This window comes from Pyrus communis, chromosome 3 (assembly GCF_963583255.1).
Source record: "Pyrus communis chromosome 3, drPyrComm1.1, whole genome shotgun sequence".
NCBI classification, from domain to species: Eukaryota; Viridiplantae; Streptophyta; class Magnoliopsida; order Rosales; family Rosaceae; genus Pyrus; species Pyrus communis.
Window position 1 is genome coordinate 7690534 of NC_084805.1, and position 70525 is coordinate 7761058.

Consider the following 70525-nt stretch of genomic DNA (forward strand, 5'->3'; position numbering starts at 1 on the left):
GAGAGAATTATTAATGGGGATCAAATCCAGATCAAAGTGCACATACATTGCTTTTCGCCATTGCAGTAAAACGCCATATTCATGCCCTTGATTTTCTAAAACAAATTTTAAAATAGTCATTAATCCTAGAGAGTTCTCTTAATATGCGGTATAGATAGAATAATTATTTTGAAATGCGTGTACTAATTAAGAACATTCCAAAGAACCTCCTAAAGCCAAAGCCCGATGAGAAAGACAAAACATGTTTCCAATGTCCAATGTTGCACTATTGTATGATGAATCAAGTGGTCCCTCCCGGTGTATTTGAAAAAGAGTGACAACCCCATTTCTTTTTAGATCATAGGTTGGTCCAAAGAACGAGAGTCAGCTAGATCATTTATTCGGGAAAAAGTCGCTTCTCCACACTTGCGTTTTCGATTCAAAAATGGGAAAAGGCCACGTTAGTAAGCCAAGAGAGCCAGGTTCCTAGACACTATGATAGGATGTGGATTGACCATGACAATGATGGAGTTCTCCATAATGTAATAGAAGAGTAACAGTCTAGTTCCCAGGGCTTTCTTCCTTCTTATTATTTGGGCATGTTCATTGTATTTTCTCTTAAGTGGGTTGTGCTTTCACTCACTATTCTAAAAACCGGCCTAGGCTATGGAGGACTGATGGGATTTAGGTCAAAACGTGGAGAAAAATCGGGTAGAGGCTAGGCGGGTTAGGTGGGCTAGGCAAATAGGTGGAGGCTAGCCAGTTCCATTGTTTTTAATTTTTTTTTTTTAAAAGTTAAAGAGTTTTCTCGGTAACCTAGTAAATAAAAACCCATATTATGAATTAGTGAATTTTCGAATTTGGTTTTTGGTTTTGGGGTTTTCTTATTTTTGCTACATTAGTTTGTGATGATGACAATGTTATGATGGCTTAAGTTTTAAGTTTTTAACCTTCCTAAATTCTCAATGCAAGTATAGTTTTTATTTTTTAGATGGTAAGTAGGCGCTTATTCATATGTTATATTATAAATTTAATTAAATCTGCTTAGTCCGTTTAGCCACTAGGCCCCAGCTAGCGAGCCGACTAGCACCTAAACTAAGACCTCTCAAGGCGTCTTCCAACGACACATGGTGATCTTTGAACAAGACGAAATTGATGACATAGAGTGTGCCACTCGACTTTCTCTCTTAGATTTACAAGATAAGGGCCAACATATTGAAATCGGTGAGGCTGATTAAGCCTAGTGATCTAATCAAAGCATGTTAACAATGATTCAAATTAGGTACTCTCTTTTTCAGTAATTCATGAAATTAACCATTGCAAAATTTGTTACTTTTAAACTAGAGAATGAATCTAGGTGCTACGATGAACAATATCATAAGCAACTTGCTAAAGCCATTGAAGAAAGCCTTGAGTATTCAAACAGCAGGTACCCTTAACGTCTGTTTGGGTGATATATGTGTATATATATACATATATCCATACAAGCTGCACAGACATAGATATTATATATATATATATATATATATATATATATATCATTAGATATCATTGTTACGTGGGAGTTTCTGGCCTCATATGTATCCTTTGTTTTACAATGTTGAACAATGAACATATATGGCAAGAATTGAGTTCTTGCATGCCCTCTCCTTCCTCTGAAGATACATAAGTCACAAGTGATGGGATAAACATGAACTTTTTTAATTGTCGTCATATATACAGGTTTCGTTCATCAGATTGACATCATTTTCTTGTTCTTGCTCCAGGAGTCCTGCTCAACAAAATCAAATAGATAATGATAAATAAACGGTAAGTGAAATTGCCTCATCTTATATGGTAATCCTATCCTATGATACATAATTTTCATCTTTTGAGTCCAAATATAGTAATTTTCAGAATCAGGCAATTCAAATTTACTTTAGTTTTGTTCATCAGCCACATCACTTTAATTTTTTTACGCCAAGCGTCCCTGTAGTTTTTGGACTGGTCCAACTGTGCCCCTTTTATGTTTTCAGATTGTAAGAACACTAAACTACTTCCACCATGAAAATTTAATTGAAATTGGGAGGTGTTCTTGAATTGCAACAGCTTACTAAACTACATATACAAAATAGACACAATTCAAACTACATGCACCAAAAGCGAATCTTGAACAAACTGCACAGACCAAAAGTAAAATTTAGCCTTTGTTTAACTTAAAATCGAAGTTATAAATGACAATTCAACACCCTAGCTCCTTTGCCAGTCCATTGCCTTGGGGGTAACATGCCAACCTCAAGGCAATAGATTGGCAGAGAGGAGCTAGGGTGTATTTGCTCAGATTGTGGTGGTTAATTTCCAATTATGTATCATTGTTTTCCAGGATCAACCTGATGATGTAGTTCCTCCTGTCGCGGCTGAGGGAGCATTGGGGCAGAGTTGTTCTAGGCAAAATCACATGGAACAAATATTGGGAATGTTGCTAAAGGTTCTATTGGTCATGATTCTGTTCATTTAACTGTGGAGGTTCAGAAACCCTAAAAAGAAGTGGTGGCATAATGTCATGATCAAAACTATTGGATTGAATAATTTTGGAGATGTACGATGCGAACATATCGGCATGAAATTATTGATGAGATAAAAACTCCACATTGTCTTTTCACATCTCTCCATTCTTTCTTTCACATATATTTTTGCAATATTCTTTAACTAAATAAAAAAAAAAGGTTGGGACTCCTATGACCAAAAGGAAAACAGTTTCAGAAGTGAATTCGGTTTCTAAAACTCCTAAGGATTTAAGACCTATAAATATTTGTGTGTGCTAGCTGTTGCGTTTATTATTCACTATTGCTGCTAGCTTTTTTTTTGTTTCTTTTTTATTGTCGGGTGACTAGCGATATGGAAGACGTCTATCACAAGAAGAGCCAAAGCTTTTACTGGCACGTTGATCCCCTTGACACATAACAATTAATCTAGATTACTCCCAAGACTTGAAGTTCTTGGTCCAGTATACTAGTTTGGATGAGCTAAATGGAATTGAACTGAGATTACCATTGATGATGTTTTCACTTATATGGTAGCTACCAACATAAATGAAAAACGATGATATCGAACCGTGTTCTGTTGATTAAGTGATAACATAGAACTGATTGGACAACCGAAATTACAATCCATGTCAAATTCCTTACCAAAGTGTGAATTGGACCTGTCGTTCCTACACTGCCCAAGGTAACCCTGTTATGTTACAAGTGAGAAAGTAAGCGTTATGAGATGAATGAAATAGTGTAATATGATGCATGCCTTACGGCGCAAGGTTTCTCTCAAACGTCTTGTGATTGATAGCAGCATTATGAAATGTAGTTAGTGCTTTCTCCATGAGGATATAGATACGGAGATTTACATGTAAGTTCCCAAAGAATTACATGGATTGGTTCAAATAGTTCTAAACCACGGAACACCCTCTTAACTTGTTTAAGACGTTTACTTACAATCCGACAGATGTGGTATACCCATCTAAGTGATTATTTGATCAGTCAGGGATATGAATTATGTCTTTGCGTGTTAAACTATGATTCTGAATTGCTAGAGTTACAGTTTATGTCGTTAACACGAATCTCACAAAGACTCTAGAAGAGCTTGAGAAAACTGCCTCGCACCTGAAGATGGAATTTGAGATGAAGGATCTTGGGAAAACTTGTTTATGCCTTGACCTAAAGTTGAAGCATTGTTCTGACGGTATTTTGGTCTACCAGTCGAACTACACCCCGAAGGTGTTACCTTTGAGTCTACCTTTGATCATCCATACGTTATATGCAAATGAGACCCTTGAAGAGGTTATGGAATCCGACATTCCATATATGAGTTCAACTTTGCGGTTTGTTGTACTTAGCTCATTATATTAGATATGACATCTCCTTCGCCGTTGATCTGGTAGAGATGCAACACCGTGCCTACATGCAACCACTGAATTGGTATTAAAGACATACCCTGAAGGTATTACGAGGCCAAATCCCAACGCATCTCGAGCAGATTCAACCCCCTGATCCTTAGAATGATGCTTGCCTTGTTTGTTATGCTGACGCAGGTTACTTATCAAACCCGCACAAGGCAAAATCCCTAAATGGTTATGTCTTTACCATTAGGGATATCGGAATATCTTGGAGGTCTACGATATGTCCTTAGTTGCGAAATCTTCGAAACATTCCAAGACTTACCTCACTTCACTACGCCACAAGTGAGACATAGTTAGAAGTTCTAGTTGAGCATATTTGAAATACTTGCTATTTTTTATCCATCATTGAGTCCCAACGACGATCCATGAAGACTATGCCGCATGTATCCACCCGACCAAGCCATGATACATCAACAAAGTCAACACCAAGACATATTGCGTCTGCTTGCATTAGGAGATTGAAGTCATGCAAGCCGATCCCAGACAACCTTGCTGACCTCTACACGACGTCACTACTGAAGTCAACCTTCTAGAAAACTTGTCCAAGGAATTGGCATGCCTAACTATCATATGCAATGCTTGTAGTTCTCATTTGTAAGTTATGTCAAACTCAGGGGGAGTATCCAAAAGTATACTCACTTGATCTTAATGTACTATTTTCCCTACGATTAGGAGCATTTTTCCCATAGGGTTTTTACTACCTAACTAGGTTTTAACGAGGCACCCATCCTGGGCCGATCATACTCTTGTGAGCTCTTCTACTTGCGTCTAAAAGACGTATAGTTTTGACTTAATGCAACTTTTCACTTTTCCCCTTAGCCTATGGTTTTTCTCCCACCTTGGGTTTTACCATAGCAAGGTTTTGTGAGTTTTACCTTTTTTTATGCATTCTTCCGTTGATTTAAAACTCGCATTTGCTCATTGTGCCAACGACTTCATCAACCATACTTGCTTCATCACTGAAGACCTAATGCACCGTTTACTTGAGTATTTACACACTCAAGGGGAAGTGTTACAGTGTTATTAGATTAGGAATGTGATTGTGTAAATCCTAGTATATCTTGAAATATCTCTTATATTCCTATTAGAAGTTGATTACCTATTAAGAGTTGTAATCCTAAAAGGGTAAGGAATTAACCTTCTCTACTACTATAAATAAAGGCACAATGGGGATGGACTAGAACACGCCCACAATTACACATCTCTTTCTTCTCTCTACTATTGCCGCACCTTTCTCTCTCTATGGCCTCTATAATTGTTCAGTAAATTATGGCTACAACAATATGAAAAAATTCTTAAAATTTTAGATTATATGAGAAATTTAAAAAATTTGTAAACATTTAAAAAATTTCCCAAAGTATTCTTCAATTTCTATTATTTAAGGAGTAAGTGCTATTTGGATACACAAAATTAGCGTATTTTGTTGATACACAAAATTAGCGTATTTTGTTGATATACTCCATAATACAGGTGAATCCTATATACAATGATATGACCTATTTCCATTAGATAGTAGACTATTAAGGGTTAGTTTGGTGGAGTTGTGCTTTTTTTTTTATTAAAAAAAAAAAAAAATCCTCTACCATGTTATGAGAATAAATAGCTATAAATAAAGTTGTTGAGTGTTTAGTGAACTATTTTTTGTAAAAGTGATTTTAACAAAAAAGACAGTGTCTGAGTGTTTGATAAATTTTTATATAAATTATTGTGAATAATGAATATGTTAGATGACTAAAAATTGTATGGTATTTATTGTGATAATAATTGTCAAAGACAATAATATAGGAGTAAAGATTGTAATTTTATAAAATATGTGGGCGTATACTCACTATTTAAAAATTTCATTAAATAGGCACTGATTACTATGCTTTGAAAAGAAAAAAAAGCATGGTAGACTCTGTTTTTCTACTATCATTGACAATAGTTAATATATATATATATATATATTTTTTTTTTTTAATTGTACCTTTAATGTTCTAGAGTTTTTAATAAGTTATTTTTTTTTAAAGCATTACAATTTCAAACCAACCTTAAATATATCAGATTTGCATGTCGAAATAGTGTTATTGTTTTTTTAAATAATTATCATGCAAATACTAATTAATGTGAGAGCTTTGGCGCATGGAATTTAGATTTGCTCTCGATATATGGTCTCTTAATAACTCTTCATTTATATATTTCCAACATGCTAGCTTCTTATCATGATCTAACCTATAAAAATATTTCTTTGGACCAAAAGTACCTATAAATATTTCCTTTGCGAGTAGTCTTCACTCAGCCTATTGTACTTCTCGATTTCAAAAGAGTTTTTCTTAATTTGGAATATCTTGCCACACCGTTTGTCTAATTCATCTAATGGTAATGCTCGACTACTACTCTCACGTTTTCCCATATTATTTCATTTCCTTTCTCCCTATTTTTCTTCTTGTGATTTCACCCATTTCATCCGCCTTAAAAATAATTATTTTTGTCAAAATTTTAATTTTATTTTCTTCATCAAAATACAGGATTCATTGTGGCAAGACGAAATTGATGACATAGAGTGTGCCACTCGACTTTCTCTGTTAGATTTACAAGATAAGGGCCCAAATATTGAAATCGGTGAGGAAGATTAAGCCTAATAATCTAATAAAAGCATGTTAACAATGATTATAATTAGTTAATATCTTTTTTAGTAATTCATGAAATTAACTATTGCACAATTTGTTACTTTTAAAGTAGAGAATGAATCTGGGTGCGACGATGAACAATATTGTAAGCAACTTGCTAAAGCCATTGAAGAAAGCCTTGAGTATTCAAACAGCAGGTACCCTTAACGTCTTTTAGGGTGTTATATGTGTAATATACATATATCTATATAAGCTGCACATATATATACATATATATATTATCATTATATATCATAGTTACGTAGGAGTTTCTGGCCCCATGTATCCTTTGCTTTACAACGTTGAACAATGAACATATATGGCAAGAATTTTGTTCTTGCATGCCCTCTCCTTCCAAAGAAGATACATAAGTCACAAGTGAAGGGATAAACATGAACTTTTTTAATTGTCGTCATATATACAGGTTTCGTTCATCAGACTGACATCATTTTCTTGTTCTTGCTCCAGGAGTCCTGCTCAACAAAATCAAATAGATAATGATAAAATCGTAAGTCAAATTTACTTTAGTTTTTATCTTCAGCTTCATCACTTTACTTTTCTTTGACGCCAAGTTTTTTGGTCCCTGTAGTTTTGTTGAGGTTTATTGTTGGTCTCTGTAATTTGGACTGGTCCAACTATGCTCCTTTTATGTTATTTCGGATTGCAAGAACACTATTATCTACTTCCGCCATGAAAATTTAATTGAAATTGGAAGGTGTCCTTGAATTACAACAACTTAATTACTAAACTACATATACAAAACAGACCCAATTCAAATTACAGGCACCAAAAGTGAATCTTGAACAAACTACAAAGAGCAAAACTAAAATTTAGCCTTTGTTTAACTTAAAATCGAAGTTAGAAACGACGATTCTACACCCTAGCTCCTCTGCGCGCCTATCCACTGCTTTGGTTAATTTCCGATTATATAATTGTTTTCCAGGATCAACCTGATGATGTAGTTCTTCCTGTTGCGGCTGAGGGAGCACTGGGGCAGAGTTCTTCTAGCCAATCACATGGAACAAATATTGGGAATGTGGCTGAAGGTTCTATTGGTTATGATTCTGTTGACTCAACTGTGGAGGTTGAGAAACCCTAAGAAAAAGTGGTGGCATAATGTCATGATCGAAACTATTAGATTGAATTTCGACAAAAAAAAAAAAACACTATTGTATTGAATAATTTTGGAGATGTTTGCGAACATATCGGCATGAAATTATTGATCAAATAAAAAATCCACATTGTTTTTTTTTTGTTTTCACATTTCTCCCTTCTTTCTTTCACATATTTTTTTGCAATATTCTTTAACTAAATAGAAAAAATAAAAGTTGGGACTCCTATGACCAAAAGGAAAACAGTTTCAGAAATCAATTCGGTTTCCAAAATTCTTAAGAATTTAAGACCTATAAATATTTGTGTATGCTAGCGCAGTTGCGTCTATTGATATTCACTATTACTGCTAGCTTTTTTTTTATCTTCTTTATAATCTTCGGGTGACTTGCGATATGGAAGACGTCTTTCACGAGTTGAACCAGAGCTTTGACTGGAAAGTTGATTCCCTTGGCACACAAGTACTAGACCCCCTCGGCCCTCATGAGAAATATTCCCCTTGTGTTCCACTGGAAATCTACTTTGAAGTCTCCAAAAACCACAGCTACTTCGACAGCGATCTCTCGGAAGACGGAACCCTAACCCTGGTGCACCAATCTGAAGTACAAGTGAGAAGTTACAAAAGCAAAATAGTTAATGCGTCCTGGTTACAAACCAGAAACGCATACGTCAGACCCTATCTTTATCGGGTGTTATCCTTTCTTAAAATCCACGAGGACGTGCACAGTGATATAGTACAGACGATTATAGACAGGGGTATCCGAATTAGAAACTTGGATTCCAAGAAAGGTCCTAAAGTCCTGCGCCTGAGGGTTGGCATAAAAATATACCATAACCAGATTCGTTGTGAGGATTGCTCGAAACAAAGAGAACTCGAAAGGGATGCGTTGATCAAGGAGATGCTAAAGAGGGTTAGAGTGGTGGCTGATGCCGAGGATGTTAATGAGGACGAGAGAGGTCGAGGAAGAAAAAGACAACCCGTTGTGCGTGAAAGTGAGGTTTGCCCTATTTGTCTGGAAAAGTTTGTTGTGGGATCAGAGGATGTAACGTCCATGCCTTGCACACATATGTTTCATGAAAACTGCATATGGAGATGGTTCAAACAGAGTCACCTTAATTGCCCTCTTTGCCGCTTCGAGATGTTTATTGAACTTGGATCACAAGGCGAAGGAGACATTGGGATTTAAGCTAGTCTAGTTAGCTGTTTTAATTGACACTTCGTTTTATTGTATTTTGTACAAAATATATCTTTGGTTTCTTTCTTCTAAATATGAGAATGAATTTTCTGGACATGGTTAGTTATGTCACAGTATTTATTTAATTCTGTTTGTATAGAGGATTAAGATCAAGGAACAAACATTTTGACAAATATTTTTATACTCTTTATAGGCTACTGCATGCTCTGCATTCTCTTTTTCATCCAGTAGGTAATTAGTGACACATAATTAATCCAGAAAGAGTAAAGATGACGAGCTTCGCACAAGGAATCTGTAAAGGGCTGCATGTTTTACAACTTTTTTTTTATTTGTCAGAGCATGTTTTACGCCTAATCCCTACAACTTGTGCACTTTAGTTCTGACTTACTCTCTAAATATCGGGAAAAGGGGAAAGGATCCTGGCCTTATCCTTTTTTTGGAATCCTATGAATCTTGTGATCGTAATCGTTCATAGTATATCATTCAGTCAGTTTTCGTTAAGTACTATTTATATTTAATTTTAAATTTTAAATTTCAAATAATTTCTGATCGTACGATATACGATAAACGATCATGATCACAGAATTTCTAATAAAAGAATCTGGCAAGGATCATTTTCCTAAATATCGCCAGATCCTTTACCAAAATATCGAACCAAACTGCTATTGTGTACCATACGAGTCTGAGTTTTCTTGTTTCATCCATTTTAATTGTGTGTATGTTGCTGTTGTTATTGTCGTGCAGAAAATCTCAGTTTGAGGTGACTGAGATTACAACAAATATGAAATCATCCCCCACAGTTGTAGTGCTCTGTATGTCCTTTAAGTGCAGGGGTTTGTTTGCTTGGTGTCAAACGAATTTCACTCTAAAAACAAAACAAAAAAAAAAAAATGCTTTCTTCTCAATCAAACTGTTTTATGAATCATCAGAAAATCACAAGAATTGGTAGTCGCTACTACTTTCCAAACATCAAACCAAATAAAATTAATCTTTAATAAAAAGTATTAACTGAAACTTTAGTCCCAAAACAGAGTAAATTCCTTGAGCATTTTTCTCATCACATCTTGCACTTTCATATCATTATCATGAGTCTTTGTGGTGCTTGTCATTTGAGAGCTGATCAAAGCCTCAATCCTTCTTTGGTGCTTTTCATATGCTTCGATTCCATTGGCTTCACAGGGATTATTATGTCCTTGAGGAAAAATGAAAAATACAATATGAGAGTCAAATTTATATATGAATAAGAAGCAAGAAAACTATAAATGATTCAATATATATATATATATATATATACATACCTGATTCGTTGCTTAACTTCTCAAGGATAAACTATTGAGAAAACGTAGTACAACCATGGAGAAAACGAACTCCTATAAGAGCTTTCTTCTACTACATTTGTGTATGATGGACTGTATTTGGTAGAGAAATGTTGGCACTTGGCAGGATATGGGTCTCATGGTAAGCTAAGTTTCAACTGGACAGAATCCAAGTTCAACCAGAGCTGGCTTGGAAAGAAGTGAAGAAGCAGTACAACGATGGAGAAAAATTGGGAAGAAGTTCGCTTATGTTGGTAACCCAACAGCCACAGAAAGAATTCTATTTTGGATTTGCAGACCTCGTTAACCCAACAATCAGATTATTTTGATTTTTTTTTTTTTTGACTTTTAAATGTTAAATATTTAGTTAAGTTAGAAAATGTGACAAAATATTAGCAATAAGACACAAATGAGACACACAAAAGGAGACAGCAGACTTGGAGCCCTACTTTACTGCTACCTAACTTTACTTCTGGAACTCGATTTATCAAGACACACCAATGCCAAGAGCTCTCGGTCAACTTGTCCAACCAAGTTTGTATTTACATCCCCCGACCCATAGAGCTTATCCCATCATGTTTTACTAATACGAAAGACAAAAGAATAGAAAAGAGTGATTTGATTCTTTGTGATGGGATTTTAAAGGGATAGGGATAAATTGAATGAAATTGGAGCTGTCTCCATAAACACTAGCAATCTCCGCACCTGCTATGCATGTGTTTAGGAGAAAGTTACTGCAGGATAGAGAAAAAGTAGGAAGTGGGAGAGAAAGTGGATATGAAAACGTATTGAATTATAATAATGTGTTTGATTGATTTTATTTTTAATTTTAGTACCAATAATGCTATTCTTATCATATTTTTGTACCATAATTGTATAAATTCTTAGATAGCATCTGATGTAGACAGTCACATCATCTAAATTAATTAACATTTAATTTCAAAATGTCAATCAATAATTAATAAAAATATTATTAATTAAATGATGATTGTGGTATACGAGGAGTCTTCTTCTGCCACCAAAGATTATTTAAGTGTTTTAATTAATAAAAAGATTGAAATTAAATGATGTAGCTTGTCCAACTCATTTGCCACCTAAGATGGTAAAGAAATGTGATATAAAATTGTGGTAAGAATAGCATTACTCTTTTAGTAGAGTGATGTTAGTGGGTAAAATAGTTAGTTGTTAGGGGAAAGAAGTATTAATGGGGATCAAATCCGCATCAAAGTGCACAGACATTGCTTTTCGCCCTTGCGGTAAAACGCCTTATTCATGCCCTTGATTTTCTAAAACAAATTTTAAAATAGTCATTAATCCTAGAGAGTTCTCTTAATATGCGGTATAGATAGAATAATTATTTTGAAATGCATGTACTTATCAAGAACATTCCAAAGAACCTCCTAAAGCCAAGACCCAATGAGGAAGGCGAAACATGTTTCCAACATCCAATGTTGCATTACTGTATGATGAATCAAGTGGTCCCTCCCGGTGTATTTGAAAGAGTGACAACCCCAATTTTTTTTTAGATCATAGGTTGGTCCAAAATAACGAGAGTCGGCTAGATCATTGATCCGGGAAAGAGTTGCTTCTCCACACTTGCGTTTTCGATTCCAAAATGGGAAAAGGCCGCGTTAGTAAGCCAAGCAAGCCAGGTTCCTAGACACTATGATAGGACATGGATTGACCATGACGATAATGGAGTTCTCCGTAATGTAATAGAAGAGTAACAATCCAGTTCCCATTCCTTCTTTCTTATTTGGGCATTTTCATTGTATTTTCTCTTAAGTTGCGTTGTGCTTTTACTCACTATTCTAAAAACCGGCCTAGGTTGTGGAGGACTGATGGGATTTAGGCCAAAACATGGAGAAAAATCGGGTAGAGGCTAGGCGGGTTAGGTGGGCTAGGGGATAGGAAGAGACTAGCCAGTTCCATTGTTTTTAATTTTTTTTTTAATTAAGTTAAAGAGTTTTCTGGGTAACCTAGTAAATAAGAACCCATATTATGAATTATGAATTTTCGAATTTGGTTTTTGGTTTTGGGGTTTTCTTATTTTTGCTACATTGGTTTGTGATGATGACAATGTTATAATGGCTTAAGTTTTAAGTTTTTAACCTTCCTAAATTCCCAATGCAAGTATAGTTTTTATTTTTTAGATTGTAAGTAGGTGCTTATTCACATGTTATATTATAAATTTAATTAAATCCGCTTAGTCCACCTAGCCACTAGGCCCCGCTAGCAACCCGACTAGAGCCTAGCTTCTTTGTTTTTTTTTTATTTTTAACAAATGATATTATCTACACTAAAGGGGTAGGGGAGTGGTTAGGCCTCACAATGGGCTAGCAATAATGTGCTTCAAATTCATCTTTGGTGAGAATCAAAATTAAGACCTCTCAAGACGTCTTCCAAGGACACATGGTGATCTTTGAGGAAGACGAAATTGATGACATAGAGTGTGCCACTCGACTTTCTCTCTTAGATTTACAAGATAAGGGCCAACATATTGAAATCGGTGAGGCTGATTAAGCCTAGTGATCTAATAAAAGCATGTTAACAATGATTCAAATTAGGTACTCGCTTTTTCAGTAATTCATGAAATTAGCCATTGCAAAATTTGTTACTTTTAAACTAGAGAATGAATCTAGGTGCTACGATGAACAATATCGTAAGCAACTTGCTAAAGCCATTGAAGAAAGCCTTGAGTATTCAAACAGCAGGTACCCTTAACGTCTGTTTGGGTGATATATGTGTATATATACATATATCCATACAAGCTGGACAGACATAGATATTTTATATATATATATATATATATATATATATCATTAGATATCATTGTTAAATGGGAGTTTCTGGCCTCATATGTATCCTTTGCTTTACAATGTTGAACAATGAACATATATGGCAAGAATTGAGTTCTTGCATGCCCTTTCCTTCCTCTAAAGATGCATAAGTCACGAGTGATGGAATAAATGAACTTTTTTAATTGTCGTCATATATACAGGTTTCATTCATTAGACTGACATCATTTTCTTGTTCTTGCTCCAGGAGTCCTGCTCAACAAAATCAAATAGATAATGATAAAAAAACAGTAAGTGAAATTGCCCCATCTTATATGGTAATCCTATCCTATGGTACGTAATTTTCATTTTTTGGGTCCAAATATAGTAATTTTCAGAATCAGGCAATTCAAATTTACTTGAGTTTTGTTCATCAGCTACATCACTTTAATTTTTTTTTACGCCAAGCGTCCCTGTAGTTTTTGGACTGGTCTAACTGTGCCCCTTTATGTTTTTAGATTGTAAGAACACTAAACTACTTCCGCAATGAAAATTTAATTGAAATTGGGAGGTGTCCTTGAATTGCAACAGCTTACTAAACTACATGTACAAAATAGACACAATTCAAACTACAGACACCAAAAGCGAATCTTGAACAAATGACAAAGACCAAAAGTAAAATGTAGCCTTTGTTTAACTTAAAATCGAAGTTGCAAATAACAATTCAACACCCTAGCTCCTCTGTCAGTTCATTGCCTTGGGGGTAACATGCCAACCTCAAGGCAATAGATTGGCATAGAGGAGCTAGGGTGTATTTGCTCAGATTGTGGTGGTTAATTTCCAATTATATATCATTGTTTTCCAGGATCAACTTGATGATGTAGTTCCTCCTGTCGCGGCTGAGGGAGCATTGGGGCAGAGTTCTTCTAGGCAATCACATGGAACAAATATTGGGAATGTTGCTGAAGGTTCTATTGGTCATGATTCTGTTCATTCAACTGTGGAGGTTTAGAAACCCTAAAAAGAAGTGGTGGCATAATGTCATGATCAAAACTATTGGTTGAATAATTTTGGAGATGTACGATGCGAACATATCGGCATGAAATTATTGATGAGATAAAACTCCACATTGTCTTTTCACATCTCTCCATTCTTTCTTTCACATATATTTTTGTAATATTCTTTAACTAAATAAAAAAAAAGGTTGGGACTCCTATGACCAAAAGGAAAACAGTTTCAGAAGTGAATTCGGTTTCTAAAACTCCTAAGGATTTAAGACTTATAAATACTTGTGTGCGCTAGCTGTTGCGTCTATTATTCACTATTGCTGCTAGCTTTTTTTTTTTTTGTTTCTTTTTGATTTGTCGGGTGACTAGCGATATGGAAGACATCTATGACAAGAAGAGCCAGAGCTTTTACTGGCACGTTGATCACCTTGACACACATGTACCAGACCCCCTCGGCCCTCATGAGAAATATTCCCCTTGTGTTCCACTGGAAATCTGCTTTGAAGAGCCTCATATGATCCTTCAGTACCTCAATCCTTCTTTGTATATATGCGAAGGAATAAAAGGATACACCCGCATAACCATATTAGTGAAAACTAATTCCACTTTATGGGGCTAAAATGGTGTTCTTTGTTGTAATTACAAATTAAAATGAACTCACATAGATTTTGCACCAAGAAAAACGAGAGACCGCAATTCCTACCAAATTAAAGAAAAGAACTAAACTACTGATAAAAAAATCGATTAAAACATTAATCGGAGACACTTTTGTCGTTCAATGTGATAAGATTCGTGCAATATAAAACGTTGGAAAGGGATTAAGGTTGTGAAGAAGGGGCATTTTAAGGTTGATTGGCTAATTAGGGTTGTTTTAACTATCTTCAAGAGGTATTTAACCTGAACTTGGTTTGCGAGGGCAAGATGATGATCCATTAATCTTCATAGAGATTCACAACTAAATATTGCCTTATTATTTTGTCATAATCTCCACTGTGTTCTTGAGGACTACTTTTGCTGCTTCAAAATGTCAGAAACACGAAATTTTTTAACTCCATCAGAAGTAAAGCAAAACTTTTGGCACTTGGAAAGAGAAAATACTTACCACAATTTGAATGATAAGTTAAACATCAAAATCACCTTTCCCAATTCGATCCCAAAAGGAAAATCACCATTGACTAACCATGACTGGCCTGCTTCTTTTTGTACAATAATAAAAAAATGTCAACAACAACTACCAAGAGGAAAGTTTGAGACATACCTGTAGGAATTACCCACCTACAGAGGCAATTCGTTCAATTTCATCTTCCCTCGCAAACTGCTTGTTTCTTTTATGATTTTTGGCATTTCGGAAAGCTTCACCATTTGGGGTTCTCACTTTATATATACAGATTAAAACATAAAATAAAAATGACACAAGAAGAATGATAGAATTTATGACTATTTTAGTGTGATTATAACAATTCCTTTGCAATAATCGATCATCATCTAAAAAGTTACTCTTTTTCTCCATTTATGTTGTAAATTTGCAGACTTCAGTAGTGTTTTCTGTGCCAAGATGTTGCCCAAAATGACAACCACCCTAGACAATACCAAGGAAGGACTACAACAGATAGTGTTTTAGCGGAAAAAGTGATTTTTCGTTAATTGTGTTGATTTAGTCGCTAAATGGTTTATAGCGAGAAAACATAGTCGTAACTGAGTTTTGCTTTTGAACTGCCACTGAATATCCCCAGCGAGGAATACCATTTTCATCATTGTAGCTACCCTTTTAGTGAGGAAATATTTTTTACGTCGAAGGACGGTTAATGTTTTCTTGCAAGCGTGGAAGAGAAAATGAAGGCAACTGATATGGTTACCTGGCTGTGAGATTTAAAAATGATAAAACTAGTTTGTCTTTAATTTACTATGTTGCTCATAACTTTTATTTTAGTTATTTTTTTCTTAGTTTTGTTGAAGTGGTTAATTTGGTGTTTTCACAATTTTTTGATTGACAAAGATGATTTTGTTAATAGGTAGTTTAGATTATAGTTGTGGTGACATGAGTTTAATAGTTGTGGCCCACAATTTATAGAATTCAAACTTATTAGAGCATCTCCTAAGTAGTTAGCAAAACTTACCTTTAAAAGTGTCATTTGCTAACCCATTTGTCACTTTTATGCTACTTTAAAATTTTGTCACTTCAACCAACTCTCAAATTTTATCTTTCACTTTAAAATATTTATATCTTAACTTCTGTTTTTTTTTTTATCTCGTGGGGCATAAATTTTATTTTCAACCTATTTACTAAACAATATTTTTAATAAAATGTATTTGCAGTACTCAATTTGCTAACTTGAAGAAGTTGCAACCAACTTTATAAATATACAACAAATTATCCTACAGAGCATGTCAAATCCTAGCATCTAGGCTTTCTTTTCATTTTTTTTTTTGTGCTCTTTAATTGAGTCATGTTAAATGACCCAATAGATTTGTGATATTACACTCGCCCCCTTCCTTATCTCTAGCTAGGAAAAGAAAACATTTCTATCTCTATTTCGATGACCCCCTTCTTTGGTGGGGTTGGTGGCAGTCCCTATCTTCCGTTTTTCTTGTTTTCTTTATCTTCCTTGATTTTGATAACCTACTTTATCTTGTGGTGATGTGCTTTGAGCTTTTGTATCTCAGTTTATTTTGAGCTCTTGTCTCAATTTGCTCTTAGTTTTCTCAGTTTAGTATGCAATATTTCTCCCCAGTTGTTATTCCTCTTCACGAACCCTCAATCATTAACCTTGGCTACTTGACTCATCGAATGGCTCATCCAAGAATCTCCTTCAGGGGAGTGCTTCGGTGTTCTGTGGCTTTTAAAGGCATTATCTGGTAAGAATATTGGAGCAGGGACAGGCTTGGAGGAGTGATTTTTCTTATTTTAGATATAGGGTATTTAGTTTAGAATTTGTTGTGGACTGAAAGAGACTTTCCGGGCGATCATTTTCTGAGCTTCGATCTACGAACACCTTTACACTGCCATCGACTCCAACTATCATCCATGTATGATCCATATTAGATCTGACCAATTGAAAGGGGTCTTACCAAGAACAATCCAAAGAACCTGCTAAAGCCAATACCTGGTGAGAAAGGCGAAAGATGTTTTCCAGCGTCAGATGTTGCATTGTTGTATAATGAATCAAGCGGTCCTTCTCGATGTATTTGAAAAATAGTGACGAACCCATTTTTGTGTAGATCACAAGTTGGTCCAAAGAACGAGAGTCGGCTAAATCATTGATCTGGGAAAGAGTTGCGCCTCTATGCCTGCGTTTTCGATTCGAAAATAGGAAATGACTGCGGTAGTAAGCCAAGAAGGCCAAGTTTCCAAACATTATAATAGGTTGTTGATTGACCGTGACGAGAATGGAGTTCTCCGTACTGTAATGGAAAAGTAACGGTTCAATTCCTAAGGCTTTCTTCCTTCTCTCTTATTTGGGCATGTTCATTGTATTTTCTCTTTAGTTAGGTTGTGCTTTTACTCAATGTTCTAAAAATTGGCCTCGGCGGTGGAGAACCAATGTGATCTAGGCCAAAACATGGAGAAAAATCAGGTAGATGCTAAATGGGTTACACGAGCTAGGTGAATAGTCGGGCTAGGAAGGATGGGCAGTGGCTAGGCAGTTCCATTGTTTTTAATTTTTCTTTTTTTAATTAAGTTAAGGGGTATTCTAGGTACCTAGTAAAAAAGAACCCATATTATGAATTAGTGAATTTTCAAATTTGGTTTTTGGTTTTGGGGTTTTCTTATTTTTGCTGCATTAGTTTGTGATGACGACAATGTCATAATGGCTTAAGTTTTAAGTTTTAACCTTCACAAATTCTAAATACAAGTATAGTTTTTATTTGGGATACTTTGGATGCAGTTCTTAGCCACCAATTTTCTTGGATTGAAACCTTATTAATTTTCAGTTTTTTATCAAGGTCCCTGACTTTTGTACACCTCATCATACTGGTATTAAATGTATTTCCATATCACCTATTTTATTTTTTTAATTTAAAAATCATAATTTACAATTACCTATATTTATGAAATATTAAATAAAACACATAATTTGTGGGATTTGAAATATTAAAGATAGATTAGAAACTTAAAAATCATCATGATCTTAATCTTCGCCATCTTCAATACCAGCCTCACAACCTAGAACCTCAGAAATCATGCTAGCGCATTTAACCACTAGCCTAGGAAGAAGGCCGGTCCACAACTTAGAACTTAGAAGTCACTACAGGATCATGGTCTGCCATTAACAAATTATGTACATATAAGAAAGATAATTGATACATCTATTATATATAAAGAGAATGGAAAAGGTGAATAGTATTTTGGTCATCATGCTTCAATAAAAATGTTTTGGACAAAAATGCCCTCAAAATGAAAAACTTTGTGAATAGTGTTTTGGTCATCATGCTTCAATAAAAAGGTTTTGGACAAAAATGTCCTCAAAATGAAAAACTTCAAAGGCATCCCAAAATAATACATCAAATAAGGTAAGGGCATTTTCGTCATTTTAATTTTTTTTTTTTAATAATTTACTTTTTGGTGCTTCTTTATTTTTATTAGCATCTCATAATAGACTAGCAATAATGTGATTTAATTTCTCTATTTTTGAACATGTTCAAAACATCTTAAGAGGCGTGTCATGTTGATTATAAAAAAAGTTTTTCACATGTGGATAACAATGTGATTAAATAAGTTGTCAAATGATTGTTTTAAAAAATAAAAAATAAATAAACGATATTATCTAGCCTAAAGGGGAATGAGGTGGGCTTAGCCTCACAATAGGCTAGCAATAATATGATTCAATCAATTGTTTATTAGATATTATTTTCGCTATTCTTAATGTAAATTCTATAGAGACCAATTTTATTATGTGAATTCAACTGCTTTAATTGGTTTATAAGGGGTTTCTTCTAGCATGATTTAAAATTATTCATTTACTTAAAATATTTGACTTTCCTTTTGTCAATTTACGCGTATAAATATATTTAAAACGTGTAAGTTGCAAGTAGCACGCCGTGATTTAAAAAATGCCTTCTCGCGTGAGCGCGTGCTTGAAGGCTAGTATGTAACTATGGGTACATTCATCAAATCACCCAAAACAATAATGTAGCACAAAACATTGATAGATTCTTCAAACCAAAAAATATGGATACATTCTTAAAAAAAAAAAAAAAAAAAGAATGAACCTAATAAAAAACTCCACATGGATATATTCTCAAATCAACGAAAAAAATGAACCCATATACATTCCAATAAATATAGTGCCCCATGAAAGTATGCGTAAGCTACCTATAATCCTCATACAAGATGGATAAAAATGTACCAAAAGTGATCTATTGACAAATGGATGCATTTTACAACGAAGAACAATATACATATAATGATATGTAGGGATATGGGTACATAAAATGCAACAGCCAAATACAATGTACCTATATTATGCGGAACATATACTAAAACAACCCAAAAACATTGTACCCATAGAATGTGTATGATGAAATTTAACCAATAAAAGAAAATTGCACTCGAAGAAATATATGTATAGAGAAATTGAATTCTAGCCCGTGAAGAAAAAAACTAAAAAAAAAGAAAATAATTGATGACTTGTGATTGGAGGTGTTGCACAGCACTGGGAGTCGGAACTATGGGGAAGACAGAGAAACAAAAAGAGATGGAGATGATTCAGAAAGAAAATAGAATGAAACATTTAGGAATATAATAAATTTAGACTGATAATTAATTGCCTTAAATTTAGGAGATAAACACCAATTTTAGGTTGTTTTATTAAAAAAAAAAATTTAATATAAAATGTTGAGTTGACAAGTTAAATGGTGACGTGGACAAAGTCAAAGGACTTTAATAAAAATTTGAAAACCAATAAGGTTTTAATCAAACAACATTGTGAAAAAAAATAGGATCCTAATTTTTATTTGGGTTAATTACAAAAAACTACCTCAAGTATGGGTCAAATGACACTTTCATACCTCATCTTTTAAAATTGACAATGTCATACCTCATCTTACGAATTTGTGTCAATGTTATACCTTCCGTTAGTTTGGCCATTTATTTCTCAGTTAAATGCTGACGTGGCTTGATCCGGAACCCATTTTTATTAAAAAATTATTAAAAACAAATAAAATCATTTAATATTATTTAAATATTAAAATAATAATAAAAAAATACATAAAAAAATAAAAATCATTAGCCATCATCTTCCCTCTCCTTTCGTGCATCTCCCCCCTCTCTCTTCCCCGTCATCTTCCTGCAACCCAGCAACCCAGAAAAGAAGAAGGAGAAAGAAGAAGAAGAAGAGAAAAAAAAAAAAATATATATATATATATATATAACAGCAAACCCGTCCCCTCCCACCCAACCCCCCCCCCCCCCCCAACCTAACTCGCAGAAGAAGAAGAAGAAGAAGGAAGTAGAAGAAGAGAGAAGAAAAAAAAAAAAAAAAAATTACCCAGTTCGTCCCTTGCAGAAGAAGAGGGAAGAAGAAGAAGAGAGAAGAAAAAAAAAATACCCAGTTCGTCCCCCTGCAGAAGAAGAAGAGGGAAGAAGACGGAAGAAGAAGAGAGAAGAAGAAGAGAAAAAAAAAAAAAAACCAGTTCGTCCCCCTGCAGAAGAAGAAGAAGAAGAAGAAGAAGAGGGAAGAAGAAAAAAAAAAAAAAAGCCCAATTCGTCCCCTGCAAAAGAAGAAAAAGAAGAGAGAAGAAGGGGAAAAAAAAAAAAAAAACCAGTTCGTCCCCCTGCAGAAGAAGAAGAAGAAGAAGAAGAGGGAAGAAGAAGAAGAGAGAAGAAAAAAAAAAAAAAAAATCAGCCCAGTTCGTCCCCCTGCAGAAGAAGAAGAAGAAGAAGAGGGAAGAAGAGGGAAGAAGAGGGAAGAGAGAAGGAAAAAAAAAAAAAAAGGGTCTTTATTATTTTAATATTTAAATAATATTAAATGATTTTTTTTATTTTTAATAATTTTTTAATAAAAATGGGTCCTGGATCAAGCCACGTCAGCATTTAACTGAGAAATAAACGGCCAAGCTAACGGAAGGTATAACATTGACACAAATTCGTAAGATGAGGTATGACATTGTCAATTTTAAAAGATGAGGTATGAAAGTGTCATTTGACCCATACTTGAGGTAGTTTTTTGTAATTAACTCTTTTTATTTTTTATTTTTTAGACTGTAAGTAGACATTTATTTATATGTTATATAATAAATTTAATTATATCCGCTTTGTTCGATTAGATGCTAGATCCTAGCTTGCCACCAATTAACGCCTAACGTCTTTTTGAATTTTGCTTTTACTTGTTTGTATTGCGCTGCCTATCTTTTAAATTTTCCTTACCTTGTAATAGTTATGTGTATTAATGAATTTTATTATGTTTGACACGAAAAAAAAAAAAAATTTCCCTCAAGGAGCATGTCTAAGTCTAACTACCTCATGGATAACATCCACATGACATTGAATTAACCTAGGGATGGGTGTATCTTTTTGCCGTCTCTCGTGATGTTTTGATGAAAGGTCACAAACCGTCCTCTACATTTATTAATTCTTTAATTTGGTAATTTAGTTACATCTTCAAATACGTTGTTTTTCTTTTTTTTTTTTTTTTTTTTTTTTTTTTTTGGGTATGTGATACATTAAATCTAACTTTGCTGCCAAATTGTTACCTCATTTTGAATTGGAGATGCTCTTGGACCTATATCTACGGTCACGTACGACTCCCCGAAAGTCCTATTAGAAGTAAAAATGGAAGCAGATGTAGCCAATTGGCAGCTGCCAAGCCACAATCTGTGAAGAGCTTTTTTTAGTAGGCTGAAAATATGGTATGGTATATTAATTTTATAATATAAGTGGTTGGATATTATATTTAAAAAAAAATTAGCCATATTATGATATTTGATGTATCAGAAACACATACTTAATGTATCGTGCTGAGTTTCGATACCTAGAAAAATTTCTTTAATCTGTGACAGGGGAAATTTGGCGCGGGGTCCATCATATCCATGGACTGTGGAGGGTGCCACATCTGCCAAACTCAAAAGTTTCAAGAGATAATAAAACCTTTCAGTTGCCTCCAATTGTTTAAAGCTCTGAGCTTTTGGTGAGCTTCTGAACACTTGAAACTCCACTGCGATGGAGGCTTGCTCTCTGCACTCACCAAATGTGACCACTATTCCCTCCTCTTTATCCCAAAGTAGGTTTGCAGAAAAACCCCTTCTGCTCGGCCAGACCCTCAAATTTTCCAATTCCAAGAGGTACCCAAATGCCAGGAAGCTTGGATTTCTTCATGTCAAAGCTCAAGCTTCAGGTATGTAATATTTCTTTTACTGTTTCGTTGAAATGGGTTTGTTATGCATTTAATTTTGATTAATGATATGATGCCCCTTTTTTTTCGTTCTTCTGGAATTTTTGATCTTATCATGATTTTACTATTGTTTATTTGTGTTTTTCTATGTATTTATAAAAATGTAGTGATGATATGATCCAATCCAACATTCAAGATGTACTAAAATTTTACCTACTTCACCACCTGCATCATGTTCCCTAATCCTCCTGCTACTGCTAGTTCTGCAGATATTTTGCGAGAGAGCAAACTAGACCGAGAAAATGAGCTACATTAAGGGATTGTTTGGGAGTGTTTCGGTAGAAGTGATTAAAAACGATTAAATGTATGTGTAGAGAAAGGAAATTTTGTTTTTATTAATGGTAGGAAGGGACTGATGTGGAGCACTTACAAGTTATCAAACAAAAGCAGGTGTCATTTGCATTTAGAGAGATGAAATTTCAATATAGTCTAGAAACCCTGCACTTATAGTAAGATTTTGAGTCTTGTGTCACCAATGTCAACAGTTTCTCCATTAGCTTCGAATTCACCATCATAGTCTAGCACTTTGTTGCACTAGCTTCCCATTTAGGATGTGAGGCGTACTTAAATTCGATATACTCTTGGAGATGTGAATTATGAATCAGTGCTTGTAAGAGTATATATGCTACTGGCTTGCATAAGCTGGCTACAGAATGGTGAGGAAATAATAGAGCATAAGGAAGTGCCTTAGAACGTATTCAACCTACTTCATGTCACAATCTTATCTTACCTATATGTTAAAGAAAGTTAAGGGGCTTTTCCTCCGTTTAGGTATGTGCTGAAATGGTAAATTGGTAATCACTGTAACTCCTTCCTAACCTATCTGTAACTGATTTTTACTGTTTTTACAAGGCACCACAAAGTTCAGCTCAGAGATAGTTGAGCCAGTTCCAGAAAAAGGAAATATTAAGAATGAGAATCTTGCATTTGTTGCCGGTGCTACTGGGAAAGTTGGTTCACGAACAGTAAGGTTATCATTTGCTGCTGACTCTGCCTTTAGGTGATTTTCTTTTCCAACCTGAGACCTGTTTTATTAAATTTCTAAGCTTTCTTAGTGCGATTCAGGGAGCTTTTGAAACTTGGGTTCCAAGTCAGAGCTGGTGTCAGGAGTGCTCAGAGAGCACAAACTCTTGTGCAAGTACGAATTTGATTGGTGATATTATAACTTATGCACCACTTTCCTTAATCACATTTATACTGATAAATCAATTCATCTGTAGAGTGTTAAACAAATGAAGCTCGACGAAGGGATTCAGCGTAAGATTAAAGACTTTAGAACTATCAATTTCTTATTGCATTTGATTTCTATAAAATTTTCAGTGAAAAAAAAAGGACAAAGTGAAAAAGAGGAGCGAGATAAGGTTTTGATAAAGAGATATTACCTTAACAATATTTGCTTATAGCAAATAACAGGTAGCTTTTGATTTTTAGCCCAGCTGTAGAAAAGCTTGAAATTGTGGAGTGTGACTTGGAGAAACCAGATCAGATTAGACCAGCATTGGGCAATGCATCAGTGGTCTTGTGCTGCATCGGTGCCAGTGAGAAGGAGGTTTTTGATGTTACTGGACCATATCGAATTGACTATCTAGCTACCAAAAATCTTATTGAGGCAGGTAAGAAAGGGTTTTGACTGTTGGCAGGTACAATGTTACTTATATCTTTGTGTGATGTAACTACATCGAGTTTTAGTCTTATTTATCTTGCTTTTGTTGCAGACCTAAAAGAAGTTACAATGAAAACATTATGGCTTATTGCAGTACCCTCCACACACACACCCACTAGAGCCTTCTCTTTTTTATTTTATTTTAATAGATTTGTGAATATTTTTAGTTTCCATTCCCATAAGTAGAACTCTTCAAACACCTAGGATCGAGAAAGTTTTCATTTTTTTTTTTTTGGATTAGCAAAGCTTCTGAAGCATGTTACCCTAAAAAAAGCTCATGCTTCTGAAGCATGTGTGGTATAACTTACAGTTATTCTAGGAAAGTATTCATCCAGTCTCGACTTGCGAGAACACGATGTTCTTTTACTGCTTAGCTGTTTATGTGATCTTTTACGAGTACAAACGGTTATAGATGGGAGGAGTGCAAAGAAATGGTGCCAACTGATCTTTGTATTCAGAATATTTTCTAATCTTGACTGTCTATCCAGTTATATTTTTTGAACTTTTAAGATAAAAAATGTGAAAATCTTGAGTATCTATCAATGATGCAGCAACTGCTGCAAAAGTTAACCACTTCATATTGCTTACGTCTCTGGGAACAAACAAGATTGGATTTCCTGCAGCTATTTTAAAGTAAGTCTTCAGGCTCATGGTAGAAATTTGATATATTATCATTTGTTGCTTGTCTATGTACTCAAAAGTCTAGAGAAACAGCCTCCCTTTGTTTCTTTTCTCGGTGAACACACTGAATTTTCTCTTCTTTTATAAAGCTTATTTTGGGGAGTCCTGATTTGGAAAAGAAAGGCAGAAGAAGCACTGATAGCCAGTGGACTTCCCTACACTGTGAGTATTCACAGCATTTGCTGCAGAAAAATTAATGAAATAGATAGGTTGTAAGTTGCTGGATCGTTGAGTTCTTATCTGCGGTCTTCTTCAGATAGTGAGACCGGGTGGAATGGAGCGGCCCACTGATGCTTACAAGGAAACTCATAATACTACCCTCTCAACGGAAGATACTTTATTTGGTGGTCAAGTTTCAAACCTCCAGGTATTCCTTCTGTAAAGATTACTTAATTGTGCACCATGCTGTGCTGTTTCTGTTTTCAGCACTAACTGATGAAAAATAATTAGAAACCAAAAGTAGTAACATCGGCCATATAGTCAGCTTATTCAAAACAAAATACGAAGCCTAATTCTGAGGCTCAAACACCTGCGTTTTCTTTTTTTTTCTTTCTGAACAAGATAATAATTTGGTCTCCCTTGACTGAGTCAAATGCAACAGTTTTTCACTAGATAGTTTGAAAAGTGTATCGATTGTAATTTTGTGCCATATATATGTTTTCTACTGCGAATGAAAGGACTTCACTTAGTTAAATCATTTTCCGTACAAATGATAGGCTAATTACACTAAATTCATCTAAACTACGGGAAGGGGGCTTGAACTTAAGTGCAAAGGGTCAAGCATACTACCCTACCCAACTTGGCTAAACCCATATAATTAGTGAGGTCATTAGAAAGTTTAAAATTGAACATCTGTATTTCACTTCTGTCCTACCTTTGATTGTATTAATGTATGTTCTTGGATAGAGACAGGCATCTTGGATTGCGTTTTATGTACTGTTAAAACTAAAATGTTTTTGTTGTTTTAACTGTCACATCAGTAGACTAAAGATAAATCAAATATTGTCCTGATCCTGGTGCTTTTGTTTTCGAAATAAAAATTTCTACTCATGCTGTCCATAACATATATCTGAATTTGGTTAGAGAAACTTGGAATTTATCGATCAACTGTAAAAGTATACTTCTATTTATCAATTCAGGTGGCAGAGTTACTGGCCTCTGCAGCCAAAAATCCCAGCCTTTCTTACTTCAAAGTAGTGGAAGTAATTGCAGAAACAACAGCTCCGTTGACTCCCTTGGAGGAACTCCTCGCAAAGATACCATCTCAACGTGCTTACACTTACACACCAAAGGTTTGTTTGTTCTTTCTTTTGCTAACATTTAGTAAGTAACTAAGGAAATCTTTAGTCCCTTTTTTTCCTAAAAGGGCAGAAATACATTCGAGTTTTATATGTGAGCCTTCAGCTGCCAAGTGAACCTTGGAGAGTTCCCTTATTGCTTCGTGTATTATCTAGCTTTCATTCTTTCACTTTTCCTCATAACAGATATCGTTACTCCTGAACATGAATATCTCTGTTCTTTTATTCAAACAAGTAGAAGTACTTTACCTTTTAATTGTCAGAGCGAAATTGACGCTCTCTATGGTGTCATCAGGAATCATCTGCGGCACCCACAGCTGATCCAGAGCTTTCTAAGAGTGCCAAACCACCAACATCTCCTTCTACGTCGCCAAGCACCGCGGATCTTGCCACCAAAGTGAGTGATACAGATACCACACCTGCAGAATCAGTAGCTACCCCTCCTCAGGAAGCTTCAAAACCCATCATAGAGAAAGAAAGCATTCAGACAGAAAAGAAAGTTACAAGGGCTTCCTCGCCTTATGCTTCGTAAGCTCATAATATACACTGAAAACCTCACCTTCTGCTTCGTAAGCTCATATTATAGGCACTGAAAATCTAATAATCTAACTTTCTTATGACAAGAACAACATTGCACTGGTACAAAACTATAGATCTTTCCACACCTTTCCAGAGTCTGTTGTGGTCTCTATATATGTTAAATTTCAAGTCAATCCAATATCTTTAACCATTTCTTATCTCTGTTATTATGAAACGTAACATTGCTTTCTTTTTGTTTTATTTTGCAGATATGATGATTTCAAACCACCGTCGTCACCTTGTCCCACTCCACCTAGTACCCAAAAAGATGTGGAAGTTGTTGATGCTGTGTCAACAACCATTTCAGAGGCACCAACCAGCACAGAAGGGATAACAACTTCCGCGAATGAGATAAAATCAGTCTCACAAGAATTGCTAATAACAAGCCCCCTTTCGCCTTACATTGCGTAAGCTACTTCCAATGCTTTCCTGTCACATCATAGATATGGGACAATTTCTGTATGATGATATGATTTTTTATAGGTATGAGGATTTGAAGCCACCTAGCTCTCCGAGCCCAACGCCAAGTGGTCCCAAGAAAACGTCTTTGGATGCCTCAATTCCGGTAGAAGTTGTCACACAATCAAGTGGAGGTAATGATGTTCCGGAAGCTGAGACAAGCAGTGTTGCTGAAGAGGTTTCTCCCTGCAATTCACCTCATTATCATTCACCCTACCACGTGTAAGGATTTTCTCAAATTTTTATTTTTGTATTCAAAATAAGTGTTTTTTGCTTCTTGCTACTTTGATCATTGTACTCTTAAATTTGGTAAGTGCACAATCACTAATGCAATGATCTTGTAGGAAGTAACTACAAGATTCTGTTGATTGAACGGATGTTTTCCCTTCATATTATATAAGATTCACCTCAATGAATTATTGATTTCAAATATTATGTTAAATCCAGCTATTTTGTGTCGAATATTAGCCTTTCCTGTGAGTTATATTGTTCTGAGAAATAGGGATTGAACTTATTGTTGGTGTTTTATATATCCAAAGAAGAAAAAGGAACTTATTGTTGGCGTGCTATGTTTTCAGATACGACGACTTCAAGCCCCCTTCATCACCATCTCCTACTCCTCCGATCGTATCAGTCTTCTCAGCACCAGCTGCAAACAATGGATCCCCAATCGATACCTCAAACAGCACAGGGCAACTTCCAGCTGAAAATAAACAAAGTGAGGAAGAGCAACATACCAAACGAAAGCCAAGACCGCAGTCACCTTTTTATATGTAAGCTTCTTCATGGTTGCACTTTTGTAGGTCAACGGGATTTCATAAGATCGTTTTTACTATATTAAGTACACAAGGAAGAAACGTATTTAAGGGCTCGTTTGGAATTGCTTTTAAAATGGCTGAAAGAGTTTTTTGTAAAAAGTTTTTAAAACCAATCTTCAGTATAAATGCGAATCCTTGGAAAAGAACTTGAAGTGCTTCTTACAAGAAGCGCATAATTGGTGTTTCTTGCAGGAAGCACTTTAAGTGCTTTTGGAATCCTAAACACGTTTTCTAAAAGCGCTTGCAGTTATTGTAAAAGCACTTCCAAACGAGTCCTTAGTCATGCTTTAGTGCCTCAGCGGGGAGTACAAACTAAAACTAGAACATACTCCTAGCTTATATGACAGATTTTCGTTTAGGACAACTTTACTGAACCTTTGAGGCTTATAATGAACAGGTATGAGGAGCTAAAGCCTCCAACATCACCAATACCAGTACCATCCCTAAAATCCTAGAAAGTATCACTGCCATCAATGTTTACGAGGTAGTGATCCCAAAACTCTTCATACTTTCTGTCTTCTGAATGAACGAAAGCGAGTATTTCTCGGTCATATGAGACTAAACTGTCTGCAGGTTCACATATTCATGCAACTAAGCCCTCCACATAACAGCAGCATTGGAACAAATGTGGACTTTGCATCAGGGTGTTGGCAAGTTTGTTTTAATGTTCATGAAGAGGAAGCAACTGAAATTGCGGGAGTATTATTCATGGATATTCTAATACCAACACTGTATATGTTACAGTTTTATCTCTTAAATGTTTCTTTTCTTCTTTCAGATTATGTACTCAATATGCAAAGACCCTAACAACCTAATCTGGTTTTAACAAATGAGTCCTATGTTTTTGAAGTTTTCAGAAGTTTGGTGAGTGTGACAAAGAGTGGGTCTATATGGAGGGCCCAAAGCCAACTGAACCAAACCAATCCGACCGGTTTGGTTTGATATGGTTTTTAACATGACACAAGCGTAATTTTATATCGAATCACATCATGCAGACCAAAGTCTAGTTTGGTTCGTTTTCGCTTATATGGAAGCACAGAACATAATCAAACCAACTATTTTACCTTCTTTTTTTTTTATACGAGACATGTTCTAGGATATTAGATTGCAAATTTGTTACTTTGAAGAAAATTTAACGTTTAAATAATCAAATTGCGAGTTTGTTACTTTCATGAAATGTTGAATATCGTTAGGATATTAGAATGTTACATGTGAAAGGGGTTAAAAGAAGAAAAGGGCTCAATCTGCTTCCTATGAGCCCAAAAAGCAAATTTAGCAGCTCAGCCCAAAAGCGGAAACATCCACTCCTCCAAAACACCCCCACACCAACCACCAAAACAAAACAAGGCAGACTGGAGGGGTTTTTCAGGGTTTATGGCCGGCGGTGAAGCTTCAACCGGCCAGAGTCTGAGTGGGAGGAGAAGTAAAACCCGAAACAGTGAAATGGGTACAAAGAAATACCCGACCGGAACCCAGAGAAATGGCGTTGGACCATCTACTGCTCTCGCCTACCTCGATCCCAAATACTGGTAATTTTTAATCTTCCCCTTTCCCTTTCTTTTTCTCAATCAAATTCATAGTTCTATTGATGTTGTTTGTTTCAGGGACGAACGATTCTCCTCTGAGGAGCACTACGAGTGGCTCAAGGACTACTCTCACTTTCGCCACCTCATCCAATCACATATCACTCCCAATTCCTCTGTAACTTCACACACTCTCTCTCTCTCTCTCTCTCTCTCTCTCTCTCTCACTATATATATATATATTTATATATCTTATATATGTGTGTATTTATTGGAAATGTATCTTTTCTAGCTTAGTAACCGGCAATTATTTCTGGGTCTGGAGTATATTATGCTAGGAAGATGCATAGAGAGAATGGGTTGAATTGATTGATTGGTTATTCGAATCGGGTTGAGTTAAAGTTATGATCTAGATGGATAGTTTAACACTTTATGTGGGAATTGTAAAGGCTGTTATTTTTGAGAAGATTTTATTTTTATCTGAGAAGAAAAGGCTGTTATTTCTTGCAGAATATCGCCTATTTCATTTGCCTCGATTGTCCTGAGCTCCTGTTATGCAAATTTTTTCTAATGAACAAAAATTGTTGATTCATTTGCATCGACTTTATTTTTATACTTAAATACGAATATGCATCATGTTTGTTGGTTTCATTTAGAAGGGTCGGATAAAGCAGTGGTGATGAGCAATGACTATAATGCAGGTGTTGGAGCTGGGTTGTGGAAACTCACGGTTGTCCGAAGAGTTGTATAAAGATGGGGTTACGGAAATAACATGCATTGATCTCTCCGCTGTTGCCGTAGAGAACATGCAGAAGAAGTTACAGTCTAAAGGTTTTAAAGGTGTGCTGTTTGAACTTTGATATTCTACAAACTATACACACTAGAATTATCTGCTTGTATACTGATCCTAAGACCCTATTACTTTTCCCCATGTTTCAATTGTGCTAAAGTGATTTGAGTTCAAGGTTTTTGATGATTGTCTAAATTTACAGAAAGAGGAGTTTTTGGTCCAAGTTGTTTATAGTTAATGATTAGAATTTGATTATCAATAATTAATCACTCTATACAAGCAGCATCAAACGTAAAAACTGGTATTGTAAAATTTGTGAATATATTATACCTGATATATATACTGTGCATGTACTTGTATACCTCAGGACATCTGTTTATTTATTTTCTGATAAGAGATATGCTACGGTGTGTGTCCGACCTTAGAAATAACTTTCTGACAATATGTAATGGCTAAACGGTGAATGTGAATAGTAGTCAGGCCTTGGAACAATTAGTATTCATTACTTACAAACTCTTTATGGGGACAAATGAAAATCTGTCAATTATCTGTTTTGTTTTTTGAGGTAATGGAGAGACAGCAGAATCGAAATTGTTCGCTGCTACTTTAAACTGCGTAATCTGGATTGAATCTTGTCTTTTGGGAGGACATTGGTATTCTATCTCCTCAATGATTTTCGGTGCTCCTGTTCCTAAAAAGTTTTTTTCTCATCCTCAAGCATAATGAACAAAATGGACTTTTTTGTCTCTCCGTTACAGTTTTTCTTGTTTCCTTGGAGCTCATTATTAAATTCCTTCAATTGAACTGATTCTCGGAACACGGTCGATTTGCATTAGAGAGAAAATCTTATTTATCTTTTCCAATATTCTTTGTTATCAGAAATAAAAGTTCTGGAAGCTGACATGCTAGACCTGCCTTTTAGCAACGAGTGTTTTGACGTTGTTATTGAGAAAGGAACCATGGTAAATTTACTATTTAAGATGGTTTTCCTCAAGTTTTATCCAATTTCAAGTTATCAGTGATTACCGTGACCAATATAATTGTGATTTTTTCCACCACCTAAACCTTAAGTGAGAAGGGTATAATGCTTATTCTATTTTTGATTATGAAGGAGGTACTGTTCGTTGATAGTGGTGACCCATGGAATCCACGGCCTGCAACAGTAACCAAGGTCATGAAGATGCTTGAGGGTGTTCATAGGGTTCTGAAACCAGATGGCATTTACATCTCAATTTCTTTTGGACAGGTAATATACCTATGTAGTAAGTTCATAGTACTTTTCCTAGTGAGAAAACCTGTTGTTCTTATTTGGATTGTTGTCCCGCAGCCACATTTCAGGCGCCCTTTTTTTGATGCTCCACAATTTACCTGGTCTGTGGAGTGGAGTACCTTTGGTGATGGATTTCACTACTTCTTCTATACATTGAAGAAGGTCAGTCCAGAATCCGGATACTATTTTGTGTGCTCGTCGAGGCTTATATCAACCTTTTCCCTCGCAGAATCGACCATTATGTGATTAACAGTACATTAATGTTTCAGGGAAGAAGATCATTGGATGATAAAGGATCTAGTGAAGAGAAGTTAGAGACTGCGTCTATTTGTCTTTTTCAAGATGAGTTAGAGGGCGAAGATTATCTTTTCCGAACCAACATTGATGAACTCAATAGTTAGATGAACTTATTGTACCTTGTATTCATTATTTTCCTGGTGTAACATTCATTTGATTGTATCTCAAAGCCAAGTTAAAACTAATTATATAACACATTTAACCTATCAACGTGCGTTATTTATACGAAATTTGTGTTCCCTTTTCTTCTCCACGCCTGATTTGGATTTTTTTTCGATGCAATTAACTACTCGAAAGTCTTGTGTTTTCATTTGAATAACTAAATTGTATGATTATCAGAAAGACGGACTAAAAGGTCCATTTCCAACAACACAGATATTGTTTTTAAATTGATAATTATCACGTGCACAATTCGTCAGGTGTGAGATTTTATCATGAAAATGATGGGATATTTCAACATAAACAGCAATGCAATTTGGGTGTGGTTCCTTGAATAGTAGTTTGGGGAGTTGTATCTACCCTTGAATCACATCACTCTTTGAAGTATTCCCTGAAGAGAGTGCAGCCCAAGCAAGGGTCCTTTTGCTTGACTCTTGGGATTGTGCTGGGCACTCGATGACGATTAAAAGCAAGTGAGTGGTGATGAATTTATTTTTTTTTTTTTTTTTTTGAATAAAGCAGATTAGTATTTTTGGTAGCGGTGTTGGGACAAATTAATACCACTAAAAGAAATTGTTGTACACTCTCAGAATAACTATTATGCATACTTTTTTCATTATTTTTTTTCACTGATTCCAATACAAAATGACTCTTCGCGATTGATATCAAACTCTTTCAATCTCACTACACGGTTTAGCTCAATTTTACTCTCAATATCGTCGTGTAAAATAAAAAATTATTCGTAAAATATGGTAAAGGATAAAAATAAAACAAAATCCATTAAATTAGTTGTTTGCTAACATTTCAAGTACTTTTTTTTATTTGTGACCAAACTCTTGGAAATGAGACTACTTAGTAAATCATGATCTGATGATATTTTTTTTTTACTTGTAAATGAGAAGTTTTAAGTTTGATTCTCGTTAAAGAAAATTTAAATCACACTATTATTAGCTCATTGTGAAATTAAATCTTTTCCTAGTGTAAATAATATCGATAATAAAATAAAATAAAATAAAATCTCAGGGAGAGTGAGAGAGAAGCATAAACCGAAGAGGCCTCCTCCGTCCCAAAATTGTTTTTCCCTAATACTCCCTCGCATTCAGACTTTCCAGTTGAGTTTCTTCCCAGCCCAACCTCTCCAGACTCGCACCCAAAATCCACCACTTGAACTAGATCCATCTCTCCACTTCCCTTAACAGCTCAAACGACGCCGTCCAGCTCCTCCATCCCCCTCACCAAACCCTCGTCTTCCAAATTCAATCCCAAAATTCAATCTATCTTCTCTCTTGGGAAGAAACCCCCAATTCGTCCCTACGTGAATTCCTTGCATGCGCGTACTGCCTGTTCGTTTCGATTGCAATAAAAAAAAAAAATCATTTTTTCTGAATTTTTTTGTTAAAGTTTCGATTTTTTTTGTTTGGGGGATATAAATAATCCATGGAGGATTGCTTGGGCAACGACGAGGAGTACTATTACTCCGATCAGGACTCTCTCGACGTCATCGAGAATGAAGACTGTGATCTTCAGTGGATTCCCCCCAAGGGCGCCACTACTAAGGTTTTCTGATTGTTTTCTGGGGGTTTCAGCTCTTTCCAGCAATCAATAGGAGTTGAATTTCAATTATTTATTTATTTATTTACCGTAATTTTTTATGGGTTTTCATGGTATTAATAAAATCTGTGTATATTTTGCTTGTTTTGTTTGTGCGCGTGCATATATATGTTGTTTGTTTCAATTCGGAAAGACCTAACTTTTTGGTGTATTGGAATTTGGGTTGCTTTTCACTCTCTTAATAACTTTCGCATTTTTTTCGACATTTCATATGATTATTGCTTTTGGGTATTTCTGTCAAATAAGTTTTGGCTCTGTTGTTCTGTACTTATTTGGGAGTTTGACGGTGTTTCTGTACTGTTGCAGGTGATTACCAAAGAATCTCTTTTGACTGCACAGGTAGGGAAAGAATAGTCTTCACTGTTTTGCTATAAATCCTCGCTAATATGTGTTACGGTTTAAGATAACGTTTCAATGGCGTTGTGTTTATGCAGAAGGAGGATTTGCGCAGGGTGATGGAAATGCTATTCCTTAGGGAGCACCATGCCAGGACTTTACTTATTCATCATCGCTGGGATGTTGATAAGCTTTTTGCAGTGTATGTAGAGAAGGGAAAATCTTGGTTGTTTGCTGAAGCAGGTGTAACTGTCGTTGAGCATCACGATCTTGATCCATCACCTCCCAATTCACCAGTAATGTGTGCTATTTGTATAGAAGATGTACCTAGTAATGAGACGACAAAAATGGATTGTGGACATTGCTTTTGCAACACTTGTAAGTATTCTACCCGTCTTTTTCATTTTTGAATGTTACCATGTTTATTCTTTTGTGGTTTTGTACGATTATTAGTATGCAGTTCATCGAATGGTATTTTTGGATTTATTCTTCATCCTGTACTTGTGTATATATATGTAGTAATATGTGCATACTTAGGTCTCTTATTCCATGTGCTTTGTTTTTCTATCATGTAGCAACTGTCATAAATTTAACATTCTCTATCTTATTTAGGTTGGACAGAGCATTTCGTCGTAAAGATAAATGAGGGTCAAAGTAAGCGCATTAGGTGCATGGCTCACAAATGCAATGCCATTTGTGATGAAGCCGTTGTCAGAAATCTAGTCAGTAAGAAGCATCCCCAGCTTGCTGAAAAATTTGACCGTTTTCTTCTTGAGTCATATATTGAGGACAATAAAAGGGTTAAGTGGTGCCCAAGCACTCCTCATTGTGGGAATGCAATACGCGTGGAGGATGATCAGTTTTGTGAGATAGAATGTTCATGTGGTCTACAATTTTGTTTCAGTTGTTTGTCACAAGCTCATTCACCTTGTTCATGTTTAATGTGGGAGCTTTGGGCCAAGAAGTGCCGAGATGAATCAGAGACAGTTAATTGGATCACAGTTCATACAAAACCTTGTCCCAAATGTCACAAACCCGTGGAGAAGAATGGTGGCTGCAACCTTGTGAGCTGTATCTGTGGACAAGCATTTTGGTGAGGGTTCTTTCTTCTTTTTTTCCCCTTCCTCTTGCTCCCTTCGATTGATGTACTTGTATTATTGTTTTTTTCTTGTACTTTTAACGTTCTTTGTAACTTGATGCATGCCCTTGCCATTACAGGCTTGACAAACTTAAAAATGAGCAAAGATTTGCATTATAGTTTTGATATCTTTTGACTGCTTTTGGAGGTATGAAACTGATTTGTACTTTCTTTACTCTGGATGCCAGTTGGCTATGTGGTGGAGCGACTGGTCGAAACCATACGTGGTCAAGTATTGCAGGTCATAGCTGTGGTCGGTACAAAGAAGACAAAGAACAAAATGCTGAGAGGGCAAAGCGGGATCTTTACCGGTATATGCACTATCATAACCGTTACAAAGCTCATACTGATTCCTTTAAGCTTGAAAGTAACTTGGAGGAGAGTATACAAAAGAAGGTGTCAATTTCAGAGGAGAAGGACTCGAATCTCAGAGATTTTAGTTGGGTAAACAATGGACTCTCCAGACTTTTCAGATCAAGGAGGGTTCTTTCATATTCGTACCCATTTGCTTTTTATATGTTTGGAGAAGAGCTGTTTAAGGATGAGATGACAACGGAGGAAAGGGAAATAAAACAAAATTTGTTTGAGGACCAGCAGCAGCAACTTGAGGAAAATGTTGAGAAATTATCCAAGTGTTTGGAGTCGCCTTTTGATCAGTATAGTGAGAATGAAGTTATGGATATAAGGATGCAAGTGATCAATCTCTCGGCAGTTACAGATACCCTATGTCAGAAAATGTGAGTGCCTGAAAATATCTCGATACAACTCTCTAGAAAATGTAGTTATGAATGTATTTGTGTATATATGTGATGCTCATCTACACATGTTTTTTAAACTGAATGCAGGTATGACTGTATTGAGACTGATTTATTGGGCTCTCTACAACTTGGTATCCACAACATAGCTCCTTACAAGTCAAAGGGCATTGAGAAGGCATCAGACCTTCCCATTAGTTGGGTCAATAATGCTGATAAAGGTCCGGTGTTGCATTGCGGCACAAGCGGTAAAGTCGATTCCATGAATCCTTCTGCCTCCCTTGATGTCCTAATTAACAAAAAAGAATCAAAAGTATGGTATTCAAACATCTAAGCATTATTGAGTGTAGTTGAACCTATCAACTTTTTATGTATCGTTATTGTGGTATACTCGGGAGCCAGATTGCATGCTGAAATTTTGTTATAGATATTATGATCATTAAAAATGTTAGGTTATATATTTGACTATGCCTCTTCTTACTTATGTTTTTACAGTACAACTTAAGCATGTATCTTCATCTGCCGATAGTGTTCTTGGTATGTCTAGCTATAGCTTAAATATATAGTCTTCCCTTATTTTCAATGGTTATTTGTTAGCTTATGATCAGTTTTTTTGCTGCTTAGGTAATGTTTTAACCTGAAGTTGATATCGAAAATTGAAGGCTTTTTTGCTTCTTCTGTGGTCAGCTTCTTTCACCTTTCTTGTAGTTGTATAGATTATTGAGAAACTTATATCTGATTGGAATCCCGGTAGAAAGATAAGAAACTTGGACCTTTGTTTTACAATGTCTAGTGGTTATCACAGATTTCCTATGTCGTTTTACCAGTCTAGTAGCTCTTCCAACTAGCAACGCATTGTATCTTCTTGGCATTGTGATTTTGTATTTTCCATTGGATAGACTGTACTTATAAAACCCTGGTCTGCAGCAGTCATATGACTAATTTTTCCGATGAACAAAAGCAATGTAATGTAGTTATATTATTTGTTCTTGGTAGTTCTTAAAAGAAATTTGTTGGTGTTGCAAACCATCGACATTTCTTTGCTTTCCTTTCATGTTCAGTTTAAAGAAAAATTTCATAATATCTTCTCTTGTATAGAACATGGTGGACGCAAAATAGAAAACTCAGGCTAACATGTCTAAGATTTTACTAATACACTTCTAATGCAGGAGGATCGACAGAACTGGAACAACCTTCAGGTTTTGGAAGTTCAGATGAGAGTGGATGCTCTTCTCGGAAGCGTGCTAGGAAGGAGGGTCTTGGAGGTGGTTTTGATCTAAACTTGCCAGCAGAGGTTGACAGATCTGATTCATGAAAGTCGTGCGCTTCCTACAGAAAAAAGGTGTACAGTCTCTAACGTAAGACCCTTTTTTTATATGATGGTATTATCATTGTTAAACACTCAATCACTTTAAGTTCTAAGCTCCCAAGTGCTCTGAGTCTTCCCATTCTTATCCTTTTTGCTTCCATCTGTTTCTCATGGAAGGGATTCGGAGATCCTTGTATCTAGATCCATTTCCTTTTCGAAAATGCGTATGTTGTAGATAAAGTTATGGGGGTGCTTTTCGGGGGAGCTAAAATGTAAATTTTCCAACTGAATCATGAGCTATTCTTAGTTATCTTGGGATAATATTGAAAATTTTTGGAGACTGGAAATAATCTAACTCGTATAATTTTTCTTAGGACGTCGGTTTCTTGTATTTCTTGCTTTGCCCTTTTGTTGTGTGCAAGTACTGAATAGTCAATAAAAGGAATGTAAATACTGCGTTCATGTAATTGAACTGAAAACCTACACACTATTTGCATTTGGTGGCAACCCAACCTACCCGAATTAGAAGTCGGGCAGGCAAATACAGGTCGGAGAGTTTCTATCAATACTACACCTTGGATTCATGAATTATCGACCCCTTCTCCTTGTCCGCCTATGTTATGATACGTTAATTTGTGACCCTTTGTGACCGTGGCCGTCAAAACATGGCATGAAGATTGTGTTTAAGAAGCTCCAAAATGATTGGGGAAGAGACAGAAAATTGGATCCGTACAAGTCCCTCAATTTAGAAATGTCTAAAGTCAGACTTGTGAGTTAAATTATAATGTTTGTGACCTAAACTAACTAATGCGTTGGACCATAGTAGGCCTGTCCTCGGATCAATCGTTTCGTATTAAGCGAACGGGTGGGGAATGCTCAACTCGAACCTCAACAGCTTGTTAATGGCTGAACAATTGACAAAAAGCAAACTTGGAAGCAAAACAAAGTAATTAGATGAATACATGATGGGGGTCTAGTGCAAGAATTAGTTGATACACCTTGAGCATGTCCAATGCAAGGAAATTTGAAATTTTGTCTAAGGGGAGAAAATTTTGAAAATAATTTATAATTTAAAAGAATGAATAAAGCTATACTTAGCACTCATTAATTAAAAGTAAATAAATTTTTGTTTTTAAAAAACGATATTATTTACACTAAGGGGTGAAGAATTTAAAAGTAAATAATTGAATCAACAAGGATCAAACCATGTCAAGTGACTCAACATCCTCTTCCATCCCTCCAGACTCTATTCTCCAACCTTTTTTTTTTTAATTTTAAAAAGGGGTCCACTTTTTCAGGAGCTGAGAAGATTTACAAAGACATTTCAGCCTTCCATTGGCCACTATCATGTGATTCACCAAGACATGCCGTGTGAAATATGAGTCTGAAATTCGTCTTTAACCACTAAGTCATCCCATAGTGGTTGACTCTACCCTCCAACTTGGCTTTCACACAACCTAAAAAATAACAAGACGGTTTGGGACATGACACTTGATTTAACTTCATTTTTTACCTAATACAACAATATATACACCACGGGCTTGAGAATTCATGTTAGGCCTTATGGCAGCAGGTCATCCATAATAAATTGATATCGAACACTTCTTTCACATAATCGAATTTAGGACCTCGTAATTTTAAGTGAGGAGGAATTTACTAGACCGTAGGGGATGACAATTCAATCCATTAAACCCAATAACTGTGAATAACCGTCCGAATGAGACGAATTTGGGTGTGAAATTCGGTTATTTTTCAGTTACGGGGAAAAACCATGAATATTGATTCGGTTATGGTTTTAGATCTGGTTATAGGAGTTTCCGATCATTATCCGTCCCTGAAGCCTCTCCAAATAATATATATATAATATAACGTATATGTATATTCACAAGTATTGGAATTATTTGATAATTTGTGTAGTCTTTCTCCCATAGTAATTGTTTTATTTGCATCTCCTTCCTTTTTTCATGGGACCAATTTGCCTTAACGTGCTATCATATTTGGCTTATCAAGAGCACTTAAATTATAATGCGCAAACAAATAATATTTTTTCATGGATAATCTCTGATGGTTAATTTGCGGCTACGGATATGGTTAATTTTCATGGTTATGGGGATGAATAAGTTGTTTCTGTCCCCAAACCGAACAGTTGCCATCTTTAACTAGACCTGGCATTCGTGTCATATTTTTCATGTTCGTGTCGTTTTTGTGACATGCTCGATATCTTATTGGGTCGTGTCATGCAACACCAGTTAAAGTAAACGAGCAATATGATCCGACCCAAAATTGACCCGTTAATATTATTAGGTAATAAGACCCGACTCATTACCTGTTAAAAAAAATTATATTTTAAATCAATAAATAATGAAAATGAAAAACATAATTTGACCCCAAAAAATTGAAAACATAATACTAAATTAGTATATGCACACCGCATTGTAACATCCCACATCGCCCACTGGAGTGGATCCTGTAAGCCTTATATATATTCTCATCTCTACCTAGCGCGAGACCTTTGGGGAGCTCATTGACTTCGGGTTCCTTAGGAACTCCGAAGTTAAGTGAGTAGCGCGCGAGAGTAATCCCATGATGGGTGACTCACTGGAAAGTTCTTGTGTGAGTTCCTAGAAACAAAACAGTGAGGGCGTACTCGGGGTCCAAAGCAGACACTATCGTACTACGGTGAAATCGAGGCCAGGATGTGGTGGGGGCCTGAGCTTGAATGTGACAATTTGGTATCAGAGCCAATCCTTGGCCGGAAGTGTTCCGACGAGGACATTGGGTCCCTAAGTGGGGTGGATTGTAACATCGCACATCGCCCAGGGGAGTAGATCCCATAAGCCTTATATGTATATTCCCATCTCTACCTAGCACGAGACCTTTTGGGAGCTCATTGACTTAGGGTTCCGTAGGAACTCCGAAGTTAAGCGAGTAACGCACCAGGACAATCCCATGATGGGTGACCCACTGGGAAGTTCTTGAAGGAAAAATTTTGTCCTAGCTAAGAACATGTAAGAACATTTGAATACATAGGCATACTAATAACACTTTAAAGTAGGCATGCATTCAAAAACAATTCATAAAACCCATGACTTTCAAAGCCTAGTATATGGTGAACCATAAGACTCTTTAACAATATTAAAGAGAATAAGAATTTAGAGATTCTTTACCCTTGAAGCTCATCCTTGATTACACAAGGGATTCACCCAAGTGGAGGGCCTTCAAGTCACATCCTTGCTCCTTGGATCTTCCTTGTGATTTTCTCCCTTTTAGTGCTCCTTTTCTTCTTTGAGGATTTGAGGATTTGTTCTCCAAAACACCAAAAGTTTGGTGTCTCTAAGTCTCCACACCAAAGATGTTGTGTGAAGATGAAAATGGATGACTTAGGGAAGAAAGATTGCTAGATGTTCTTCCCCTAAGGTGGCCGGCCTCTATGTAGAAAATGAGAGAATAGGTTTCACCCAAATTCCATTAGAAAACCCCTTAATGTGAAACCAAGCTATAATGTTGATTTTACACTTCATTTCATGTGAGTGGCAAACTTGTAATTAATACAAGTTTGCTACCCCTCACCCTTATGGCCATATGTTGTTATTGGGCTTAATTCCCCATTTTGTTTTAGTTGTCATACAACTTAAACATAATGGGCCTTGTGGACCAAAACGTTTTTGTGCCCCGAAGCCCAAAACTAACTTAAACGCCCAATACGAACGTTTCGTATAATTAATTAACTATTTAATTAATCTTGACCATTCTTCAATTAAACCATTTAATTGCTTATCCATTTCATATAATTTCTTCACTTATATCCTTACTCGGTGTACGATCCATTAGGTTCCAATTAGCGAGGTAGTGGGCGATGTTACTCTTAACGATCGATTGTGAATTGAAACCACATTTCAATTCTCCCTTAAAATTAGTGTTTGCTAATCTTTAGGGCTTCCACAAACCATGGGTGACGCCTAGCAGCATGTCATGGTTACCCAAGCTAAGTAGATGTGGTTGGAGAACCTATCCAGTTACAACTACAATGCAATACGGTCCTTCTCTAATACAATACTCTTAATTACATTGTTTAAGTGATAGTTTGTTTCATGTCTACTATCCAATGTGATATTTCTCTATATGATTCAATTGAATAAGATTTGGAACAACCTTCCTTAGTCATATTCATATGCTTTGGCCAAAGACTCTCGAATCATATCTTAGAGTATTCTCCTTCCACTATGGAAGGTTAGAGATCCCTTGTTGTGCATTCATATGCCTACATGACTAGATAGCTTGACCCCAACAATGCCGTGGACACTCCAATGGAATGCCGTTGACATAATCAAAGATCAAGGACCTAACCATTAGACATCAATGATGCCTCAGGTCAAAGGACTACTTTGCATATTGCAACTATTGAGTTCTCACATGACATGTATGTTCGAACTCTCGTTTGATCGTTGTTCAGTGTACTCGATTACTCTTTCGAGCACCTATGTGTTTGCTTTAGTGTCCAACACCAAATGACTTGAGACTAGTTCATACTCACGCTTGAGTCGACATAACACATACTAACCTTAGCGGATTGTCAATGCCCAATTGGCAATCCTATGGCTAGGAACGTTTTAGGAATGAACATAAGAGAAAGGTCTCGTTAATTTAACTAACTTAAATCACTTGTCTCTTAGATCAATTACATTCCTTGGATTCCCTTATTGCTTAAACACAAGATACTATAAATAGTGATTAACAATAAGCTTTGCCCTCTATTAAACATATAAAAGTTTAACACAATAAGTATTCCAAAAAGCTATTACATCAAATGAGTGGCTTTGTGGGCATACTTCCAACAGTTCTCGTGTGAGTTCTCTGAAACAAAACCATGAGGGTGTGGTCGGGGTCCAAAGCAGACAATATTGTGCTACGGTGGAGTCGAGCCCCGGATGTGGTGGGGGCCAGGGCCGGGATGTGACAGCATCGTCACATAAATATTACTTTGAAGCATAAAAAAAAAGTTTGTCTTTTAAGTATTACATACTCCAAAATAAGAGCCTAATGAAAAAACATTAGTACATTACTATAAAATACCAAATGTTCTTGGATATGGAAAATGAAGGGAGTTGCATTTCAAAGTTGGGAAATCTTGTACGTTTATAAATGCTTTCACATTTTTCAGACTTGTACGTTAATGATTATGAATTTTATTTATTTTGAACTCCCTTAAAAATACTATTTACGAGGGTTTGTATGGTTTTAAAATTTTAAACGATGATGTACCCATACTCAAAGCGTAGCAAAAGCGATCACGAGCCTTTGCATATTTTTTTTCACATTTTTCGCACTTGTAAATTAATTATTATAATTTTTTAATGTGTTTGGTTTTTTTAAATTACTTGATATTTTTATTTTTAATGTGTTTTATAATTTTTTAATGTCACATCCCGCCCCAGGCCCCCACCACATTCTGGGCTCGACTCCACCGTAGCACGATATTGTCTGCTTTGGGTCCCAGTACACCCTCACGGTTTTGTTTCTGGGAACCTACACGAGAACTTCCTAGTGGGTCACCTATCCTGGGATTGCTCTCACGCGAACTCGCTTAACTTCGGAGTTCCTACGGAACTCGAAGTCAGTGAGCTCCCAAAAGGTCTCGTGATAGGTAGAGATGATAATATACATATAAGGTTTACAGAATCCACTTTCCTGGGCGATGTGGGATGTTACATTTAATCTCACTCTTTTGCCTATAGTATATACTATTAAAATAAATAAATAAATAAATAATATATTTTTTAAATTTATATAGAATAATAATATAATAATACATTTTTAATATACAATATATACATATACACTATGGCTATTGTATTTTATAGTAAGTTTTTTTTAGTAGTTTAAAAATTAAAATCATCAAAATAACATTTTTCTTATCGTGTAGAAATAGATTACCCGCTGTAGGTCTATCCCTAACTAAGTGGCAACCAATCTTAACCTTTTGTTTTGTTTTGTTGATACAACAATATTATTCACACTAAGGGTTGAGAGGAATACATTGGTATCAAACTTGTTATTTATTAGATTCAAACCTAAGACATTTTACTCACAAGTGAGGAAAAATATCACTAGACCGTGATATTAAGTGGTAAACAGGTTCAATTGCTATCAACCCAAGCCAATAAGCCCCAAAACAAATCCACATTTTAATTATAAGTTAAACCATTACTTAGTACTGCAATAAAGTGGTATTTCTTTCACTTGTAAGTGAGAGGTTCCAAGTCAAATCTCGTAAATAGCGAGTTCAATACTAAATCATTTCACCCTACCATAATATAAATATACAGTTGTATTAAAAAATATAAAAAGGTTTCAACCAAAAAGGCCAGGTCCGTAACACAAAAGTTTTGGGCAACCTTAGAGCAAGTCTAACCCTTCTTTGGAGGCTGGCCCAAAGTCTAAAAAAATAGGCTAGCACCTAAAAACAACCACTCCACCCCACAAATAGACTGGCCTAGAATGGGCTGAGGGAGGAATTGGCCTATCTGATGTCATACTGATGTCAGCCACAACTGATTCTTTTTTTGCGGTTGGTATGTGGAAAACACATGCTCGTGGGCGCGCGTTCCAGACTTAAAAAAAAAATGTCAGAATCTCACCGTGGGTCATGTGTCCACTTTTAGGCCGTAGGATTTCAACCTTTTTGAAATCCAACAGTCCAGATTAATTAACTTAATAAAAAATGTTTAAAAATACAGAAAAAAAATTAAATGATTTTATATATATATAAATACCTAACCATCTTCTATAAAAATTGTACTTTCAAAAAATAACACGTGACGTGATAAGATTGGTTAATTGGTTAAAAATTCTATTCGAAATTAAAAATAATTTTTTATTTATTATTTTATAAAAAAAATTAATAATATTTTAATACGAATTGAGTAAATTTTGGGCCAGCTGATTTTTTAGGAAGGAAGATACACTTAGACAATTACTGTTTAATCAAGTTAATTACTATTTATTTAGGTGGATTAAATGAACTTTGGGCCAACTCATTTTTGAGGGTGGACTTACTCTTACGTAAATAATACTGGAAAGCCCAAAGAAACTCATAAGTCGACGGCTCCCGAGCCCACAAACGTCTCTGAATATCTCACTCTCTCTCTCTCTCTCTCTCTTTACAGCTTCGTCCTCGCTCGCAGCACAGCTAGATCGTAAGTGCTCTCACGCTCTGCTTCTCTCCTTTACGTGAGTCCAGGTTCAGCTCTCGTTTTCTCCGTTACTAGTATTATTATTTTTATTATAATTTTTTTTCTGAATTTTTTGATCTCTCTGATTGTTGTTACGATTGGAATGGGGAATTTAATTTTTTTTATTTATTTTTATTGTTTGGGTTTTCTTCGTTTTGGTTGATTCTTCGGTTTCTGGGTTGGATATACGGCGGGGTTTTTTCGCCATTGCTGCACATCAGCCTCCCTTTGTTAGTGGAGGTTGGGTGGCTGTTCTTCCCAAGAGGGATTGAAGCTTTGGGCTTAGGGTTTTTAGGGTTTAGGGTTAGGAGCCATTGAAGGAGGGTTTAGGATTTTTTATTTTATTTTCGTGCCGATTGTGATTACAAGTAAAATATTGGGAAATGGAGAGGGATAATGGTAGTTTTTTTTACTAGGAGATTCAATTTATTGGGTTCTGTGGGCATATGAAAATACCCTCTTTGTAATTTTACAAACGATGAATTTGTTATTGTATGAAGCAGTGAAAAGATGAATGGGTAGAAAACATATTCAAGAGAACAAAAGTGAAATTTTTTCATTCAACTCCATAAAAGTTTCGTTTTTATTTTATTTTAAATTTGATAGCAAACTCAAACCAGACTTTATGGATATTAAACATATTGTTCCATGATAAGATTACGGTTGTGTTTCTGGTTGTGGCTTATTTGGACTTGTGCTCATTTTGTATTTTTCTGATATAGTATAAAGATAGAGGCTTTCATGCTCAGCATTCAGTAGTGAGATCGAGTTAGCTGTCACAGCAATTCAGATTATTTTGGTTACTGATATAGTACCATGTACAATCAGTTTTTTGCCTATACTTTTGGTTCAAAGTTAATGCTGCAAGTTTTTTTTTTTTTTTTTTTTTTTTTTTTTTTTTTTAATAATAAAATAAAATGATTTGCGTATACATTCATTCTTCCCTAGTTGTTGATCTGGGCTGCAGCAGTTTGTCTATATCTGGTTGTTGTTACTGCTAGTATCTGATTTTTTTTTCTCTTGATATGTTGGTTTGTACAGTCTATTACTTTATGCATGTTTATTCACTACTAACATATGTACTCAAAATATACTTGCTTCCCCTGCTATGGTATAGAGAGTACTTTAATCTCTTGACGTGCTTATACTATATACAACTATCTCATTGTACAATTCCATAAGTAGCTGCCAGTGGTTAGTCAAATTGTATATCATTTGTGCTCTAATATTTTATCACATTCAAATTTCAGAGTCTCAGGAATAGTTGTGTAAACATTGTCCTTGTTTTGTATTCAGTAAGTTGCGCCCCACGAAAAAGAAAGAGCTAATCCTCAGTCCGTGAGAGACAGAAGGAAACACTACCATGAATGCTCCAGACCGATACGAACGATTTGTCGTCCCTGAGGGGACAAAAAAGTAATCATAATCTCTCTGGAAAAAATTTCAGCTCCTTTTTGAAGTATAAAGTCTGAATCCTTATTTTTTTTTTCTCTTTGCAGGGTGTCATACGAGAGGGACACGAAGATCATCAATGCAGCATCGTTTACAATTGAGAGAGAGGACCACACGATCGGCAACATCCTCCGCATGTATGCAGCCCTTTTCCTTTAGTTCAAGTTTTTATTGATTTTTTAACTTTTTCTCATTCTTAGATAACTTATATAAACTTAACAAAATACTATTTAATAATTTCCTTATGAAAATTGTGGCATTCAGGCAGCTACACAGGGACGAGAATGTTTTGTTTGCCGGCTACAAGCTTCCTCACCCCCTTCAGTACAAAATTATTGTCAGGGTTAGTTTTCCCAATTTAATTCTCTATGATTACTTATCCTCTGCAACAAAAAAGAGGAAGGAAAAAAATGCTAATCATGAAAAGAGAAGTAGAAGTGCTCATATAATGTTGTGGTTGTGACCTGAACCTGTAAATGGTGTTTTTGTAGATTCACACAAGCAGCCAGTCTTCACCAATGCAAGCATACAACCAGGCTATTAATGATCTTGACAAGGAACTTGACCATTTGAAGAGTGGTTTTGAGGTAATGCTTTTTGATGCTTCTCCTTCTCAACGCTTGCTTTGGTAAAACTCTTACTGAGTGTTGGTCCAACTAAATAAAGGCGTTGGGAATGCTTTTGAGATTCGAAACTTACCTAAACCCTATTTTTAGCATTTTTTGAGATTTTTAATATTGTGCTACCGTGGAGCCCTCTTCTGTTAAAAATGGAGTGAACTTCAGTTTCATGGTAGTTCAATCCTAAAGATTCATGGTGTCAAATGAATCTACTGTTATATTTCTATCATCATAGGTCTAGCGGATAATGATTGATATCAAGCATCTGAGAGTATAAGACTATGAAATTGATATATGTTCGACACAAGTTCAAAAATATTTTAGAACAAACTGGGGCATAAATGTTCAACACAAGTTCTAAAATATTCATGTGCAAGGTTATGCTTCATTTTATGAGGCTGTTAAGTACTATGAATGTGTCATGAATTTTGTACTTAGGAGTACAATGAGTGCATTTACATTTCTAAATCCCGTATGCAGGCTGAAGTTGCAAAGCATTCAGTGGAGTACTAGTAGGCGTCATTCCGGATCTGTAAGGAACATGTCAGATACTGACATCCGACTGTTGTCTTCTTTAATTATGGATCAAAGTACCTTGTGTGGATTTTTTATGTTTCGCTGTATCATGAATGTTTATGGATAGTTATGAAATGAGACCAGGATGAAGGGGCCAGCAGTTTCTTGAAAATATGGTGTGCATTGCTTCTTAGCATTAGTCGTGTATTGCACGTAGTTAGCTTTCAGGTCATGCATTAAATTCACACCTTCTTGTGCGTGGTCGTCTGCATCTGTAATTTCATAAGTTTTGAGAATTACGACGCACACCACGTATATTGCACGCTGTAAAAGGTCGGCATGTTTTATAACCCTTTTGCTGCTGCTCATGTGTGCAACCTGCAAAAGGTAACTCTGAAATTTAGTTGTGAATTCACCATTTGGGGTTGTTCCCCTCTTGTTCACATATCATTAGAGAGGAAAATTGAGGGTTGAAATAGATGAACGTACTTGACTAAATGTGTACTGTTATGAAACCTGCTGCCTGATTTACACGAACGACACTCGGTGATAAAAATGTGAGTGCTGAAAATTTAGGATTTGTGTCATTTGCTAAGGTTGTGAGTTTATTGGGCCCTTGTCATACCTAATCAAGAAATTTGTAGACTATAATCTTGATTTGTGATGGATAAACATTTACGTTGAGGGAATGAAATCTTATATATATTTTAGAGGAAATTGTAGCAATGGTCACTCAATTCTAATCCAACTAGAGTAATGGTTCCTCAACTAAAAATTTGTGACCATTGGTCCTTTAACTAATCAAAACGTGCGTCTATAGTCGTTTTTTAGTCACCTTCGTCAGAACTTCCATCAAAATAAGTTACGTGCCATGCATGTGAGGCTAAATCAAGGGAAAAATATGGAAAACAAAATGAGAAAAATTGTAGCAAGAATCCTTCTACTTTAACCCAATTGGAGACATGATTCCTTAACTTTAACCCAATTGGAGCAATGGTCCGTCAACTTTAACTCATTTGTGGCAATGGTCCTTGCAACATGACTCATTTTGACGAAATTCTGACCGAGTTGATGAATAGAACTATAGCTGCACATTTTGATGAGTTAAGAGACTAATGGTCATGAATTTTTAGCTGAGGGACCTTGCTCCAATTGGGTTAAAGAATCATTTCTACAATTTTGTCTATATCTTAATCTTAATTCATTACTTCACTTACCATTCAATATTACGGTCTGGTGATATTCCTCTTTACTTGGAAGTGAGAGGTATTAGGTTCGAATCTCGTGGATGACGAATTCAATACCAAATTAGGCTGCTCATTGTGTGGTTTAGCCGAACTCCTCCTTTCCTCTTCTTCTAACCCTGAGGAGGCAGGGTTGATGTGCAGACACAATGTAACATCAACAGAACCTTGTAAAATTACTATCAAATTATGCACTTTTGTTTAATGGTTTGTGGCACTAAGTGATATGCACTTTTTTTAATGGTTCATAGCCCTGAGTACTACTGAAATCGAATGCATGAAATTAAAAATAAAAAATCAAACAATCGTAGAAATCAAATATAACAGCTAAAACAAAACTAAAACGTTGAAGCCAGACCCCAAGGTATGCAGTTAATGCTACTTAACATTGAAGCCGGACCCCAAGTTATGTATAAGGAGAGTAAAATGTATAGGTTCTGGTTTGGTGTTTGTTCTGCCATTGCATTTTAAAATGAAAAGAAGCTAAAATGTTGTCTGTAAAATAAGAGGCAGGATTAGAAGAAGAAGAGCCCTAAACAATTCGGACGATGCCTCATTGGCTTGACCAAAAAACAAAACTTAATTTGGTACCGGTCCCTTGGGGAACGGGGAACCTCACGCTGCATGTGTTTGCAATGTTTAGTTTTGAACTTCATTGCTGCTCAAGATATATTCTTTTTATATCTAATTTCATTTGAAAATATTATCTTTAGCCTGTAGTTTACTGCATTACCCTGTTTTCACAGAAGAAAGATTAATATTTTAAAATAGAAGTCAGATTGATTTGTGCACATATTATTTTGATAACAACTTTACAATACATTGTTGCAGATTTAGACGTAACCAAGTTGGTTAAAACCGGCTTACTATTAATATTTTTGAGTGTGAATTTCCTTCCCTCTAATTTAGATTGGATATCAAAACAACGAGATTTTCTAATATAGAATATATTATACACCGAAATCTTTAACCTTTGCATCTCTATTTATTAGTTCTTTAGCCGCACGTCCGCTCTTTCGGTGTATGGTATACACCAAAATATAGAACTTAACAATACATTAGTATTGTTTTTCCCATTGAATGTATCTTAAATATTATAAAGTGAAGGAACTTTCTGTATATTTTTCTGTACATTGACCTTCTAAATGTTAAACAAAAACCATAGTGACTATTTTAATTGAACACAGAATCCTATATGGACACAGACAAATGCATCTTTCGAAATTTCACCTTTTCATTGCAGCATCTCTTTGCATTAATTTTAATGACCTTGGTTTTTGCAGAATTTTTGTTAGCTTCTAATTAAACAATGTGTGATTAGAAGCAGAACCCAATGCTTTAAATTTTAAGAGAAATGTAAGCATGTCTGTTAGTTTCTTTGGACATGGATAATTTGGCTTGCTCGAGATTATAAATGTTTTTTTTCTTTCTAAATTTTACAATTTGCAACCCCATCGATGTGTGAAATCCAAGCATCTTTGTGACTTCTAATTTGTTTGCTTGTAAAGACAATGATTAAACTATAGATGTTAATTAACTTAATTTTTTGGTAATCACAAATTAGAAAAACTTCATTAATTACATTACAAGACTAAACTGCATTTATATCATATAGCATTATAGTACAACACACAGTTGACCATTTCGCCTAAGAAATAAAATTGGATCCAAATATGCATTTGCAAGGTAGATGAGTAATTTGTTTGGATGTTCAGGAGGACTATACTTGCATTAACGGTCCACATTTGTTAATTATCCGAGTCGTTCGTTACTGTATTATGTGCAAGTTTCGTTATAAGGCTTATGTTACCAATAACAGTTAGGGTAAATTACACAAAAATACCTCAACTATTGGTCTCACAACACTATCATACCTCATCTTTTAAAATTGACAATGTCATACCTCATCTTTAGAAATTGGTCCAATGTTATACCTTCTGCTAGCTTGGCTGTGAATTTCTCAGTTAAATGCTAACGTGGCTTGATCCGAGACCCATTGTCTATTAAAAAATTAATAAAATATATAAAATAAAAAAAAAAAAACCCAAACCCCCAGCTTCCTCGACCCCTTCCCCTTCCCCTTCCTTGCAACCTAAATCCAAAGCCCAGATCCCTTCCCCTTCCCTGCAACCCCCGACCCTTTCCCTACCCACGCCAACATCACCCCCCAGACCCACCTCCTCCTTCTCTGCTGCCCACCTCTTTCCCCGAAATGGACCGACCCAGATTCGTAATCGAAGCCTCTGAGGCCGAATCAATGGCCAACCAGTCCAACCTCACCGTCTTCCAGCTTCTTCCCTCCTTCATCAAGTCCGCCCAGGCCCTTGCACGCCCTCCGCCTACTCCCCTCCTTCCCTGGAAATCGGATCGGAAGTGGACAGATAAAAGGTTAGCTTGCCGGCTGTTTTGTCCAAGGTGTTTGATTTTGGTTTGGATTCGAAGATGTTGTTTTCTTGTGGGGTTTGGATAAGGTCGAAACTTTATTCCAAGTCGAGGAAAGAATCTTCTTCTTCTTCGACGTCATTTTCTTTAGAGACGGAAGGATTTGGAAGTGTGGCGGTGGAGGCATTGGGTTTCCAGAACTTGACGAAAGAGGGGAAGAGATGGAGGACGGTGAGGTTGCAAGGAAGGGTGGGGAGAGGTGGGTTTGGGGGGGAGATGTTGGCGTGGGTGGGGAAGGGGTTGGGGGTAGTAGGGAAGGGGTTAGGGAAGATGGGTGTTTGGTTTTTTTTTTTTCGTTTTTGTTTTTGTTTTTTTATTTTATTTTTAAGGGTAAATTATTATTTTTTAATATTTTAGGGTAAATTACACTTTACCACCTCACGTTTGAGGTCTATTACAACCTCATACAACATTTTCAAAACATTTCACTTTCATACCTCACGTATTATTTTATTTCCATATAATACATCCGTTACATTTTCCATCCATTAATCTGTTAAGAGTTGACGTGGCGGCCACATTTGTGCCACGTGGTTGCCAAAATTATGCCACGTGGCAAAAAAATATTTTTTAATTCATTTAAAATATTATAATAATTTACCCTTAAAAAAAACACACACACGCACACACACACACACACACACACACACACACACACACACACACACACACACACACACAAACTGAAACCCACCTCCCCGCAACCCCCTAAATCAAATCAAAGTAATCGAACAACAATCAACAATTACCAGAAATCCCAGAAGGCATCTTGACCATGGAGACAGTCATCAACCTACTTGCGGGGACGCTACTCACCTTCACAGTAGTCGTCAAATTCGAACCCTCCACTAGGAAACGAAGAAGCCGTTGTCAAACCCCTAGCTGCTCTTACTCTTCTGAATGTTCGACTCGGTGACATGACGACGTCGTTAAGGAACTCACCATTCCCTATCTTAATTCCATACGACGACGATGCAGTAGGAGGAAAGGCGGGGAAGAGCTCAGAGGAGTTGTTGTAACTCTCAACGAGCACAGACTCTTGATGGGTCGGTGAGGCGGGAATTGCAGAAAAAAGAACCAGACGGCTGGTATCGGAAGAGTGACGTGACGGGGGGGATCATTACCGGAGAAAGGGAGTTATTGGAGGATGAGTTGGAGACGGTAGGCGAGGAGGAGGCGATAGGGTCGAGCAAGGCGAAGAACCTGACTTGTCAGACCTTAGGGTCGTTGACTGTGCGACGAGGTCGGCGAGGGTCTATTTGGGAATTTGTGGGTGTGAAGTGAGGGTTTTTTTTGGGGGGGGGGGGGTGGGAAGAGTGGGTTTTGGGGTGTGGAGAGAAAAGTTAGGGGGTTTTGGATTGTTGGATTTGATCGGCGAGGGGATGGAGAAGACGGGAAGCAGCATAGAAATGCAGAGTGCATGAAAAAGAAGTGGGGTGTGTTTTTGGATGGGAGGGGGGGGTGAAAAGAGTGGAGGAGAGGGAAGGTTTCTGGGTTTGTTTGTGGGGGTGAAGGTTGTGGGGAGGTGGGTTTCAGTTTGTGTTTTTTTTTTTTAGGGTAAATCATTATAATTTTTTAAATGAAAAAAAAAATATTTTTGTGCCACGTGGCACAAATGTGGCCGCCATGTCAGCTCTTAATGGATCAGTGGATAGAAAATGTAATGGATATATTATATTGAAATAAAATAGTACGTGAGGTATGAAAGTGAAATGTTTTGAAGATGTTGTATGAGATTGTAATAGGCCTCAAACCTGAGGTGGTAAAGTATAATTTATCCAATATTTTAATAGAAACTAGATCCCAAATCAAGCCACATCAGCATTTAACTGAGAAATTCACGGCCAAGCTAACGGAAGGTATAACATTGGACCAAATTCTAAAGATGAGGTATAACATTGTCAATTTTAAAAGATGAGGTATGATAGTGTCGTGAGACCAATAGTTGAGGTAGTTTTATGTAATTTACCTTAACAGTTAGTATGTGCATGAACAATTGAGGCTAACAAATTAACTCACGTTTACCATTACGATTCTCGAGTTTAAAAATATAGGCAAAAAGAGAGTACAAAAGAAGTGTAATTTGCATAATCAATTGGTAAAAGAAGTCTTGAAGATTGCTTATAACCTAAAACAAAGAAAAGAAACTTGTAGGGACACAAAGAAGTTGAAAATTAGAGATGAACAAACAAATATAAAACTACGAATATTTTTATTTATTGAAAACAGAGAAATACGACCGACAAAACTACATAATTCGAATAGACTACATTTAAACAAAATTTGATTTTCATACTAAACTACAAATTATGTTTATAGAGAACAATAAGAAACCTTAATTCAGACAGATTAGGTCTAAACTCAAACAAAAAAATAAAAAATAAAAAATAAAAACCTATATTTCCAGTAATGATAATGTGGTCAATCCCCCGGTCTCCCTAGCATTACCCTTTCTCAAAGGGTAGGGGAGACCAAATTTTAATATCAAATTTATAAATCAAATGATGTGTCACTAATAAGAAATAAGCACGTTAATCAATACTTCAATAATAATTCAATCATCAACATCCACATCATCTAATTTACAAATTTAATTTGAAAATTTAGTCTCTCACATTAGATTAATGTCTCAAAGATTGCAAAATTTGTTATTCTTGTTGCAGTCATATTTAGAATAAGAATGTGATTGTGTAAATCCTAGGAGATATGGGAAAATATCTTATATTCCTATTAGGACTAGATTACCTATTAAATGTTGTAATCCTAAAGGGAAAGGTTTTTACCTATTCTACTACTATAAATAAAGGCACAATGAGGTGAATCAAACACACCTCACAATTAAATCAATCTCTCTTCTCTCTTATTGTGGCCGGCTCCCCCTGTCTCTCTAAACCCTAGATCGTTCAATCAAATAGGCCGATAACACGTTATTAGCATGCTCCTGCCAGAAGCTAAGGAATTGACGCATCGTAGAAGGAGGCTATCATCCACCAAATTTAAAGGCTTATTCGTTTTCTACTAATCATGTATGCTTAAAATAAAAGAAGATATTTGAAATGTCCACAAAGCATGAAAACATTCCCCATGATGCATGAACCCCTCTATGTTTATATTTTCCTTTCAATATATATATATATATATATATATATATATATTGTATAAGTTTATATATTTGTCAATATATATATATATATATATTTGTTTCATGCATCACACAACTAAATTGTTATGTAGAATTTGTGAGTCAAACTATACAAATAAATTAGAAGCATATTTAGGGTTTTTCCTAAACCCTAAAGGATTTTTTGAAAAAAAAAAAAAAGGGGATTGGACATGGTGCGGCATACCACCACACCATCACTGTGGAAGCAGCCACCAGGCCTCGGCCTGGCACTCACCTCAGCAGGACCTGAAGTCCCATGCCTATCCTGCTGCATTGGCCCACAACCATGACACTAGCCTTTTTGAGGCTGAGCCTTCACTTGAACCCACATGCCAGTCCATGGGGCTGGGTTTTTGTCCTCCCGTGCATCACCCATAAAGCCAGCTCATGCTGGGCCTTGTCTCGTGCACCCTCTTCCTAAATGAAAACCCAGCTGTGGCTGGGGGATTTCTTCCACCCCGTGGCCTGCAGCCATGATCCGAGGTCCTTTTTTTGGGCATTGCCTTATACTTAAGGCACCCAACTTGTGCCTTTTACCCATGGCATCAAGCCCAAATTATTTTGGGGCTATATAATTGATCCAAAAATATTATTTTAATATTATCTAGCTTCTACAATCGACCCCGTATGGTTCGATATATTGAATTAATTAAAAGTGATATGTGATCCATTAATCTGATAATGAATCCAAAATTGTTGACCTAAAGATCACTTTTGGACATTAACGATTCAATCATTTATTTTTATACTTTGAACTGTCACATATTTTCGTAGTAACGAAGCTCTCACACTTGAGTTCTTGAAGAACCTCAAATCCACTATATTCAAATTAGTATATTGCATTCTGTGTTTCTTGCAGGAACCTCTCATTATGAACTAATTGTTCATAAAACTAAATTGAACCTATAATTTCAAATTTAGTGCCTTTGAAACCCAAATTTTTCATTCAAAACATACCACATGAAACCTGTAGTTTTCATGCATAAATTAAACCAATACAAGTCTATAGAACCTATATGTTCTACGATATATGTCTATGGCTTACCATATGACTACTCATGTTTTCCCCTTTGTTTTAGGGACATGTCGAACTTGAACAAGCTCGATTTCTCTGCTCTAGAAGTCTCTGGAAGAAACTATCTAAAGTGGGTTCAAGACGTGAAGCTCCATTTAACTGCAAAAGGGCATTAGAGCCACCATCGAGGCACCTATCGCTGACAAACCTATTGACGAAGCTCAAAAGGCTACTACAATGATCTTCATTTGAAGACACATCCATGGTGCATTACAGACTGAGTATCTCAGTGAGGAAGACCCACACACCATCTGGCTTGCTCTGGCTGACCATTTTGATCATCAGAAAGACATATACTTGCCTGAAGCAAGACACGACTGACAGTATCTTCGCTTCCAAGACTTTAAGTCTGTGAATGAATACAACTCTGAAGTTTGTAGAATCCGCTCTTTGTTCAAATTCTGCAAAGTGGAACTAATTGAATAAGATTTGCTGGAAAAGACCTATTCGACCTTCCATGCCACCAATATTGTCTTGCAACAACAATATAGGGCACCAAAATTCACCAAGTTTTCATATTTGATCTCTGTTTTACTTATCGTTGAAAAGCAGAACCAGCTTCTGATGAAAAATCATCAAGCTCGACCCACTGGCTTGAACGCCGCGCTTGGAGCGTATGCGACCTATTCCAGCAGCTATCAATGACGAAAGAATTGTCGTGGCCGTGGCAATGGGTGACAAGTCCAACCACGGGCGCAAGATCAACAAAATGCCACACCTAAGGGAAAAAATGTGACCCAGCAACGTCCACCACTCTCCCCTAAGGCCCCAAACTTCAAGAACAAGGGCAAAGCTCCCATTCAGCCTACTTCTATTGAACTGGACATGTGCTATCGCTGTGGATTAAGGGATCATTGGTCACGCGTATGCCAAGCTTCCCCTGAGGTTTTTGCCAAGTATCATTCCCGTCGTGAGTCTAACTTTGCACATGTGGATCATCCGAAAGATGCAACTACATCAATGAAGATATCAGATTTTCAGGAGGCGTCAGCGCCTATGGATGAATAAATTAGACATGTTTTTAGGGTGTTTACCCCTAGTGGCCGAACCCACTAGGAGTGGCCAGCCCTACCCCCTTATTTTGCTAGGTTTATGGTTTAATTTTGAACAATTTTCCTATGTATTTGGAATAATTTGTTTGGTTTTGGTTTGTTTTGAATTATGGATTGTCATTTGAATGGATATTATTCTCTCGAATTGCTTAATTGAATGAATGGACTTATATCTATGCATGTGACCATTTTAATCAATTTGTTTCTAGGTATGTCTAGTGAGGAAGTTAATTGTCTGGCAAATAATGCAACCACGCACACAATATTGCATGAAAAACACTATTTTACTAACTTCATACCCAAGAAAGCTCATTTGACAACTCTCTTAGGCTCATCCAACCTGATTGAAGGATACAGAAAGTCACGTATCATGTTGTCCAATGGTACAATTCTGACTATTAAGGAAACACTTTATTCTCCACGTTCCGGAAGAACATTGCTGAGTTTTAGAGATATTCGAGATAATCAATATCATCTTTAAACCACTGAAGATCATGGTTCTGAATTTCTTTGTATCACTTCGTATGAATATGGCTAGAAGTATATTCACGAGAAGTTGGAATGATTGCCGAGTGAGTTGTACATCACAACCATTCGCGGCATAGAAGACCACAGTGTGGTCGGCCCTATGCCTGAGTTCTAGGACACTTTGTTGCTTTGGCATGACCGTTTGGACATCCTAGACGTGACATGATGCGCTATATCCTCAAATCTTCACACTGGCATAAGTAACATACTTATGTTGGACTCCTACCATGCAAAACGTGTTTTTTAGGGAAGTTGAATACTTAACCCTCATATACAAAGATTATTCACTACCCCCCTAAATTTCTTCAGAGGATTCAAGGGGACATTTGTGGACCTATCCAACCAACCTGCGGACCATTTAGATACTTTATAGTGTTGGTTGATGCATCGACACGATGGTCACATGTTTGCTTGTTGTCCACACGCAACATTGCGTTCGCTAAACTCCTAGCTCAAATCATTAAGCTAGGGGCTCACCACCTTGATTATCCGATCAAGTCGATTCGACTGGATAATGTTGGAGAGTTTACGTCACAGACTTTTGATGATTATTGCATATCAGTAGGGATTGATGTGGAACATCCTGTACCCCATGTTCACACTCAAAATGGCCTGGAAAAAGCTTTCATAAAGCGCCTTCAATTGATAGCTCAGACTTTAGTTATGAGAACCAAACTGCCGGTATCTGCCTGAGGTTATGCAATATTGCACGCAGCTATGTTGATCTGCCTGAGGACCACCGCTACTGAACCACATGCACCGTTACAGTTAGTCACTGGATACGAGCCTAATGTCTTGCATTTACGGGTGTTTAGGTACGCCATTTATATGCCAATAGCGCCGCCGCTATGTACAAAAAGGGGTCCTTAAAGAAAAATGGGAATCTATGTCGGTTATGATTCGCCATCAATTGTTCGATACTTAGAACCCTTGACAGGAGATCTCTTTACCGCATGTTTTGCGGATTGTCACTTTGATGAGACAGTTTTCCCATCGTTAGGGGGAGATAAGCATGCTAATGTTACCGTAGAAGGCCGCGAATTGTCGTGGTATGCCCCCACTATGTCTCATTTAGATCCCCGCACTGCCCAGTCTGAAACTAAGGTGTGACGAATTATAGGTCTTTAGAGCATTGCTCAAAGCATGCCGGATGCTTTTAATGATCTAGCTAAGGTGTATACCCGCTGCAAACACACCTGCAAGGATAGATGTACCCGCGTACGTCAATAACCCACCTGGGAAGGCTGGACCGTCCCCGAAGGTGGGGAGGCCGCACCCTCCACGCGGCAAAGTATATTGGCGGCTAGCCAATCACCTACTCCGACCCTGAAGCGTGGCAGACCCTTTGGTTCAAAGGATTCACAACCCTAGTTTGAATCCGACCATTATTCACTCATCTGTTTCGACACATGAGGTTATTCTAGATTATGGTGACGCTTCAGATGAAACATGCTGGTCTCTCGAGAATCGTGAGATTTCGATTTACTACACAATATTGGATGATGTTTGGAATAGGAATAAGATGATCGTTGAGGATGCATTCTCGTACTTAGTAGCTATTGACATCATGCTTAACGATGACATTGAACCACATTCCGTTAATGAATGTCGACGTAGAACCGATTGGTCAAATTGGAAACAAGCAACCCAGGTCTAACTCGATTCACTCGCGAAACGTACGGTATTTGGACTTATCGTTCCTACACCACCACGCGTGAAGCTTTTTGGCTACAAGTGGGTTTTCGTGAGGAAGCATAATGAAAAGAATGAAATAGTGCGATATAAAGCACGCCTCGTAGCGCAAGGCTTCTCTCAGCGCCCTGAGATTGATTATGAGGAAACGTATTCCCCCGTAATGGATGTTATAATGTTCCGCTACCTAATCAGTTTGGTAGTTTCCGAAAACTGAATATACAACTTATGGATGTGGTAACCGCGTATCTCTATAAGGATCTAGATATGGAAATATACATGAAAGTTCCAGAAGGACTTTTATTGACCGGCTCAAATAGTTCTAGACCATGAAACACTTTCTGAATTAGGTTGAGGAGGTCATTCTACGGATCGAAACAATCCGGGCTGATGTCATATAACCGTCTGAGTGAATAGTTGACAAGCCAAGGTTATGTGAACAACGAACTATGCCCATGCATGTTCATAAAGAAGTCACATTCCGGATTTGCAATCATTGCAGTTTATGTCGATGACATGAATCTCACTGGGACTCCCGCAGAGCTTGAGGAAATTGCTGCACACTTGAAATTAGAATTTGAGATAAAAGATCTTGGGAAAACTCGATATTGCCTCTGCTTGGAGATCGAGCATTGTTCAGATGAAATCTGAGTACATCAATTGAACTACACCCAAAAGGTGTTGCATCATTTTAATGAGGATAAAACGAAGCCTTCGAGTACACTCATGATCGTTCAGACTCTAAATGCTCAACGAGATCCCTTCTATCCAAAGAAGGATGAGGAAGAGATTTAAGAACCCGAAGTTCCTTACCTAATTGCAATTGGGGCTTTATTGTACTTGGCTCAGTGCACTAGACCTGACATCTCATTCGCTGTGAATCTATTGGCTAGATACAGCAATGCGCCCACAAGCAGGCACTGGAATGTTGTTAAAGACATTTTGCGCTACCTCAAAGGTACAACGGATTTGGGCTTGTTCTATACCCGCGAATCTCCAAATGTTGCCGCCCCCTATGGTACTTGGATTGATTATTGCTTTGTTGGTTACGCACATGCTGGATATCTGTTTGACCCATATAGAGCACATTCTCAAATGGGTTATGTCTTTATCGTTGGAGACATTGTTATATCTTGGATGTCTACCAAGCAAACGCTAGTAGCAACTTCGTCTAACCATGCTGAGATTCTCACCCTACATGAAGCATCACATGAGTGTTTTTTGGCTGAGAGAAGTTATAGGACACATTCGAAGCACTAGTGGTCTTACATCAGTCGTTGACTTTCCTACGACGATCTTTGAAGACAATGCAACATGAATTGAGAAGTTGAAGAAATGATACATCAAGGGAGACAACACCAAGCACATAGCGCCGAAGTTCTTTTACTCACATCAGCAGCAGCATCATAACATTGAAGTCAAGTAAATCCGTTCCCAGGACAACCTGGTCGATCTTTTCACCAAGTTGTTGCCCAAGTCTACTTTTTAGAAGCTTGTCCAAGGAATTGATATGTGTAAATTATCTGAGTTGAATCGCTTGTAGTTCTCTTATTTAGAAGTTATGTCTAACTCAGGGGGAGTATCTACAAGTATACTCACATGATCTTAATGTACTTTTTTTTCCTACGATTAAGAGCATTTTTCCCACTGAGTTTTTGCTACCTAACGAGGTTTTAATGAGGCACCCATCCCGGGATGATCATATTCCGTTGAGTTCTCTACCTTTGTCCAATTTGACGTTTGTTTAAAGACATTATGCATACTTCTCACTTTTCTCATTAGTCTATGGGTTGGGCCTTGGATTTTACCATAGCAATGTTTTGTGAGTTTTACTACAAATGCATACTTCATTTAAATTTGAGACTCGTGATCACCCATTGTGCCAATGACTTCATCAACTATTCTACCTTATCTGCTGAAAATCTGATGCGATGGTTTGTTGAGTATTTACATACTCAAGGAGGAGTGTTGCAGTCATATTTAGAATATGAATGTGATTGTGTAAATCCTAGGAGATATGGGAAAGTATCTTATATTCCTATTAGGACTAGATTACTTATTAAATGTTGTAATCCTAAAGGGAAATTTTTTTACCTATTCTAGTACTATAAATAAAGGCACAATGAGGTGAATCAAACACACCTCACAATTAAATCAATCCTTCTTCTCTCTTATTGTGGCTAGCTCCCATCTCTCTCTCTAAATCCTAGATCGTTCAATCAAATAGGCCTACAACAATTCTTAATTTTTTTCCTGTATTTTTACTTTTGGGTCTTGGTTTTAGTTTCAAAATTTATTAACCACCTATATTTTAATAAAATAAAAATTTTCGGGGTCACATAATTTAACAATTTTCTTTGATAAGAGTTCTCCCAGAAAAAAAGGGTTTTTTGTTTGTTTATGCCAAGGTCATCATGAAGTTGCAAACTCGACTATAACGGCCATTTGTCCCTTGAATTTAGGCTAATATGCAAATCATCTCAACATTGTTAATTAATTTCTTACACTTTCTTTTGGTTAAATTTATAAATATGCATTCGGTGTTACTCGTTGTAAAACAAACTTTCATATATATCATGCTTTTGATTATGTACTTTTTGTCAAACTCAATTTGACATGCTCCGACCCTGATATCCCTAAATATCAGGATAGGCACGTATTGGCTAACATCTACGGGTGACGAAGCCATTTTAAACATGCATGCAAATTAAAATATGTGGTTAGAAAGAATATACTGATGCAGAACCGTGTTCAGAGCATACAACTACTCAAGAATAATGTGAAAGAATTATTATAAAAAAGGTTTGAACAAGGGAATGGATCCTACATTGGGAAAACTCGAAGATCCCTACACGAAATTGCCCTAACACCGGGATTATGTGCCTCGATTCTAACTCGTGAGGGGGCGCAAAAACAGAAAAGGTGAGTGGACCAAAGTTTATAATAATAATAATAATAATAATAATAATAATAAAAGAAAACCATTTTATTTATGACCATACTAACCCCCTATTTTGAAAACACATATAATACTACATAATAGGTTTTCTGAAAACTCTAGCATACAATGAAAAACGTTCTTAAAACATGTACTTGTAAAACAATGCTCAATATTGGTGTTGTCGCTGCCCAAAAGAAAATCCGTAATCTCATTAATGATGTATTCACTAGGGGTATCATAGTGGCCCGAAGGCATAACCATCACAAAAGGTGAAGCTATACGACACTGGTTACGCCAGTGAAGAAACCATGGTCCATCATCCAAAGGTGAAGCTATACGACTCTAGGTTATGCCAGAGAAGAGGATATAACATATATATGTATATGTAGTGGGTCCATCACCTGAGGCTGAAGCTGTATGACTCTGGGTTACGCCAGAGAATAAATGGGGGGTCCATCACCCAAAGGTGAAGCTGTATGACTTCGGGTTACGCCGAAGAAGAAACATATACATATAACATATCACACTGACACTAGCCCCAGGCTAGTGAAGCTGGGCATATGTCATCAATATCATCAATTGTGTCCTATGGCTATAGACATCTGCATACTCGGTTGTGTGTATGTGATGTATGATAACCCATATCTAAAACCTGAAAACATACCTCAAAACTCATATCCAATCACCGGAGCTCAAAAGCTCAAAGCCTCAACACATAAATACATGATAATTCACATTCGTAAATCCACAGAATTGCAAATACGTAAATCCAAAGATTCATAACCTTTAGTAAAATGTCAATTCGATAAATCATTAATATTTCCTTAAAAGCAATTTAATTAATTCATAAATTCTCCTCAAGTCATAATTATAGAAATCCGTAAAAATATAATATAAAACATACTCAAATCATGAAATATGAAATGCATGCAAACCTAATATTTTATAAAAACATGCAATTAAGAAGGGGTCCACTCATAGATGTTTTGTTGCCCGAAAGCCGCGTGAACTTAAGAGAATGATGTCATTTCCCACCGACGCACCTAAACAAATAAAGAGGCCATTTAGTAAAACGCTACTAAAACGGTCGAATCTGGGAAAACAGACAATGGATTCGGATTCAACACGTTGAAAAACCTAAGGAAGGGCCTCGGGTTCCCCCACACGCTGCCACATGCAGAGATGGGTCGTCGAAAAGTTCACTGGAAAAGTTGTTGACGTCACCGTGGATGGCGGTGGAGCACAGTACCTCCAGCGCATGTGTTGGCCCACGCCCGGACCAGAAATCTGGAATTCAGGTTCGGGTCGGATCGGATCATGGGTTTTGGGTTGCTGGGTTGGGTTTGGGCTAGAGTTAATGTGCCTAAGGTTTGGGCCAAGTTAGTTGACGAGGCTTAGTTGGATCCAATTAGGTTGGGTTGGTTACATGGATCAGGTTTTTAGTGTACGCGTTTGGTCTATTCGAATAGGTTCGTGGGTCGCCAAACCCAACAAAGAAAAAGGTCGGATTCTTGGCCGAGAAATTCTCGGTCTCTGATCGAGCTCAAATCTCAACCAAACTTTGCAGCTCAATATATCAAATTAAAGCCCGGGAGACAAGGAATCGAAATGTACCTTTGGTTTCCTCGATCTTGGCCGGAGTTGGCCGAAAAAAAGCTCAAAGTTGTCGGATTAGCTGAAAAACTAGGGAAGTTCCCCCTGAGGTATTTCTGCATCCAAAACTATCCCATGCATGTCAAAACTATCCTAATCATGCCTTAATACAAAATCTAGGAAGTTTGGGAGGGTTTTCAAAGCTCACCATCGTCGGAGACGATGACGGTTCACCGGAGAATCCTTTGAACAGTGGCAGCGCCACTATGCGTGAGAAAGAGAGAGGAGGATAAGCCTCAGCCGTCAAGGGTTGTGATGAGGAAGTCCAGATGGTGGTGGGGGTCACCGGAGTGTGAGCCATGGTGGTAGTGAAGATGGTGTCGCCGTCGTGTTTGTGTGTGTATGTGTCGGAGAGTGGGAGGGAGGGACTGAGAGAGGTGAAAGAAAGATGAGATGGAGTTGAGGGAAGAAGAAAAAGAGAGTGGGAGGGAGTGACAAAGAGAGGTGAGAGAAAGATGAGATGAAGCTGAAGGAATAAGAAAAAGAGAGAGTTTCGGAGAGAAAGACTTCTAGAGAGAGAAAGAATTAGGGAAGGGGAGGACACGTGACAGAAGTAGAAGTGGGGTGTGGTCCCCACATCTCACAAAACAACACACCCAAAATATCTCCCAACGTAAAATTACCAAATTGCCCTTTACATTCGTAGGTCCGTAAAATCTCCATCTTAGCTCCAATTTTGATTCCGCTTGCACCCATGCGTTAGTAGCGATGAGCACTCTAAGGATACGCCAAGAAAATGGATCTTACGTGACACAACAATATGGTCAACAAAAGTCAGTTTTTGCCTTGAAGGGCATTTTTGTAAATTCACACTTTAACTTCTCTGCACATTATGTACTAGTGTTGTGTTCGTTTCAACGAAAATTCGATAACTTATCGTTGCATCATCCATGCAGTAGTAGTGTATTTAGTAGATTTGCATGAGTAAATTTTGATAGTCTCAGTTAACGAAGCCATTCAAACACCTATGGTTCCCATATGTTTTGTAGAAAAACCCTAGATTGGATTACAATTAGGTTGAATTGTGCGATTTGCTTCACATATGTAGTGTGTCTACTGTATAGCACCCTTCCCAAAAAGCGAAAAGAAAGGCAAGAAGCTTTTGGCAGCAACATGCAAATCTTTGACTGGAAAAAATGGTTTTGCACAGTAACAAAAATTCCTCCTGCAAAGGAGCTAGCCGGACAATGGAAAGCCCACGAATGCCAGTCGTTTCATGTCAATCATGCATGGTGTTTTAGCTTTGACCTTCACCTTTCAGCCCTTTTGAGGTTTTATAGCTTTTGGTTTTTTTTCTAAGTGCTTCTCCCTTTTCGCTTATGGACCAACCACTAATTCTCTTCCATCTTGGCCGGACAGCTCACATTTTGTATGCTTCACAGCTTTAGGCTGATAAGAAAATGGTTATTTTGTGCATTGTGGATGTCTGCATGTCAAGGCTTTTTGCACAGCTTTTGAGTTTATCACAAATTTACGTTCATGTTTGCATATACAAATGAATTCATTGGATTTGTATGAAGTGCATACGATACGACACAATGAGAGTCAAACTCTTGTGGCTAAGCAGATATATAAAGGACAATGCTTGGCTATTTAAAAATAAGGGAGAATTTCTCCTCGAAATGCTTTATACATAATATACAAAATTTTATGCTTATATGATTGAATTTGTTAATAGTATTAATCATTCTGTAAAGATCATCTTTACAAAACATAGATAAAAATGAGATTGTTTAGTCATCGAACAATATAAAAAACAAATAGATGAATTTAATAAAAGTATTACGAACTATCTATCTATTTACTATAGTTGATTGACTAAACGACTTTATTAATTTTAATTGATTTTTTGCAGAGCTAATTTTAATAGAGTGATTAATAATATTAACGGTTGGTTTTAATCATAAACACGATGGTCCGTAAGCTGGTCACAAAGTGTTTGGAAGAGAAACTCCTCCTTGTGATTTGAGTAGCCAAGTTAACTCCAGCTACAGATGTCCTATCATCGAAGCTATAATTTCTACGGAGTTATATATATATATTTATATATTAGTACTCTTTGAAAGTGACTATCGAATGATAGACTGAAGTACTAAAACTACTTTTGATTAAGAATTTGGAGAAGAAATTCTCTTAGGTAAGCAACCTAAGAGCATTTCTAATGGTGTAGGCAGACAAAGTAAGCATTTCTAATGGTTTAGGCAAACATTTTGCCTATATGACTCATCAAATATGGTTTGCCTACCTATTTGTTTGTAACTTTGGAGATGACGTAAGATGACAATCAAAAGAGTCTGTAGACCTGGTATGGCTAAGTCAACATTTGGGTTGTAATCTAATTCTTTACAAACCCTAAAGGTCACATGGTTGGAATTTCTGGGAGCCAAGTTCGTCGTGTAAAAGCAAATTGCTTAATCTTTGAGTTAACACGTGAGTGAAGCATCGATCCAACAGACAATACATAGACGTAGCATCCCACCAAATTTTGGTTCCAGTCCTTTTCACATATAGTTTCTTCTTTATAGGATGGTACTATCCATAGACTTTTTTTTTTTACTTTTCACACATTGCTTTTAATTCCGGACATAGGATGAAATGAATTGAAGAAAATTGAAGGACGGAAATTAACAAGAGGTGGGTGAGGGATTAAAAAGAGTGTGTGGAAAACACCACCTTTTTTTTTAATTGTGTTTTGGTGAGACCGTTTCCACCATTTACATATGTAGGAGTAAGTAAATTTTCTTTTGCTACATAGCTATGTTTTGAGGTTTGATCACTTGTGGTACCTTAATCAGGCGAAACTAATAAGCTTCAAAACCATTCAAAGTGACGTTGAGCGCAATGTTGTGTAGTATCAAATGATGAAGATGATGTTGCGATTTTGGAGTTGAGGAACTATATTGGTGAGTTTTGCATAATTTATAAACCATTTGGATAAACAAAGCACTTCTTTCAATGTACAATTTTCATTAACTATATCGACAATATAAATGTTAGTGTTTCTCTTCAATACGCTTGCCAATTAAGTGGTAAACAGTATTTTCATCTACCATTGGAATTCTCCTGTAGTTGATTCCCTAATTCCTCATTACCAAATGTAAATAAATAAATAAAGCCTTAACAAAGGGTAGTTCTTTCTTTATCCCCTTGTTCCTTCTGTAAATGGTGAAGATTTTTCCTTCTCCATAACTTTAGCACGTCATCTTCAATCAAAAGCCATGAGATAAAGATTTACTTCTTTTAATGCAATGCAAAAAGCTCACCATTGCCAAAGCTCTCTAAAACATTGCTTTCCATGACAAGGGCTAGTCAAAAAATCAACCAACCACCCTTTTGTTTTAAGCACTATCTTCTACAATAGAGACACTCTTTTTAGTCTTTTATACATTTTTGTTTAATTTTGATTGTTGTTTAAGTTTGGTTTATTTAGTTTCAGTCAAAACTAAAGAGGAATGTTTAAAAAGCTAAGAGGGGTGTACGAAAATCATCTCCCCAGTAGACACTATATACAAAATTTACTTTTTTACACACATTTTGTAGGATTCATTCCGTAATATTTTTTTCAAGAATCTGAATTATATGTATTTCAATTCATACCATCCTTACAAAAAAATTAGATAACTCTAAAATATAGTTAAGAAAATTGACAAATACAATTTAGAAAAGAAACACTAAAATGACTAATATTGATCCAACGATCATATGGTTTAGATTTGGGTGATTTTTTATAAACATAATCTTTGAACGAAGACTTAAAAATTAAATGATTGAACTGTCAAAATACATTACGAATTGAGCTTTATTTATAGTTAGATCTCCACAGCAAAAAGTCAATAACTAGATTTTTTGGGATATGAAATAATACAGCTAGCTAGAAACATACACACATATTTGGCCTCCTCTCAGCAACTAGTTTATGGTTCAGCTTTCCACAAACCCCATATGTGTTAGTAGTCTCACTCTACCCTCTCACTGTGTTTTTTGTTTCTTCCAATCAGATTTTATACTGTTTCACATTTAATGCGTTTATTGGATGTTTCTATCAGCTGGGTTTTCTTCTGATCAGGCACTTGTCAATTTTTTAAGTGTGGCTTCTTCTGCATTTAATGCTGTTTCAGTGAGTTCCTTGGAAGTGGACAAGCCAAGTTTTGATCTTACTATGCAGGAAGTAAAGTCCAAATTCATGGAGGGAGTTTCAAAACACAAGCGTTCCAACAGGTAGCTTTTTCTTCTGTGTTTTTTTTTTTTTTTTTTTTAACCATTATTTTTAAATTCTACTTTTAGTTTTCCATATCCTTCTTCTGTAATCCATAGTTAATTTTTCCTTAATTTTTTTGGTAATTTTTCCAATTGGACTTGCAATTTGTATCAACAGCTGAACTGGTTTTTCCAGGAGTAAGAATACGGTTATTAAAAACAGAAAATAAAATGGTTATCAAAAGACTGTCGATTTTCTTCGTTGCGTATTTTAACAAGTTCTTTTGTTTACTGACAGTGAACCAGTTAAAAGAAAACTTGAGAAAGATGAAGTGAATAAAGCCCTCCAAGCTCCTTACAGATTGAAAATGGTAAGAGATTTTTTTTTTTTTTTTGAATGTTTTATTTATTTGTTTTTATTTGGAATTCTTACTTTTTTTTTCTTTCAGTAGAGTAGCTCACTGTCAGTAGTACACAATGTCAGACTCTGTGGTAAAAAAAGCTCTCTTATTTCTTGCTGGAATCACATGATTAATTCCTGTTCATTACTCCATTTACCCTTTTCTTTTTACTTATAAGTAATCCTGTTTTGTTCCATACAAGGAAATGGGAAGATACTTTGAAACTATGAAGATGCACCCCACTAGTTCTGATGTTCAAAGTTATTTAAGTCAGGAGGTAAATATTTCAGCTTCTAATACAAGTAAGGTGTTCTTTGATTATATATAGTGTGCATCCAATGATTTACAGTTTCTTTCTTTTGCAGATTTTGGATCTTCGAAAACAATTGCAGAACCAATTTTCGGTACGCCATGCTTTAGAGAACGCGTTGAGTTATCGCCCGTTGTCACCTGACGCTACAACTGAAAACTCGCTCCCTAAGGTAGGCTGTTATGTGCTTTAGATGCACTTTATCAGTTTAGGTGTGTCTCCTCCGTTTCGAGTCTTCGTTTGTATGGAATTCCCATGCCATATTATTTGTATGTTTCCTAAAGAATTTGGAGAAGTGATGTAAAACCTATCAAGATGAAAGAACAAGTTTTAAATTGTTAACTTAGACACTAATATGATAATTACTCTTTGAGAAAAGGAAATAAATGATTTTTTAGTCATGATTCTAGAGAGTTTTGCTATTTTTAAGATAATCAGTTGATTTTCCTTTCCCTCGACTTCAGTCTACCTCGGGCCTCATTAAGGAAATTGCAGTGTTAGAGCAACAAGTTGTGCACTTGGAGCGCCATCTTCTTTCTATGTACCGAAAAACGTTTGATCAACAAATATCATCTGAATCTAATGTGGCTGAACGACTCAATTCGTCTCCATTAATCACACGTAAAGGGGTTTCCGCAGAAGTTCCTGGACAAGATGTTACACCTGAAAATGACAATACAGTCACCAGCTTTAATGATCTTCTGTCTCCTCGGCATTCAACTGGAAATTTATTAAAGGAATGCAACGACATATTGGACCAACAAAAACTGTTGGATTCAAGCATTCATCGTTGCTACTCCTCATTGTCTCAGCATTCAACTTGTTCCATAAGAACTTCTCCTCGAACAAAATCTCGAGCTAAAGCTGTAGACTCATACCACTCTTTACCTTTCTCAATGCTAGAGGTAACGGATATGAGAAAATGTACCAATTGGAGGCTATTTATTTCCCTTTTATTTGTCCTTCGTTGTTCTTTTAATAGTTATTATAGTTGCTTGCTAATTTTATGTCCCTCTAATGTGTGGTTTCAATGTATTTCTCTGCAGCAATCTCAGAGTGCAACTACAAGTGTCTATCCTATGGAACATTATGAAACCTATTTTTCTGATCATGTTCCAGAGACACCAAACAGCATTTCTGAGGAGATGATTAAGTGCATTTCGGCCATATATTGTGAACTTGCAGATCCACCTGTCATCGATCATGATGACTCTTGCTCTCCAATCACATCTTCATCAACATATGACCTTTCTTCACACAGTCAAGGTGAAAAGTGGAGCTCAAAACGCCGAAAAATTCCATTTTTCCATTCACATATAGATAAGCCTTTGCAATCTGAAGGGACAGAGGAAATGAGTGGACCGTATAGCAGAATGCTAAAGGTAGAATGGATCTGTAGGGATACAGATAAGTTAGAAGATGTTGAACTCACACTAAAAAAATTTAGGTACGCCGATTGATGTTGAACCCTCAATTGATTTTCATCATTCTATTTGTCAGTCCAGCTATTATGAATTTCTGGAACATATCGGAACATGGTTATAATTGAATTCCGCAGAAGGGTTTTTGTTAGAACATGTATGAATTTTGATGGTGAAAACTGTGCAAGTGCAGGTCACTTATCCATCGGTTAGAAGGAGTTGATCTCAGAAAGATGAAACATGAGGAGAAGTTGGCCTTTTGGATTAACGTGCACAATGCACTCGTCATGCATGTATGATTCTTCAGCCACGAAAGAGTACATAACCTGATGATTTACTATTTTTATTTTCCTTTTGCTATTTTCCTTGAGTCTTTGCGCATATGCAAATCATGTTATCTGCTATCTTCAGGCATTTTTGATATATGGGATTCCACAGAATAATCTGAAAAGAGTTTCAATGCCACTCAAGGTAAACGAACTTTCTCTCACAAGTTTTGTAATAAGATATGGTGCACCATTCTTCTTACAAGCTTTCACTTTTTTCAGGCGGCTTATAATGTAGGAGGCCACACCATAAGCGTAGACATGATACAAAGATCCATTCTTGGATGCAGATTGCCCCGTCCTGGACAAGTAATCTCTCTTTCCGAAGAAACTAGTTCATATTGTATCCTGTTATTATTTTCCTGGTATACCATATAAACCAATTAACTTGTTAGTTCACGTTCTTCTAGTTTACCATTTATAACCAATTCCTATTGGTTTAGACTTACAGTGTTTATTTCCCTCCAGTGGCTGCGGCTGTTGTTTTCCATGAAAACAAAATTCAAGGTTGGAGATGCCCGAAAAGCATATGCAATTGAGCATCCTGAACCTCTTCTGCATTTTGCACTCTGTTCAGGAAGCCATTCCGATCCTGTGGTACACACCTACGCTGTTACTCCATCTGCATTTTGCACATGATGTTTTTTTTCTTAACCATAAGCTTCTAATACATTATACATCGCATTTGCTGTTGTTATTCAGGTTCGCATGTACACATCCAAGGGAGTGTTTGAGGAGCTAGAAACTGCGAAAGAGGAATACATCCAATCGAACTTCCTCGTGCACAAGGAACAGAAAATCCTTCTTCCAAAAATTGTGGAGTCGTTTGCAAAAGATTCAGGATTGTGCTCCGCTGATTTGGTAGAGATGATCGAGCATTTTATGCCTGATTTTCAAAGAAAAAACAATCAGAAGTTCCAACACAAAAGAATCTGGAAGGGAATTGAATGGATTCCTCACAACTTTACTTTCCGTTATCTACTTTCAAAAGAAGTAGCTTGGTGATCTTTCACAGTGAGTAAGCAAATGAGTTGATTCTACGACTAGTTTATTTGCTTTTGTGTCTTTTTCGCCATGGATAGCATGAAGAGCTCAGAATGATTATGAATATGACGCTACTCTTCCTGAAGCCAATCGCACTTTCTCAGCAGAATGATGATCAAATGCGCTCAAGGTTGTTGAGCTTGAGATGGCCTGACACGAAAGGTCTTAGATTACGA

At 36.4% G+C, this 70525-nt stretch overlaps 7 protein-coding genes across 15 annotated transcripts in view; all 7 read left to right on the forward strand.

Annotated features, from left to right (window-relative positions):
- Window positions 1-8063: 8063 nt before the first annotated feature.
- Window positions 8064-8855, forward strand: LOC137728141 (uncharacterized). The gene has a single exon (XM_068467017.1). It carries the CDS (start codon window positions 8064-8066, stop codon window positions 8853-8855), a length of 792 nt encoding a protein of 263 aa, XP_068323118.1.
- A 13220-nt stretch (window positions 8856-22075) lies between these two features.
- LOC137729609 (protein TIC 62, chloroplastic) lies at window positions 22076-28691 on the forward strand. Its single transcript, XM_068468587.1, has 15 exons — window positions 22076-22297; window positions 23207-23324; window positions 23420-23492; window positions 23575-23611; window positions 23791-23967; window positions 24569-24650; window positions 24788-24860; window positions 24955-25065; window positions 25838-25990; window positions 26292-26524; window positions 26785-26982; window positions 27059-27256; window positions 27613-27807; window positions 28250-28336; window positions 28426-28691. The coding sequence occupies exons 1-14, from the start codon at window positions 22123-22125 to the stop codon at window positions 28305-28307; spliced, it is 1881 nt and encodes a 626-aa protein (XP_068324688.1). The 5' UTR covers window positions 22076-22122; the 3' UTR covers window positions 28308-28336; window positions 28426-28691.
- A 465-nt stretch (window positions 28692-29156) lies between these two features.
- LOC137729896 (uncharacterized) lies at window positions 29157-31983 on the forward strand. Its single transcript, XM_068468947.1, has 7 exons — window positions 29157-29381; window positions 29457-29553; window positions 30077-30215; window positions 31045-31127; window positions 31277-31411; window positions 31493-31597; window positions 31705-31983. The coding sequence occupies exons 1-7, from the start codon at window positions 29227-29229 to the stop codon at window positions 31834-31836; spliced, it is 846 nt and encodes a 281-aa protein (XP_068325048.1). The 5' UTR covers window positions 29157-29226; the 3' UTR covers window positions 31837-31983.
- Window positions 31984-32931: 948 nt separating this feature from the next.
- On the forward strand, window positions 32932-37416 carry LOC137729300 (probable E3 ubiquitin-protein ligase ARI2). 6 transcript variants are annotated; one of them, XM_068468196.1, is made up of 8 exons: window positions 32932-33448; window positions 33809-33841; window positions 33937-34216; window positions 34451-34931; window positions 35165-35713; window positions 35822-35979; window positions 36227-36268; window positions 36901-37416. In XM_068468196.1, exons 1-8 carry the CDS (start codon window positions 33329-33331, stop codon window positions 37044-37046), a joined length of 1809 nt encoding a protein of 602 aa, XP_068324297.1. In that variant the 5' UTR covers window positions 32932-33328; the 3' UTR covers window positions 37047-37416. The 6 variants fall into 6 exon arrangements, with proteins under 6 accessions (XP_068324297.1, XP_068324299.1, XP_068324300.1 ...); XM_068468199.1 differs by lacking the exon at window positions 32932-33448 and adding an exon at window positions 36356-36413 and having other exon boundaries at window positions 33455-33841; window positions 36901-37123; XM_068468198.1 differs by lacking the exon at window positions 36227-36268.
- A 6729-nt stretch (window positions 37417-44145) lies between these two features.
- Window positions 44146-47303, forward strand: LOC137729095 (DNA-directed RNA polymerases II, IV and V subunit 11-like). 3 transcript variants are annotated; one of them, XM_068467922.1, is made up of 6 exons: window positions 44146-44236; window positions 45569-45688; window positions 45772-45861; window positions 45989-46067; window positions 46216-46311; window positions 46825-47303. In XM_068467922.1, the coding sequence occupies exons 2-6, from the start codon at window positions 45636-45638 to the stop codon at window positions 46855-46857; spliced, it is 351 nt and encodes a 116-aa protein (XP_068324023.1). In that variant the 5' UTR covers window positions 44146-44236; window positions 45569-45635; the 3' UTR covers window positions 46858-47303. The 3 variants fall into 3 exon arrangements, with proteins under 3 accessions (XP_068324023.1, XP_068324024.1, XP_068324025.1); XM_068467923.1 differs by having other exon boundaries at window positions 44183-44280; XM_068467924.1 differs by having other exon boundaries at window positions 44190-44270.
- A 14868-nt stretch (window positions 47304-62171) lies between these two features.
- On the forward strand, window positions 62172-67751 carry LOC137728142 (uncharacterized). Its single transcript, XM_068467018.1, has 6 exons — window positions 62172-62295; window positions 62771-62860; window positions 66697-66868; window positions 67146-67218; window positions 67451-67525; window positions 67614-67751. The coding sequence occupies exons 1-6, from the start codon at window positions 62172-62174 to the stop codon at window positions 67749-67751; spliced, it is 672 nt and encodes a 223-aa protein (XP_068323119.1).
- A 225-nt stretch (window positions 67752-67976) lies between these two features.
- The window catches only part of LOC137730239 (uncharacterized), a 2893-nt gene continuing 344 nt past the window's right edge, over window positions 67977-70525 (forward strand). The window contains exons 1-8 of one of the 2 annotated variants that reach the window (XM_068469304.1): window positions 67977-68463; window positions 68605-68824; window positions 68900-69005; window positions 69173-69272; window positions 69391-69450; window positions 69528-69614; window positions 69774-69902; window positions 70008-70525. The exon at window positions 70008-70525 is cut by the window's right edge and continues 344 nt beyond it. In XM_068469304.1, the coding sequence (XP_068325405.1) occupies window positions 68098-68463; window positions 68605-68824; window positions 68900-69005; window positions 69173-69272; window positions 69391-69450; window positions 69528-69614; window positions 69774-69902; window positions 70008-70310 (1371 nt within the window). In that variant the 5' untranslated portion in view covers window positions 67977-68097 and the 3' untranslated portion in view covers window positions 70311-70525. Of the gene's footprint in view, window positions 68464-68604; window positions 69006-69172; window positions 69273-69390; window positions 69451-69527; window positions 69615-69773; window positions 69903-70007 lie in introns of both variants that reach the window. The other variant, XM_068469303.1, reaches the window with a different exon arrangement.

Coding starts and splice junctions, on each gene's coding strand:
- LOC137728141 (XM_068467017.1), top strand. CDS start 8,064: ATGGAAGACGTCTTTCACGAGTTGAACCAGAGCTTTGACTGGAAAGTT.
- LOC137729609 (XM_068468587.1), top strand. CDS start 22,123: ATGGAGGCTTGCTCTCTGCACTCACCAAATGTGACCACTATTCCCTCC. Junction 23,493..23,574: donor GAGCACAAACTCTTGTGCAA/GTACGAATTTGA, acceptor ATTCATCTGTAG/AGTGTTAAACAAATGAAGCT. Junction 24,651..24,787: donor TTTCCTGCAGCTATTTTAAA/GTAAGTCTTCAG, acceptor TCTTTTATAAAG/CTTATTTTGGGGAGTCCTGA.
- LOC137729896 (XM_068468947.1), top strand. CDS start 29,227: ATGGCCGGCGGTGAAGCTTCAACCGGCCAGAGTCTGAGTGGGAGGAGA. Junction 29,554..30,076: donor ATATCACTCCCAATTCCTCT/GTAACTTCACAC, acceptor ACTATAATGCAG/GTGTTGGAGCTGGGTTGTGG. Junction 31,128..31,276: donor TTATTGAGAAAGGAACCATG/GTAAATTTACTA, acceptor TTGATTATGAAG/GAGGTACTGTTCGTTGATAG.
- LOC137729300 (XM_068468194.1), top strand. CDS start 33,611: ATGTTGTTTGTTTCAATTCGGAAAGACCTAACTTTTTGGTGTATTGGA. Junction 34,217..34,450: donor ACATTGCTTTTGCAACACTT/GTAAGTATTCTA, acceptor TATCTTATTTAG/GTTGGACAGAGCATTTCGTC. Junction 35,980..36,226: donor GTTGCATTGCGGCACAAGCG/GTAAAGTCGATT, acceptor ATGTTTTTACAG/TACAACTTAAGCATGTATCT.
- LOC137729095 (XM_068467922.1), top strand. CDS start 45,636: ATGAATGCTCCAGACCGATACGAACGATTTGTCGTCCCTGAGGGGACA. Junction 46,068..46,215: donor AGTACAAAATTATTGTCAGG/GTTAGTTTTCCC, acceptor GTGTTTTTGTAG/ATTCACACAAGCAGCCAGTC. Junction 46,312..46,824: donor ATTTGAAGAGTGGTTTTGAG/GTAATGCTTTTT, acceptor TCCCGTATGCAG/GCTGAAGTTGCAAAGCATTC.
- LOC137728142 (XM_068467018.1), top strand. CDS start 62,172: ATGCAGAGATGGGTCGTCGAAAAGTTCACTGGAAAAGTTGTTGACGTC. Junction 66,869..67,145: donor AAACACAAGCGTTCCAACAG/GTAGCTTTTTCT, acceptor GTTTACTGACAG/TGAACCAGTTAAAAGAAAAC. Junction 67,526..67,613: donor AAAGTTATTTAAGTCAGGAG/GTAAATATTTCA, acceptor TTTCTTTTGCAG/ATTTTGGATCTTCGAAAACA.